The 72,089-nt window shown below is 33.4% G+C and overlaps 2 protein-coding genes across 9 annotated transcripts in view; both read right to left on the bottom strand.

Annotated features, from left to right (window-relative positions):
* LOC131842502 (uncharacterized) overlaps positions 1 to 19,150 on the bottom strand; it is a 23,491-nt gene extending 4,341 nt beyond the window's left edge. Inside the window, exons 1-3 of one of the 8 annotated variants that reach the window (XM_059191046.1) lie at positions 19,096 to 19,150; positions 14,045 to 14,319; positions 1,944 to 2,000 (exon numbers count right to left, since the gene is read on the bottom strand). In XM_059191046.1, coding sequence (XP_059047029.1) covers positions 1,944 to 2,000; positions 14,045 to 14,260 — 273 coding nt within the window. In that variant the 5' untranslated portion in view covers positions 14,261 to 14,319; positions 19,096 to 19,150. Of the gene's footprint in view, positions 1 to 1,943; positions 2,001 to 10,515; positions 10,909 to 14,035; positions 14,320 to 18,878 lie in introns of those variants that run through there. The other 7 variants (XM_059191044.1, XM_059191047.1, XM_059191048.1 and 4 more) reach the window with 7 other exon arrangements.
* Positions 19,151 to 33,476: 14,326 nt separating this feature from the next.
* Positions 33,477 to 70,336, bottom strand: LOC131842540 (guanine nucleotide-binding protein G(I)/G(S)/G(T) subunit beta-1). Its single transcript, XM_059191111.1, has 9 exons — positions 70,106 to 70,336; positions 44,625 to 44,761; positions 43,945 to 44,090; positions 39,416 to 39,586; positions 38,623 to 38,745; positions 37,404 to 37,605; positions 35,915 to 36,131; positions 34,386 to 35,144; positions 33,477 to 33,702 (listed from the first exon to the last, which is right to left on the bottom strand). The coding sequence occupies exons 2-8, from the start codon at positions 44,679 to 44,681 to the stop codon at positions 35,038 to 35,040; spliced, it is 1,023 nt and encodes a 340-aa protein (XP_059047094.1). The 5' UTR covers positions 44,682 to 44,761; positions 70,106 to 70,336; the 3' UTR covers positions 33,477 to 33,702; positions 34,386 to 35,037.
* Positions 70,337 to 72,089: the final 1,753 nt, after the last annotated feature.

Below are 72,089 nucleotides of genomic sequence, written 5' to 3'. Positions count from 1 at the left end.
ATATACTGCCATTCGATTAAAGATTTAACTTTGGTGGAATTTATCGGAATGACTTCATTAAAAGGTACGGAAGTATGTACAACGAAGCTGAAGAATTTTGCCATATTTTATTCGACCATTGAACGCACGCGATGTTATAGTTGGTCGTCAGATACAGAATTTACAACCATTATATATACTGCCATTCGATTAAAGATTTAACTTTGGTGGAATTTGTCGGAATGACTTCATTAAAAGGTACGGAAGTCTGTACAACGAAGCTGAAGAATTTTGCCATATTTGAATATGGTCATATGGTCAATACCATTGAGCGCACGCGGTAGTATCAGATTCATTCCATTTTTAGAGAGGTTGGTACTCAAACATCATGCGCGTAATTGGAAAGGTTCGTTGTTGTTTATTATTTGATCTTTAACTATTATTCGGTTAATATAGGTTTAATAAAGTTATTATGAAAATTGAAGTTTTATAGAAAAACAGCTGTTCTATAAAGAAATATATATTAAGGAAAAGTTAATAGTGAACTAATTAGGTGGATAGAAATAGAAGCGAAGTAACGTAATAATAAAGTGAGTACAGATTAAGACAGAATGGAAGCTTGCAGTTATATTAAAAAAATAATAAACATTAACAAAACTCTACTCCATTCTTAAAACTACCTATAATGCATAAATATGTTAATTTACATATAATTATTTATATACTAAGTTTTATTATTATTTTATATTATAAACAACACTATATTGATCCTTACGTGGCTTTGAGCTATTCTTCTATCAAATTCTATCCATATTGGTTTAAGAGTTTAGTGAATAATAACACACCAAATGTAATGATGTTTAATATAAATATTGATATATCATACATACATCCTAGTGTAGGGCAAAAGGGAGAAACGTTTTCTCTCACGAGGGTAGGACATTACCACAGAAGTACCAACTACATATATAGAGACTAAGCTTGAGCACTAGTTGAATCTAGAAAGTATTATACATATATAGTCTAACATGAATAATGTGCTGAATTTTATAGTTACCACTTCATAAACTAAAACAGTAAATTCCACCATTCTCATGTTTAAAAATTACATTTTGAAATGAGCACTAGTAAAAAAGTTTTCACTCTGTAGATTACTTAATCCTCTAGTAGTGGATATGGGACTATCTTACAGCGCTATCATGTTTTAAATTATATTTGAGAATGAGCACTAGCTAAAAAGATTTCACTCTGTAGATTACTTAACTACTTACGAACATACATTACTGAAGATTATTTAATCCTCTAGTATATGGAATATGGAAGTATGTTCTTACTCTATGATCTTACGAAGAAAATATTATTACGGATCCTGGAAAATGTAGTGATAAATTCGCCACGACCTACGTGCCAACTGATCTGACTTCATTCTTATTATGTCATCCTCATCTGGTGCCCTGAGCTTATACCTATAGCCCATCGGATGTACCATTCCAGAAATCTTAATCTTAATAATATTATAAACTAAGATTAAGATTTATGGAATGGTACATCAGATGGGCTATAGCTATAGGTATCCGCGAAAGTTTGTGAATATGGATGTTTGTTACTCTTTCACGCAAAAACTACTGAACAGATTTTGATGAAACTTTTCAGTAATATAGCTTATGCATCAGATTAATACATGGGCTATATTTTATATTGAAAGTTAACGCGTGAGATACCGCGGGGACAGCTAGTCATTCATAAAAAAACAAATATACTCTAATTTGTTAGAAAAATATCAAAGCAAAATACTGTGTTATGAACATATAATATTAGTAAATAAACAAATAATAAAAGAATCATCAAACAAGCATGAAATCACCACAAACATGTCTCTCTAATGACAGCAATCCTGTGATATTTACAAGTAGATATATGAAACTAATGTGTCCGTGTTTTGTGAAATTGTGGGACATTCTTACAGGCGGGAATTCCAGTGGTCGTCCTGGTGAGACTTCCCGGGACACTTCCGCGTCGTTCTGCATAATATAGTATCAAATGTTAGTACACAGTTTTTATTAAGCATTTGTATTTCTGCTTGATTGTTATCATTTTAGTATTATTAGTAAACAATGTTTTTAACTCTATTTGATCTTCGATTTATTTATGACTTCCAGTTTGGGTAGGAAAAAATAAGGTATTAAGTAAAAAAAAATATTTTTCAAATTTTATGTTTTTATTGTTTTAAAAACATATTTTCGTTGGCTTTTAGCACAGGCTAACATTTTTCTGTTATCTTTAAATGTTGCAAAGATTTGTATTTAATTAAATTTATTGATACTCTATTTCTTTCTTCCCGCCACTTTAGATTCTTCACTGAAAAAACTCTTTCAGTGAAAACTGAAATGGCGGGAATGGAGAGTAGGTAAGAATTTTTTTTTTATTTTGGTAAGCTATCAGATGCATTTTTAATTAAATATTGCCATTTTTCTAATGTACTTTTCACAGAAAATTCTTTATCATCGTTAGTTTTACGCATCACAGTAAAGATTGAAAATAAAGTATTCGACGACCTCGGTGGTCTAGTGGTTTAGCACACCGCTTTACGTCCGATGGTTGAGGGTTCAATTCCTCGCACGGCACAAATATTTGTATTAATGAGTATGATTGTCTGTATCGGTCTGGGTGTTTACTATGTATAATATGTATGTATTTACGAAAAAAAAATTCTCTATGTACTTGTATCAGTTATCTAGTACCCGTAACACAAGCTTTAGATAGCTTAACTTGGGTCTAGATGGCGCTGTGTGAATTGTCCTGAGATTATTATTATTATTATTACATATTTTAATTGTATGTATTAAAGTATAATTACCAAATTTAAAGTAGGATACATTATTATAAAGCATGGTTGGCAACCCTACTGCCAGTTCTTGTCTTGGAAGAAAGAAAATAATATTTATTTATTTATCCCTTTGAAGCAACATATATTGTGTAGAATAACGTACAAAGTCTAAAATATAATAACTTTAACAATCGATTTTGTTGACAACAAACACAGTGCAATAGGTCAATTGAGGTCTTTATATTTATTTATTAATTCATTCGAAACAATATAAATTATGTAGGATATAGATATACGAGGTCTAAAATATAATAGTAACTTTTACAGTCGATTTTGTTATATCAGCAATTGTACTGCATCGGTCAATTGAAGTCTTTATAAATAATAGAGCTAGGAAGATGCGTAAAACAACGAAACCTTCCCCCAATTACGCTTTGTGAGCTCAACATTGCTCTCACAAAGGAATGGGAGAATATTTCCCAAAATCGTATAAGGAACTTGGTGTACAACATGCCAAACCAGGTAAACGCAGTAATGGAAGCACGAGGAGGTAATAAAAAATATTAAAATTCGAGAAAGTCATATTGTTGTACATAAATGTCATGTTTCCTATTTTTGTTTTACAGCGTGATCAACGGTTTTTTTTTCTTTATGTAGTAGTGACTTATAATTTTTATTACTTTCATTTAAGAGGTATTATATTGTCTATTGAACACAATTTATTTCATTAAGCTAGCATTCGTAGTTTTCGAGATATATAGGTTTTTTTAAGTGACCCGGATTCATTGCTCTCGAGTGTATTTTACACTATTATAATTATTTATTTATTTATTAAAACTTTAATGCACAAATACATAAATAAAGGTACACATGACGGACTTAACACCTTGAGGCATTTTCTCCCAGTCAACCATTGGGCAAACAGAGATTCATGTTGGCGGTGCATTAAGAAATTGAAATTGAAATCTAAAAAAAATAAAATAATAAGAAGATCACTTTAATATGATATAATTATATATACGTTATTATAATGATGACCTTCATTATAGTAGTCATTTATTGTATAATAACACTTATTCAATGAAAATGTCCTCAATCAATAATTTATTTCTTTGGAACTAGCCACTCGCCCCGGCTTCGCACGAGTGTACATGTCAGGGATGTTGGGGAGCTCGGTAACCGTAACCTATCGGACTATCGGATATCCGATATAAAAAAATACCCGTAACCGTAACCGAATCCGAAATAAGAGTTTCGGATAATATCGGATAGGGGTGGAGCCTAATTGAGACACGTTATGTAACCATTTTATTAGCTATTTGTAGTTTACTTTTCAAAATTCCTTAAAAAATTAATATCCGTAACCGAAATTATCCGAAACTAACGGATGATCCGAAATAATTTCATATCCGCATCCGTATCCGGTATAATAATCATTCCTATATCCGTATCCTATAAACCTATCTGTATCCTAAATTTCATATCCATAACATCTCTGGTACATGTATTATATATATAAACCTTCCTCTTGAATCACTCTATCTATTATAAAAATCGCTTCAAAATCCGTTGCGTAGTTTTAAAGATTTAAGCATACATATGGACGGACAGACAGCGACAGCGACTTTGTTTTATACTATGCTGATATAATGATAACAGCAGCTTACTTTTAATTGCTACTATTTAACAGTTTAGACATTAACACCTAGCCAATTGTAGCGATTCACGATATACTGAAAAATACGTGGCACTGAACGTAAAAAAATAACATTGTTATATTACATAATTACAATTGTAATAACAAAAAACTTGTCTTGCATAAGTGAGTTTTGTGCTACATGAATAAACGATTTGTGAATTTGAATTTAAAATGTTTAATGGGATATAGAGACATAAAGAATACGCAATAGAACTGAAGAAATATTACAACCTTACAAATAATTAACGAAAAAATGATTGCATAGTTAATATATAGGTATAGGTAGTAGAAGTAAGAGAGCTATGTATACCAGCAAAATCTCTCTTTGACCACCTGTCTTCTGATGAATTGTTTGACATGATGCCTACGGCTACCTTTTACCATCGCACCGCTCGCCATCGACAGGGAATTGATCCCCACACGCTGGAACCTAAGTGGTCTCGGACAGTGCGGTTTCAGAGGAGCTTCCTCCCGCGTACACTTAGATTGTGGAATGAACTACCTGTCGAGGTTTTTTCGAGAGACTACAGCATGGGGTTTTTCAAGAAGGGTATATTAAGGTTTCTTAAGGGTCGGCAACGCGTATGTGACACCCCTGGTGTTTCAGGCGTCCATAGGCTGCGGTAATCGTTTACCATCAGATGGACCGTATGCTTGGTTGCCACCTACATTTTATATAAAATAATATTTTTTTTTATTAATACCTGTCTTTGGAGTACAGCTCCTATTACATGTTACGAGGTATTTCTGATTAAAATAATCTGTTATGTTATTTTATGAATGAACAACTTAAAGTAAAATATCTTTATTCATGTATATAGTTCTATCTTATATATAAAATTCTCGTGTCACAGTTTTCGTTCCCATACTCCTCCGAAACGGCTTGACCGATTCTCATGAAATTTTGTGACCGTATTGAGTAGGTCTGAGAATCGGCCAACATCTATTTTAAATCTATTCTAAATGTTAGTGGTAGTCTACCCCTAATTTTTTTATTTTTATTTTAAGGCAAAACAACGTTTGCCAGGACAGCTAGTTTATTCATATAAAAACTGCTTCCTATTTCTCAGTGAGAACAGTTGTCATTCCTTGCGTACCGTAAACAATCTCCGTCTTAGAATTCCCATTCATTCCACTCCCTTTTATACAAAATCATTTTCTGTTCATGTAATATATATACCCGCTTCCTGCTTCTATTCGGTGCCCTCAATCTCTTGCTAGCTTTAAAGCATCAGTAAAATCTCATTTCCTTTCCCTTTAGTTCTATTTTTCCTTTTTTTGTTAACCCTTTCTTTCCTTTAAACTTTTCATGGATATGTGTATAATGAAATTTATATATGTAGGTATATACATATATATGTATATTTGCATGTATTATTTATATATTAGTTGTGTTGTTATTTGCACCACCTACTCTTTTTCATATACCTTCACCGTCTACCTAAAGGTTGCCTGTAAGAGATTGCTTAGCGATAAGGCCGCCTTTGTACCTATGATTGTATATATATATTTATATTAATTAATATGTTTCTGTTCTGGTGCAATAAAGTGTATAAATAAATAAAATAAAAATAAATAGTTCTATTACAAACAACAATGTTAATGACATTCATAAGCGGCTAAAATGTCCTACCTGAAGAATTGTTTTTTGATTTGATTGGTAAGTTATTTATAAGTAATCATACCAGTAGATTTTTTTAGCCAATTAATATAGCGCCATCTAGTCCCACGGTAAGCAGATATTGTGTTATGGGTACTAGACAACTGATATAAATATGTATTTTTTGTAAATATGTATATAATATATATAGTAAAGATCCAGAGCGATACAAACAATCATACCCATGAAACGGTGCAAACATTTGTAGTTTGCATCGAGCGAAGAATCGAACCCGCGGCCATTGTAAATAAACCGGTGTTTGCCAGACCGCTAGTTTTGATTTGATTTTATTGTCATTTCATTAAAAAATTAACCAAAAGAAATACTATGGAATTGAACCCGCTCCTTTAGAAGTCGGTTGACAAATCATCAACCAAAAAGTCATTACACTACACGAGAGATGACAATACAATGTCATAAGCTTACAAACTCATAATATACGGGACCTACCTACGTATATTGGCTCACACACAGCAAACATTTTGAACCGTATTCCCCTGTGTTAACGTACATAATAAATCATGAATCATTGGACGTTTCGTCTCTAATTGTGCAGTAAGTGCTTTTGGCTGGTGTCCAGCGGTCCAGCGTTCGATGCCAACTTGCGGCCCAGAAATTAACTACCAACAACAATTTTTTTACAACTCAAATCCAGGCCAATACGTCTATGAAGTTTATATTTTACCATTATTTTTGATATGAGGAAGTATTGTTTATTTTTTATCAAAACCGCACTAAAAATATATTCATACTGTATCTACTAATATTAGTAATGCAAAACTGTCTGTTTATTTTTTGTATTTTTTATTCAAACCGCACTAAAAATATATTCATACTATATCTACTAATATTAGTAATGCAAAACTGACTGTTTATTTTTTGTATTTATTTACTAAAATTTTAATGCACAAATACACAAATATAGGTGCATATGGCAGACTTAACACCTTGAGGTAGGGGGAAGGAGATTGTCAGCAATGTGGACTGTTGACCCCATTGCTAGCAATGTTCCATGTGAGGTTGACCTCCACGCGGTTCCCCTGGAAACCATCGTGATACATTCCTGGTGAATTTGTCACGATGGGCCAACTGACCTGACCTCATGCTCATCTTATCATCCTCCACTGGTGCCCCGCCAGCGTAAACCGTTAGCGCAGGCGGGTGCGCCATTCCATTATCATACCTAATAAAAAAACACCTTGAGGTATTGTCTGCCAGTCGATCATAGGACAAACAGAGATTTATGTGGGCAGTACATTTAAAAAAATAAAATATATATATATATAATTTAAAATAACAATGTAAAAAAAAACTAAATTCAGATTCAAACGAGTTCATAGCCATATATAAAACATAATAACTTAAAACAATATAATCGCGAAAGTTTGTGAGTATGGATGTTTGTTACTCTTTCCGCTAAAACTACTGAACAGATTGTTATGAAACTTTATAAAAATATAGCTTATGCATCAGAATAACATTTAGCCTGTATGTATTTTTAATTAAATTTATATATTGAAATTTAAAGCGAGTAAAACAGCAGGCACAGCTAATTAAATAAATAATTACGCATATACTCAATATTTATAAATATAGCTACATAATTGTATGTGTATGTATGTATATGTACGACACATACATACATACATACACATACAATTAAATATATACCAATAAAAATCAACAGTGAATATATAAATGCGTAAGTAAGTAAGTAAAAATGCTATTTAACTATAATTATTTTAGTTTTGGGAAAGATATTGACGTAATTTTGATTTAAATATGAATTTGCTTATCTGTCTGTTTGTTTTTTTATGGTAACCTGATGGTAAACTGCATCAGTCGCCTATTCTCATGAAAAGAATCAAATTGAGATCAACTACACGCATAAAACACATGTTACTGTTTGTAGAAACTTTTTCTACACTACAGGTCATCAATCTGAATCAAAAGTACCACTTCAGAGATAGTAGGTTCGATGCCCTGTTCAATCTATTTCTAGAATTCTGATCTATAAACTATAGTAATAAGTACAAGAATATTGTGGCGGTATATATTCAAGCTACGAAATACTTAAATCTATGAGAAGTATAATGTTATTTCCGCTTGCAGGTTCGATTCCGCGCACGGTGCAAACATTTGCATTCATGAGTATGATTGTTTATATCGGTCTAAGTGTTTTCTTTGTATATTATGTTTCATTCATTTCATTTACAAAAAAAACGTAATTTTATTTCAATTATTTAGCACTCATCTTTAGCTTGGGACTAGATGGCGCTGTGTAATGTCCTGGATTATTGTTATGTTTGTCATAACTTTATTTCGATACATGTATGGAACACGTTATCCACTACGTGGACAAACCAGACTGGTGCTTCCATTTACATAAAAAAAAAACTAAAGTCAATCATAAAAAAAATGTTATATAATTATCTTTATGTCTATATTAAACTACGGCTAAGTTTATTTTGATCCATCCATAGAACACGTTTTCCATCAAGTGTGAAACCATAAAAAAATGGTATATAATTATCTTTATATTTATAATAAACTACGGCTAAGTTTATTTTGTAGAACATGTTGTCCATCAAATATGAAAACAGACTAGTGCTTCCATTTACTTAAAAAAAAAAAACGTCTATCAGAAAAAAAATATTATATAATTATCTTAATATTTATATTAAACTACGGTTACGTTTATTTTGTAGAACATGTTCTCCATCAAGTGTGATACCAGACTGGTGCTTCCATTTACGTAAAAAAAAATAATGATAATAAAAAAAAAGTAAATCGTATAGTGTTCAAATTCTAAACTCTATTTTGTTAGCTGGTCTTAATAATAACCTGAATATACGTAATTCAACCTAATTCTGGCACAGGCCAGCTATCACTACGTCTACCACATTTATTTGTACAGTTACACGTAAGACAGCATTATTTCAGCTGTACATAACAAAATGTACAGTGAAATATTGTAACCATGTACAACATTTATTTGAAAAAAACACGAGCTGAGTTTCTTGTCAATTTTTCTCATCTCGAAATTATTCCGAACTGACGGTAGATTTGACATATCATAAGAGTCTGTAATAGACTTACATGAATAAAGATATTTTGAATTTGAATTTGAATTTGTATGTATCTACATAAGAAAATATATTTTTGTATTATATTATCTTCTTGTGATTTGTCTGATTTCCGAACGAGTAGTAGAATAAAAAATATGATTATTCAAAAGATATTATATTAAGTTTATTCAAATAAAGATTATTTCTATTTCTAATTGGAAATTACAGTGCATTATGTAATATTTACAATTTAAAAAATATATGTAAAAGCGTTTTTACATACAGGTATAAAAAGTATGTTTGCAACATTGTAATATTTTAAGATTACTAGAGCTTATGCTTGCTGCTTCTGTTAACTTAAATGATTTTAATTTTCAATACTTCGACACGCAAGTTATTGCTCGTTCTTGTGATCAACTTCCTGAATGAGTGCAAGATTAAAAAAAGAGTGTTACCAGTTTAAAGAGTGTAACTTAAGGTTTATTTGATTATTAGAGCTTATACTTGCTGTTTATATTATGTTACCTTTAATTAAGATTCAATACTTCGACATGCAAGTTTTTGCTCGTTCTTGTGATCAGCTTCCCGAATGAGTGAAAGATTAAAAAAAGAGTGTTACCATTTTAAAGAGTGTAAATTAAGGTTTATTTGTAGAAAGAATTTTCCTTTCTATTCTAAGACTTATATATTATATTCAGAATATTATACCAGACTTTGTGATCACTGTGTCTTTGCTTAATGAAACTTTACATAGTATAAAATGTTGTCACTTCCGCCGTCTGTTCACTTAGATCTTTAAAACTACGCAACGGATTTTATTACAGGTTTTAGCACATATAGAGTAATTCAAGAGGATCATAATAGGTACACCTGTGTGAAGCCATGCCGGGTAGCTAGTGCCTTAAAAATCTTAAACATGCGACTACAAATGACAGGGAAGTCTAAAATCTCAACTTTTGTGCGTTCATGTTGATTCATAGACAAATATAATTTGTTTTAATGTCTTCTAAATCACTTTTAGCAGTTGTTTTACATTCAAGCAAAATTTATGGCAGCGTTAATTTTTATAAGTTATAGTTTTAATTCACATTGCCATCTATATCAATTTTATTATATACTAGCTACTCACAATCACTCTATCTATTTAAAAAAACCGCTTCAAAATCCGTTGCGTAGTTTTAAAGATTTAAGCATGCATTTTTTTTACACTTTGACATTACATTTTACATTTGGGACATTTGTTTTACACTATTTTATTTGTAATGATAATCAATTCTCGTACCTCATTCTCATTATTCTCCGTTATTACTTGGTGGTATTCTTCATTTGTTGCCGTGTATTCTTCTCTCTTATCAAAATATTCCTCTGTTTCCATCGCAACTGACGATTCTAATAGGCACTCCATTATAAAATCCTATTCTGTCACTCGGTACCACTGTTTTCTGTTCATATATTTATATCACTGTTTAGATCTACGTTAATTAACAAAGAATAGAATAGAACTTTATTGACTCGTTTCACAAAGCACAAAGCTTTCCAAAACACTGGAGTATCTATTTTACTAATCTGTTAACACTGGCCAATGATTGAAATAAGTATATTTGACGGTGTAACAAAAAGATTCAAATGGTGACGATCAAACGTCCAAATCTCAACTGAGCTGACAATCAAAAGGGATATTTTTTTAATGAAAGTCTCTCAGAAATAAAACCAGCAAATGAAACGCTGTTGCCAAATCCCCATACAATATAATTAGATGCATCGGAACACCGGGTAAACTGGGTTAATCTCTTAGTTCGCGTATAGGAGTTAGGGAACTGCCGATTTCTTGTAAACATCGAGTTCTGTTTTTGGAACTATTTTCGAAGTCAATACACTGCTTGATTATTAAAGACTAGCTGTAACCGCGACTTCGTCCGCGTGGCATTTAACTTTATTTTTCTAAAATTAAAGTAGCCTAAGTTACTTCATATTACATCAGCTACCTTCCAAAAAGAGTCCCATCAAAATCGGTCCAGCGGTTTCAGAGTTAGCCGGAACAAACAGACAGACAAAAATTATAAATGATGTTATTTTGGGTGTATACTGTATTTATATTTATATGCATGTAGTAAAAAACTGTTATTTCAATATTACAAACAGACACTCCAATTTTATTTAAATGTATAGATATATATTGTAAAATATTTTAGAATCACCGACCTCATTTGGTGGAAGCTATAAGAAAAAAGTATTTTGACCTAAAAGGCGAATTATTTTAAGAGACTTATGAAATTCACAATCATTAAGTATAGGTAGTGATAATATATTAATTAATTAATATATTTTATCACAAATAATCTGTGCTAAAGATTATATTATATATAATATTAGGTTTAAATATAAAAAAATATATGTACTAAACATCTATATTTAACTTCATGCTAAGTGAAAATTAGTATTTTGTTTAATCATTACATAGTATAAAACAAAGTTGCTGGCGCTGTCTATCCCTATGTATGCTTAAATCTTTAAAACTACGCAACGGATTTTGAAGCGGTTTTTTTTAACAGATAGAGTGATTCAAGAGGAAGGTTTATGTGTATAATATATGTACACCGGGGCAAGTAGCTAGTTAAGTTATAAAACACTTGAATATTTTGACTGAAACCTCTATCTCTGTAGATATTTTTTTAAATTTATTCCATTAGGGGAATTTATAATTAATACCCTTCTCACTTCTATCTCACTAGAGACATTTTTTCTATTATTGTAATAGGGACTTTTCTAATATATATTTTCCTAACTGATAGTAGATGTTACTTATCACACGTTAGATATGTGTGATAAGTAAAATCTACCATCAGTTACGAAAATATATATTAGAAAAGTGTGTGTTTGTATCTCTAATAAAACTGCATGAATTTAATTTGATTTGGCTAGTCCTTCAGCTGAAGAGTCATCATTCAAGTTAGACATATTTAGAATATAAAAAAATGTAAGACGAATTATAAAAGAATGTACATTGTAATATAATATAAGGAACCAAACAGTTCTGGAAACTATAGTCGCAAATTCCTAATGAATTCATGAATGGCAAACTGATTTAATTTCATGCACATCCTACCATCGTTCATCGTGCCGCATGTTCATCAAAATGTAACCAGAACTGGTCAACACTAGAATAGAACCTTGGACCTTATTTACATAAATCAATGTACACACTGGCGTACCAATTCAGTAGATTCAACAGTTCAAGGAGAAGTCTATGAACGTCGGTTCAGTTACTGGCCTCGGGCCAGAGAATTAAAAGCAATTGAAATAAGTACATGTTAATACGAGAGAGAAAACTGATAAATAACAAACATACATACATAACATACCACATAACATACATAACAGAATAGAATAGAATAGAATAGAAAGTCATTTATTCAAATAAACTTAATTTAAGCACATTTGAATAGTCATAACAATTTTTTTTATCTATATACCATCTTATCTGCCATCATAGTACTCCATCAGACTTTGAGTAGCATATAGTTTGATAGAATAGAATAAAAAAAACCGTTATGTAAATAAACTTAATTTAAGCACTTTTGAATAGTCATAACAATTTTTTTATCTATATACCATCTTATCTGCCATCATAGTACTCCATCAGACTTTGAGTAGCATATAGTATGATAGAATAGAATAAAAAAAACCGTTATGTAAATAAACTTAATTTAAGCGCTTTTGACTAGGTTAAAACATAAATTCACAATAAGATTAAATCAGTCGTAGTGATAAGAGACGGCCAGTCCCTACAAGCAGCACTCGTTCACGAGTATGACGTATGATTTATATATTTTTATGTGAAAAGTGAACCTAACTAAAAATCAGCTTTGGAAACTATGTTGAGTTGTGGTCCACATTGACTCTGTTTTGTAATGTGTGTAAATTGTTGTATGTATTTTTTTGGTCATTATTGTTGTGTCACTGGAAACCAGCGCTGAAGCAATAGCTGGGCTTGTAGCTACATCTTTTCAGCTTGTAGTGCAACATTAGTTTTTTTTTTATTTATTCGCTTTTTTATATAATACTATGTGTATGGGCGAGCAGTCTTTAGCCGCCCCGACAGTACCGGTCTGTTTATTCAGACCTCGTATACCCCTACCATGAGTAGAATTACTCTCTACATTTATTTGTAGATTTTGTTGATGTTATTCACTATTATATCTATTATTAATCATTAATAAACACTATCTAGTGTTTATTAATGATTAATAAATACATATGTTACTACTCATATTAATTTAGCTCATTAAACATTTTAGATATTTACTCCTATCTGATTAAGTTCCACTATACCTATGATTAACGTATCAATGATTAATTCTTTTAATATGTTTACTATATTTTATGTATAAACATATATTTGTAAATAAAGATTATTATTATTTATTAATTTATAAATAAATAATAATGGCCTTTTGTTTATCACGATGGTGGCAGTCGAGCATACGGCCCATATCTGTAACACCAGGGGTATCCCGCGCGTTGACGATCCTTAAGAAATCCTTTTAAGAGACCTTCGTTATAATATCATATAGCATAAAGACTTTTATTTTATATTTTCAATTCGTACCTATATATTTTATAAGTTAGTATGGTTAATTATTAACTACAGATATAAGTACATGTAATAAATACTTATAATAATGTATACATACAAGAGCCCATAGTATCGAGCGGGCCAAGTGTAGTTCCCTGAGGCACACCCCGCGTGATTGTTATTGTCGAAAGCCTCCAGTAATTCTAATTAGGATAGATACACTTACCCAACTTACAGGGAACAATTTATAACTGAGGTTAGTGAGGAACGCTTTCTTTTGTGGATCAAACATGTCAGATGGTTTGAATCCACGTTTTGTGACCAGGGCACTGTTGATGCTGGATGAACTCTTCACATCATCGTAGCTGTCCCTGTGGACAACTCTGTCGTTGATCTTGTGGATGCTGGACATCTTGTTCGAGGAGTACTGTCTCTCGCTGATGGTCATCATTGTTCTGTTTTTTTTTAATTATCACTCAATTCACTTTTGGTATTTTGTTTACTCAACGTCTGAAATAACAATGGCCTTGAATTTAGTATGTGTGATGTGTTTAATATTGTGTAATGATTGGGTAAATATGATTACTAACTGTGCTCTGCTTTTAGTAACCGCGATATCAAAATTTTACGTTGTAACCATAAATGTTATATTGTTATAGTATCTACTTCATACAGATTTACTTTTGGATTTACAACTTTACACGCATTTGGAATAACAATAGGTTCTAACGTTTTTGTTTGTGAATCAATTGATTGGAAATATATGAAATGTGGCAGGGAAATCTGGAAAATGTTGGATTTTTTCTGAAATACAAAGTACATGAACGTAGATAAAAATTCTTAAAACAATTTCATTGACCTTGGCAATATAATTGTGATGAGGACGTATGTTGCTTTGTTGAATTATTCTAAATGCACAAATCCGGCGAGTTTTTTAAGTTTTTGTATACGTTTAGGTATATGTCTGATAAAAGAACCTATTATATAATTTGCTTCAGGATATTCTGAGTGAATAGCAATTATAGTAGTGTCCTACACTAACTTCGACGGCCTCAATAGTCTATCGGTTTAGCACATAGCGTTACTTCCGATGTTCGCGGGTTCAATTCCTCACACGGCACAAACATTTATATTCATATGTATGATCGTTTGTATAGATCTTGGTGTTTTCTGTGTATAATATATATGTATTTATAAAAATATCTATGTATTTGTATCAGTTGTCTAGTATACATAACAGAAGCTTTAGCAAGCTTAAGTTGGATCTAGATGGCGCTGTGTGAATTGTTCTGAGATTATTATTACTAACTAGATCTACACACATTAAACAATGAATCTATTTTTATTAAAGACTTATACAGAAAAACACATGAAGAAGTCATAAAGAAAAACGTTGATTTACACTGCGAACATACGTAAATTGTATGTGGAGGAAAATGAAGGTCATGACAAGGTACGAGATGCGAAGTAATAGCATCAAGGTCTGTTTATGCGGAGCTGTGATTAATGTCCAATAGTAGGTTGGTAGAATAGTTTCTACTACTCTTCAAATACAAAGTATACCTTCATGAGTGACTAAAATGAATGAACAAATTTGCGTTTTAATGTAGGCAATATTGAGCTATATCGCAGTCATTTGGACTAGTTTCCATTATTATCGGTGTTTCAATCACACTTGAGTTAGTCTATATAAATTGAGTAAAGTTTTGGTGTCGATCACATTTAAATTCTGGACCTAAAGTGCTAAAGGGCGCGATGTTTTCTACTGTTCTATGCTAATATTATATAAAATAGAGAGAGAGAGAGAGAGAGAGAGAGAGAGAGAGAGAGGAAAAATATTCGAAACAGCGGATTGACCATCTCAAGGACTCTCCGTCCAATTCAAACAGGGATTGAAATTACGATGGCTTAGCCGAATTTCAGACTCCTAGAAGTACCCTAGGTGCCTTAGAGCTCAGACTAAAGTCGTATCCGTCAGGTGGGAGTCCAGTTCGGTGACGCTGTAAAGGCCAGCTACGGCTAAGAGCAGCATTCGAATATTTTGAAAAAAAGACCGTTGTATTAATTTGCGGAAATCTATCGGGTTTGAAATCCTGAGTGACATGTTTGTTTGGTTTACCACCATTAATAGTCCTAAGTTGTGATTGTAGTCGACCAATGGTCAAAATTTGAGCATATTAATTATGGTCAAATCGCCCATTTCAATTATAAGTTTGAACATTATTAATCAAAGAATTATGCGTATGTATGTCAAATTTATGATAGCGTGTGTAATGTTTTTTTTATTGATTTAATGTTTTTTTATATATTTTTAAAAAATATATAAGTTCTCTGCCGTCCTCTATATAAACTATAAGTGAACGAAATTTTATACCCTTCGTCCACGTGATTTTCTTGAAAATGTGTAGATAGTTTCGCTATAGTGATAAAAGTTGCAAAGATGTTGTCAGGTAAGTCAAACTGCATTAGGGCGAAATCGGGACGGACCTCTAATCCATTTATGAAGTCACTGTAAGTGTATTCGCTAAAAACAATTCCTGAAAACATGCGTAGGTATGAATGAAATATTTCACAATATATTACAGGTGCCAAGCATCCTTAGCATCATTGTATGTATATATAAAAATCTCTGCTCACGTTGTTTGTACGTGATAAACTCTGAAATGGCTTAACCAATTAGGCATAAAATAATTTCTTACTATCGTTAATATTATTTCTTTCTTCATTATATTATTCTAATATATTTCTTTATTTGCATATCACAATTATATCCGTTATCCTAAAGTTGACTTGAAAAAAATGTTTTCAGCAATAAGGTCACCTTATTGTGTTTATAATTAATTATAATAGTATTAATTATAGTCTAATAAACTAGAAAGATTCAACAAATGTTTGATATAAGCTATGGAAGAGTGGAGCCTCCTGGCATAGTCATCTTTATGCTTAAAATGAGTCTTCAACAACTGTAGAATGTAATTGTAACATTGTGTTACCTAAATAAAGAATTTTGAAATTTGAATTTTTTTAATTTATTTTTTGAATATATAGTTTGAATTTTAAGAATATATTAAGCAATACATCTAGTATTGCTTAATTTTTTATTTTTATAAATTTAATATTTTTTATGGAATTTGGCTGATGGCGTGTAATTTGGTTCAACTTAAGAGATATAATAGTTTTTGTCTCGATAACTTAATATTTTTTAAATTCAAATTAGAAGCTAAAAACTACGTTTGTCGTGTCACTGCCAGATTTTTTTTATTTATTATTTGCATATAAAATTAAAATATACTTCACTGATTTTACCTTTTATAATCCTATTATCATTTAATAATGGTTTAAAATTTATTCACAAAAATAGAGAGACAATAATTGCGCCCATGCAAAACAGAGCGGATTGCTAGTTTTCTAGAAAACTGAGGAATTCCATCTGAAATACTCGTTAGCGCGATGCGAAAAGGTTCAAATTCACTTAGCATTCAGTTGTTACAGAAATAATATGCTGAATTTGTGTTGCCTAGCGAACGGTCTGCTTCATTTTCATGTAATGTTTACACGATGAGAACGTTGGATGTTTGGCGCACCATTATTTTCAGTTAACGTGAAAAATTTCATTCTACATCTTTTTCCTTCACACATTTTTTAAAAATGTTTCTTTGAGTGTATAATTTCAGGGATTTATCAGATTTCTAAAATAATTGGTGTATAATATGAAGGAGGTAGTGTTAAAATGGGTGTACCACAGGGATCCATTTTAGGTCCTTTTTAATTTTTAGTTTACATATTTGACATGGTTGAAAAAATAGCAGATACAGTTCAGTTTGCCGATGTTACTTAATTAGTATATAAAGTCAATAGATATATTAAGGACATGGACGAAGCAAACAAAGCTCTCTCTTCTGTGTTAAAATGGTTTACTGCTAATAATATGCTATTAAATACAAATAAAACTAATGTGTAATAAATTTATTATTGAATGATTGAAACTCTTTATTATTTGAAATAATAAAAACACAAAAATAAACAAGACATGCAATCCAATGGAAGATAGATAGATATAAATTCATATTAGGCAATAAACCTATTGATTTTGTTGATACTGATTCTAAGGATCACATTAGACTACAATAGGGCATATATTTCTAATTTGGCGAGTCAACATAGATCTGCCTCTTATGCGGAAAGAAGAATTAGACAATTAACAAACCTAACAATGGCTGAATTTGTTTATTTTAGCTACTTCCATAGCATTAAGTCCTATAATATTTTATCTTGGAATAAAGCAACATGTTCGTGGTATGGGTTTCGGAGAGTCTCAGAGCTTTAAGGAATCAATTTCCTCACAGTTGCTTCTCATACGATTACGAAAATATCATGTAAGACAGGAAAAATATTGTTAGTTTAAAAATAATCGATTATGTAATAACAAATCGGTTTTATCTAAATACAATCAAACCACGAAATTGTTTGCTAATGCATTCCTGTATATATATAAAAAAATAGTAATAAAAACTATGTACAGACAAATAGATGAATCACGGACAGGTATGAATCATATTTGTAGAATCCTACATCTGTAAATCTTAAATATTACATTGATGTCATTTCTATACCTAGAATTATAAAGAGCATTATTCTGACTAATTGACTAATCTATGAACGTACAGACTAAACTAATAGAGTGGGGAAGGGGATTGTTAGTAATGGAGAATAGTGGCCCCATAATTGGAAGTAATTGGACATATGCGGGCGAAACCACAGTATTAACACTAGCTAGTTAAAGTGTTATTGCGATTCTTGTAAAGGGACTTTTTTAGAACTTCAGAACTGACACTTGTTATTGCGAAATATACATATAAAACTACCTAGTTAAAGCAAATCTTATTACAATTCTTGTAAAGTGACATTTTGAACGTTAGAACTGACAATTGTTATTGTGAAATCTATATATATTAACAATGTAAACATGTATTTATTACAGGACGCACCAAATGCATACTTTAGTTTATCTAGTACAAGTATTTGAACGTACGAGCGAAGCCGCAGGTGTTTGTTAGTGTAATTACTACCATGTATTTCAGCTCATTGAGTAATTTTTTTATGTTATTTTCAATATTAATATTCTATATCACACAATTTAGGCCCATACAAACAAATGACTCCCGTATGTTGTTCTTTTGCCTAATTTATTTAAAAAAATAAACACTTTTTTAATTTCGACCACTGTATTTGGAGCACTCGATAAATTACGCGATAATAAACTTTATTATAATGTAGCGTAAGGACCGTATTCGAATGTGTTTCCCGTGTGAGATGAATACTCGTCGCGAGTTGATTTGGTACTAACGAAAATAAGTTTTGAACTGTCTTGCATAATACGCAGAAAAGCTCGTAGTGTAGGGTGACTGTGATTTGTGAAGTTTCCCGTTTTTCTAACTTTCTTTTTATCACGACGAAAAACGTTTTTTTTATACTACTATGGTGGCAAACAAGCCTACGGCCCATCTGATGGTAAATGGTTATCATAGCCTATGGACGCCTGAAACACCAGGTGTATCACGTGCGTGTTGCCAATACTTAAGAAACATTATATATTAAGGTTTCTTAAGGGTCGGTAGGAATCGGCTTCTTGCAAGCAAGCATTTCATTCCACGTAAAAACACTTCTTTTTTTATATATATATAGCGCATTGGACAAGCGAGCTTGCGGCTCACCCGATGGTAAGTGATTACCGCCGCCGATGAGCACACGCAACAGCAATTGCAAGTGCGTTGCCGGCCTTTTATAAATGGATAGGGGAAGGAATTATGAAAGCGATTGGAGGGAGGAGAATGGACCTCGCCTCACCTTGCGAAACGTGAAAACATTTAAATTTTTTTTTGTACACTTTTTATTCATATAACGTTTTTTTCTTTTTCAGGACAATTCACACAGCGCCATATAGACCCAAGTTAAGCTAGCTAAAGCTTGTGTTATGGGTACTAGTTAACTGATACAAATACATAGATATTTTTTTATGTAAGTATATACATATTATACATAGAAAACACCTAGACCGATACAAACAATCATACTCATGAATACAAATGTTTGTGCCGTGCGAGGTATCGAGCCCGCGACCATCGGAAATAAGATGGTGCGCTAAACCGCTAGATCACCGAGGCCGTCGATATATATATCGGTTTTGAACGTTAAATGTTTGTATTATAATTTTTCCCTACCGTCCAGTTCAGTATACTGATTCAATTGAGAAGAACTGGTTCGAAATTCAATTAATTTACTTTTTTTTAAAGCCAGTTTATTTACAATGTATATTTATATAGGTGTCTATGTTTAACATTAAATGAAAATCCCGTGCATGAACAACTATTGCCATGCACGCTCGTCATTCAAATATTCGTTTAGTCAGTAATATACTTTGCTTAGTAAATTTGATTTAACAGATGTTTTGAATTTATTTAATGGTAATTAATTTTTTTTTATATCTAATCATTTGTATCTAATATCTTGTCATGGTTATCCCGTAATTTCATAAAGTAGGGTGACAGCAGTTGGCGCGACCAACGCGCAACTATTTCTGTCCCGCGCGCGCCCGCTCCGTTCTTTCATCAGTAAGTCTGCAACCAACAAATGGCTATTTATTTACAATACAACCAGACTACGTTGTCTATCTATCTATTTATCTATCTTCACGGCAAGGCATATATTACCGAGTGGACAGAAAGAACCAATTATGTACTTACCATTACTCGGTAGCTATACAATTATGAAATGCAAAGATTAATAATGGAGAATAGAAAAAAAAGCAACAATTGTCTCCAAAATCACTACCTCTAAATCAGACCTTTTGTGTCGTAGACCCCTTGCCATATTTTACGTTTTTGGGTAGATCCCCCATTCCTACCTGATATTGATTTTTTGTAAATTTCTAACTGTAATAAAATGTAGTGTTAAAAACAAAGTAAAAACAACAAGATGACAGCTGTCCTAAACCCCTTGCAGTTTGTCAAATTAAAATTCAAATTTAAAAATCATTTATTCATGTAGGACATTTTAGCCGCTTATGAACGTCAAGTTTTATATTATAATTTTTTTCCCCTACCGTCCTCATAGACCTTGTCATAGACCTCTGGGGGTCAATATAGACCACTTTGGGAATCACACTCAATCTAAATTGCTATTATATTATGTAAGATGGACCTCCACATGTGTAGTGTCCGGACCGTCCGGACACCTTGTGAATAAAATACAATTTCAAAATCAAATAGCCTTTTTATATTTCTAAAAAAACACACCATTTTAATTGTTTTACAAAACCCCTAATTTACTTGTTCTTCCATAGATTTTTATTTTTTTTATTTTTCTCTTTTTTTTCTTACCATAGACAAATTACTTGTCTAATAAATGTAGTAAAAATACTGTTTTAAAAAAAAACAATTGTGTTCTTGCCAGTTCTTCTCAATTGAATCTATAGACTGAACAGAACGGTAGGGCAAAAACTATTATACAAAATATTTGACGTTCATAAGCGAGTAAAATGTCCTACAGGCATAAATGATTCTTGAGTTTAAATTTAAATAACTTCTGATAAATCGGCACTTTCAAATGAATGCATTATAGAATTATCATGTGTAGAACTAGAGAAACACATAATTATATGTGTGTATAGGCCCAACTCAGACTATGAAAAATTTGAGTCTACCATGGAAGATGTACTGAAGTTAGCATTCAAAAGAACAAATTTATTTTGGTATGGGTATAACGATAATATAGATCTTCTTGTTGATAGTACTATAAGTAATAAAATTAGAAACCTTTTTAAAAGTTTTGATCTGGATCATATTTTCTTTGAACCTACTAGGATTACATCCACTACGGCAAATGTATTGATAATATATATTGTATTATTTTAAATATATTATAAATAGATTGCCGTCAGACCATTGTGGACAAATAGTAACATTCGCATGTAATGAAAAAAACGAGATTATGTATAAGTTCTACAGACCAACAACAGCATTTAAATTACAGAATTTTAAAAACAGATTAAATGGAAGTTTACATAATTGATAATATTGATCCAAATATATCATATATTCGTTTTTTCAATATAATAAAAAATCATTTTGATAAAAATTTTACAGTAAAGAAACTTAAAGTCAATAAAAACTAATGGTCAACATTAGGTATCAATATAAATATCAATTATATGATATTAATCATATTTGCGTGATCCTATATAAATAATCAAAAATTATTCATTATAAAAAAGTATGTAAAGTTGGAAGTTTATGAATAAAATTAAGTTTTCTAATAAAATAAAAACTACCTGGAATATAATAAATACAAACAGGTTTTTCAGAATATGAGTTAAAAGCAGAAAATGGCGTTATTATGAAATAATGAATACGCTCAAACTTTTGATAATTTCTTTTCAACAATACAAAGCTACGGAAAATAACATTTTTTGACATTATTAAAAAATTTGTTCATGTCTTTTCATCATATCAGTTGCTCGTTTGATAAAGACGTTCAACGCTCTCAATCTAAAAGGAACTGAGGATATCTGTTGTCAGACAGAGTTGAAAACTGTAATAAGTGAAGTTGCTTCACATTTAACTGAAATATTTAATATGAGCATCAAGGTATTTTTCCAGATCTAATGAAAGTGAGTAAAATAATACCGCTATTTAAATCTGTGACAAAGACAATATATCAAATTTTAGACCTATCTCAATTTTACCAGTATTTAGTAAGATTTTTGAAAAGATAAAATACACATGATATATATTTGGATATGATACATGCAGGCATTAACTTAATACAAAGTATTTTCGTGCCTGGGAAGATTCATCTCTCTAAAGCGTTTGATTGCGTTGACCATAGGATATTATTACGCAAACTAGATTATGGAATTAGAGAAAAATCCTCAGAACTCATTGGATCATATTTGCGCGATAGAATTCAAGTGGTAGACATTAAAGGAAGCAAGTCCAAGGGGTCATTTATAAAAATGGGTGTACCTGCTACCATTTCTTTTTCTTGTTTATATAAATGACTTAGTTTCAAAACATACTTGACATAGTATTGTTTGCTGATGACATCACTTATTTTCAAAGTGAAAAGAAATACAAAGGATTTTAATAATATAAATATTGCTCTTGAGGATGTTCTAAACTGGTTTACATCAAATAATCTAGCGCTTAATTCAATGAAAACAAAATGTGTTAAATTCTCTTTACCAAATGTAAAACAAGTAACGACAACTGTTAGTATGAATCATCATGTTTTGGACTTTGTTGATGAGACTTCGTTTCTTGGTATTGTTATAGATAATAAATTGCAGTCATTAATATTCACACTAGCCAAAAGACTAAGCTCGGCTGCTTTTGCTATCAGAAAAATTAGACAGTTGACTGATACTGCAACAGCGAAACTAGTGTATTTTAGTTACTTCCATAGTATAATGTCGTCGATATTGTGGGGAAGAGCGGCTGATGTAGAATCAATTTTTATATTACAAAAAAGAGCAATTCGTTCAATATATAATTTACCGTGTCGCGAATCTCTTAGAGAACGCTTTAAAGAAACAGGTATTCTTACTGTTCCCTCTCAATATATATATGAAAATATTATGTATGTACGCAAAAACTTAAATTTATTTCCAAAAAATAGTCACTTACACGCTTTCTAAAAATAAAATAAAAATGCCTAGTTATCGTCTCAAAAAAGTAAGTACATCTTTCATGGGACATTGTATACGTTTGTATAATAAATTGCCAGATAGTGTTTCAAATTTAAGTGACGGCAAATTTATACATGTAAAAAAAACACTTTGCTCTAAAGCTTATTATAAAATAAACGACTACTTAAATGACTACAATGTGTGGACTTAATTACAATTTTAACTTTTGTTATGAGGCATATAATTTTTCCCACTGACCTGGACAATGTAATAACAATAAAGCAACTTATAAATTTTGTAATGACATATTGTAAATTAAATAATGTAGACAAAACTGTGATCGGTACAGCCTATGCTGTAAATAATATAATTGACGTTGTGGAATAACCTGAAACAAACATGCTCGCTGTAAAGTTCAAACTTGTGGCGGCATGTTGGGCCGGGTCGATATGGTTGAGTACAATGATGATGTCATACTCGTGAACGGGTGCTGCTTGTGGGGACTGGTCTGTTCAGGTTGTGAACACTGATTAAATTTTTTGTTCTTTGCGATAGCATATGCTGGTGGTCACTCTATTCTCCCAAATTTGAATTTTAATAACTGTATTTATCATAAACATGTTCCACTATTATTTGAAAAAAATTACGAGCTGAGTTTCTTGTCAGTTCTTCTCATCTCGATATCATTCCGAACTGACGGTAGATTTGACATATCATAAGAGTCTGTAATAGACCTACATGAATAAAGATATTTTGAATTTGAATTTGAATTTGAATAATCAGACTGAACTTCACACTCATCCCATCATCTCCCACTGGTGATAAGAAAGGTAGGGTATAACGAGATGATAGTGAAGAGGGATGAAATGAAATCACCAGAAATACACCAAATGAATGGTATTAAATATATTTAATATTTGGGTAAAAAGTTTCACAGAAAACTACAGATTCCAATGAAGTTTGGTTCACAGTTAGATCTTAGATTAGCATATGAGGATAATTTTTACGTGGTATAAAAACTAATGCTCTATAAATATCTTATTACTAATACGTCATATAAATAATCTATACATATAAATAAAGTTGGAGTGTCTGTTTGTAATATTGAAATAACCATTTTTTACTACATGCATATGAATATAAATACGGTACATAGACCGAAATTATATTTTTTACAATTTTTGTCTGTTTATCTGTCTGTTCGTTTGTTCCGGCTCATCTCTGAAATGGTTGGACTATATGGACTACTTGGCTATTTTAGAAAACAAAATGCGGATGAAGTCGCGAGGGGGGATCCAGGACAATTAACACAGCGCCATCTAGTCTTACAGTAAGCAGAGTTTGTGTTCTGGGTATTAGAGACATAAATACATAGATATATATTTGTAAATACATGCATAATGTACATAGAAAACACTCAGATCGATACAAGCGATTATCCAAGTGAATAGAAATGTGCGTCGGGCATCGTGCGAGGAATCGAACCTGCTACTAGAGCCAATTCCTATGAAAGACAAGGAAACGAAGCACAAAAGTGAAACGTCATTAAAAATTTACGTCATAGTGAATCATGTAAGTATGATGGTCGATAAATCGTACAGATGTTTATTTTTATGTTGTTTTTACTCAGCTCTGTTGTATCTCAAGATGATTCACTATCGCACCTCTCTTTTTACAAGTCATCGCTCTATTAACCAGTTCTAAAAAGTTATGACACATTAACCATCAGGCCATTAGTTTCATTTCATTCAGAGAGTGACCGAGAGACAAACTTCTTAGCATTCAATGGATGCACCGTGCGGCTGTCGAGCGGATCCAGCTTTGGCGCCAGGAGGGGGTCACATAATCGTGGTCAAGTCAAGAACTTATAATTTAATTTTGATAACAATAGATACAAGTAAAAAGTAGGTATTTTAGTAATGTACGTTAGTACTATTTATAAAATCTGTATGGTGACAAAATATATAAATAAAATCATTATGATCAATTAGTGGTCCAAAGTCCTAGGCCCATACCTCCCTGGATCCGCCGTTGGTGCGGGGTCCATCGGAACCGATCGGAACTAAAGCGGTCTGAAACCTAAACCACTAGACCAGTGATTCCCAAAGTGATCTGTATCGACCCCCAGGGGTCTACGGCAGCATCAAAAGCCGAAAAATATGGCAAGGGGTCTACGACACAAAAGTTTGGGCGGCTATTTTTTTATTGTAAATACAAAATCAAATAATGAACAATTCATCGACATCTAATCAAGCTAAGTGAAGCTTGTGGTATGGGAGTGTGCCTACACTTGTAATACTTCTGTCAACACTCGAGACCTCCCCAGATAAAATAGATTTCAGTTCAATGTAAAGTGAGTCTACGTTACGACTCCACGTCGAATGTACTCGTTACTAATAGTTCATGTAGCACAGTATCAAATAAACTTACTAATGTACAATAAATAGTACAATTATTTCACCAGTAGACTCACTACCTAGTGTATACTCTAATAAAAATAAAAATTACGTAGCGACACCTCATCACATCATATATAACGGCAGTGGTGAGGTGATAACCACCGCGCTACAGGTCCAATGAAAAAATTCTATCAACTTCTTGCGGCGTGTGGGGCCGGTTCAATGTGCCTAATATAGTCGAGTGCAAGGATGGCTAACTCATCCGTCATACTCGAGAACGGGTGCTGTTTGTGCTGGTATGTTCGGGTTACAAACACTGATTAGACTATTTTGACGACCTCGGTGGTCTAGTGGTCTAGCACACCGCTTTACGACCGATGGTCGTGGGTTCAATTCCTCGCACGGCACAGACATTTGTATTCATGATTATGATTGTTTGTATGGGTCTGGGTGTTTTCTATGTATAATATGTACCTATGTATTTACAAAAAAAAATTCTGTGTATTTGTATCAGTTATCTAGTACCCATAACACAAGCATTAGAGCTAGCTTAACATGGGTCTAGATGGCGCTGTGTGAATTGTCCTGAGATTATTATTATTATTATTATTTGATTTGGAAATAATTTATCCTGGTGGTCACTCTATTCTCCCAAATTTGAATTTAAAAATGAATCTATTATTGTAAACACGTACCAACATTTATTTGAAAACAATATAAGCTGAGTTTCTTGTCAGTTCTCATCTTGAAGTCACTCCGAACTGACGGTAGATTTGATATATCATAAGAGTCTGTAATAGAGCTATATGAATAAAGCTATTTTGAATATTGAATATACAAGTTTTAGCTAATTTGTAGGTGGTAGTAATTCTCAACAAAATGTCCTAGATTTCTCAGCGACGGAAAATTGAGTATTAAAACGTACTTAATGACGATTGCATATACGTCAATGTGTATGAATTTCATGAAACGATGCCAAGGATTTGCAACATGTTTTAAATCATTGTATTTTTGTTTTGTTCCCACTGTTTGTTGAAAACATTAATGTGGTATCTACGAGCCGTTGAAATAATTTATTGAGTAAGACATTGTTCGATATATTAAACAATTTTACTTGGGGAGATTGTTACTGCAGACCGGCCGCTCAGTTTGCGTTTCGGACAGGTCGGGATCGAATGGGTGATGTAACTTTGAACTGACGTACAATTTACGGCAAAATTTTAAATATCTTTTATTTGTTTTGTCTTATTAACGAGTGATAACATAAAAACTTTAATAATTATTCCAACAATAATTCCATACAATAAACGTATTAGTTTTGGGCTTAAATTATTAACAATTACCTACTTAACAAATATAAAAACAATTGTTTTTAAAAGTAACTCTGAAGGTCCGGACTTTAAAATAAGCCCATTGCCCAAATATTAAAATCGACTAATAAGCGGCGGATTTACCAAAGGGCTTTTTGGGCCGCAGCCCAGGGCCCTTTGTGTCCTCGGGGACACAAACGGCCCCCAGTCCTAACTGAAAAGATATTTAGAATATAAAAAAAATATGTAGAATGATAAAAAACCTATCATAAAGTGAGCAACCCTGAGATCATTCAACCATGCACGTGCGCGTCTATCGAAAGGAACGGGGAATTTCTGGTCGCTTGGTTTTGGTCGGTGTATTTTTTTAGTTGAGTAATATAATTAGGTAGGCCCCTAAGTAGATTTAGCCCAGAGCCCCACAAATTCACGATCCGCCCCTGAGATTATTGCTGTTGAGTAAAACCAATATAAGTATGCATTATAAGTAGGGCCCTCACTGGACACTGCAAATTGAATAAACATATGGCAATCCTTGGCCTGTGCATAACAAAAATCTGCAGATTTTGCCAAGCTAAAGAGGAAACACCACTACACATCCTATGTGGTTGTAGCCAACGCAAAACAAAATATGTTCTTTAGAAAGTTTACTCTATCCTGAGGAGATAAAAAACAACGCTTCTAAGAATGTCCTTAAATTCTTGTCCCTGACTGGTATTGATAGCGAACTCTGAAAAACGAGCTCAATAGATCTATCTAGGTCGCAGTACAACCTGACCAAAGCCCAAACCCAACCAATAGGGGGGAAAGGGGATTGGTAGTAATGTAGACTTATGATCTTATTGCTAGCAATGCACCATGTCAGGTTGACCTCCACGCGGTTCCCCCTGGAAACCATCGTGATAAATTCTTGGTGAATTTGTCACGATGGGCTAACTGACCTGACCTCATGCTCATCTTATCATCCTCCACTGGTGCCCCGCCAGCGTAAACCGTTAGCGCAGGCGGGTGCACCATTCCATTATCATCCATAAAAAAAAAAACCCAACCAATAAAAAACCCCATTGTTAGCAACGTACCACGCCAGATTGGCCCCAATACGTTTCCCCCTGGAAACCACCGATTAATTTCTGGTGAATTTCTTACGATACGCTAACTAACCTGACCTCATACTCACCTTTATCATCCTCCACTGGTGCTCCATCAGCGTATACCGTTAGCGCAGACAAGAACACCAATACCATTAAAATGGGGGAAAGGGGATTGTTAGCAATGTGGACTGATGATCTTATTGCTAGCAATGTACTATATCAAGTTGACCTCCACGCGGTTCTACCTGGAAACCACCGTGATAAATTCTTGGTAAACGATGGGCTAACTGACCTGACCTCATGCTCATCTTATCATCCTCCACTGGTGCCCCGCCAGCGTAAGTCGTTGGCGCAGGCGAGAACAGCATTCCATTATCGTCCGTTAAAAAAAAAATATGTAAGTACCAAATATACTTTTAATATGCATTGAGTGAGACGCTTTTAATTTGAAATTACAGACACTTCAATTTGATTTATTTATATAGATTAAATTATTCATGTTAAGACTGATTAAGTATGTGAATACACAACATATATACCAAAACAAAACCACAGCCAAATATAATCTGTTAAATCAGGTCTTATCGTGTTAATCATTTATTGCAAACCATTCAACTTGACCGATTATAATCTATACATATAAATAAAATTGGAGTGTCTGTTTGTAATATTGAAATAACCGTTTTTTACTACATGCATATGAATATAAATACGGTACATACACCAAAATAACATTTTTTACAATTTTTGTCTGGCTATCTGTTTGTTCCGGCTAATGTCTGAAATGGCTGGACCGATTTTGACGGGACTTTTTTTGGCAGGTAGCTGATGTAATATCGAGTAACTTAGGCTACTTTTATTTTAGAAAAATAAAGTTAAATTCCACGTGGACGAAGTCGCGCATATAGCTAGTAAAATATAAAATTATGAAAAAGTGGATTGAAGAAATTCCATCACCTGTTTTGACAGAAACAGGTCTTCCGCACCTTCCTGGGAAGTTCAAGTTGGTGCCTTGATGCGAGCTCTTTTGACCCGACATCTATGAGAACAACCCTCAGGGAAGGGTATTTAAGCCTTTGTAAGCGGGTACCTACCCATAAAACTATATTTTGCGTGAGAAAAGATGAGTCTTTGTATTGCCCTAATTTATCATTATTATTTATTACAACACAAGGTAAAATAAAACAAATATTTTAAAATAAACAAATTTTAATTTATTGATATAATAATAACTAAAAAAAAAAAATATTTTACACAATACATTATAATTAGTATTACACCACTAAGAATAATTATTTTTTTTAACATATCAAAGACATGGACTAGCAAATAAAAATAAACTTATAAAAAACATTTTAAATACGGTGTCAAAGGAAACTGACATACATCCAGGGTTATATTGGTATTAAACTAACGTACGTTTAATTCAACGCCATCAAAATACCAAAATCTACCATCCAACTTACAATATCAAGGTTCATTCCATTGCCTATATATTTATACATGGTAATTTTAACATTACGCGCTCTTAGCGTTTCATTTATAATGTTAAACGGTACTTATTAGACCTCTGAACCTTGCAATCAAACTGCGGATGTAATATTCGTACCCCTCACATTAAGTAAGATATATTATTAAAGTTATAGTTATAGGTTAAAATATGGCAGTCCATTCCAATAATACGATGTAAAAGTGAGAAAAATTGGTCTGAATAGAAAAACCAAATAGGAGCCATCGAACTATCCAATACACTTTAAATATCATACATATATTATCATATACCATATCATATTAAATGTCGTACATCGATCGGAAAAGAAGCTGTTACAGTAGAAAACAATGTTTTACTTTTAAAAAATTGTCTTAATCTATGCGTAAAACTAGCGTACCAGAGCCAACTTCCATTACTTACACTTTTATCTGTCCAGTGCACATGGCTGTACATGTTAATTTCCTTCGCTTCCGAAAGCGCGCCAAAAACTGGCCGCCATTTTGTTTGCATTGGACAAATAAAATGACATCCCTAACACGAAATCCTTATATAGACAAGTAGATGCATGCGTGTGTATACAATGTACCAATTAGCTACAAGTTATTTAGATTACCATAAACACACAGAAAATGTTAAACTGCGTTTCGTAAACTGTATTTTTTAATAATATGTAAAAAATGGCGGAGCAATTTTGATATGCCATTTCAAAAAATTTACTTAACAGTCCTCTTTTCCATAAATTGAAGCATATGTCGTGTCGAATATAAAAATGTAAATAGGATTAAATTAGTAGATACACGAATAAAAATCATACTTCAAACAGTTGTCACATACTACATAGATACATACATTATGCGTATTTTGAGCACAATACATACTAAAATAGTGTTTGTGAATCAAAATGGTGACAAATCCGAAAGCATATTGATATTTTATCCATATTAGCTCCAGTGTTGCTATATCGAACCGCGTCTGCCTTAATATAAACTTCTAAATATATTATAACCTATCTAAGCCGAAGGCTTCATAAAAGTTAAACACAATATAGCGCGACAACCACCCATCGACTAAATAATTAAATTAAAAGCCGACTCGATGCAACTGTGCAGTAATTGGCAATTGATCATAAGAATACCAAATCGTACAGACAATATCACTTAGTACTGTATTTCTGATAGCCTAAGGTTTATTTTAGAAAATTGCGCTATCCATAGTTCTGTCACGCTTAGTACCAAATACCACACGGTTTGACCGCAAAATAAAATTATTTTGTGCATCAAATACAAACAAATACTGCAACTTATACTTACCGAGGTTACAATAAAATTCGGCCACTGCAACTGGTAACACTGAATGTTGGGAGTTACTAGCCTGTCGTTTACATCCTTAAATAACTACGGCCTAGCTTATTCTAGAAAAAATGAACTAAAAAAGGGACGCAAGTGATGTCCGCGCGTCCCATACTGCCAGATTTACATTGCTCAAGTTTCAGCAAAACGAATACAGATACATGTCCGATATTTCATAATCACTATCCTTACCTACGTACGAAACTATGTCCCAAACTTTACTCAATGTAAATCAGGCATAGCAATGAGATGCTAAATATAATTACGATCTCTCAAGCTCTCTATGCACTAAACATCAATTGACGCACTTTCCATTTCGCATGTTCAACGGCAATTTTTGGTTATTTTTCTTGCTTGTTGTGGCAACACTGTGTGCCATATTAGGTATTGCCATTGTAACATTAAACGACATGTACCGAACATCAATCGTTGAATAGACATGCCGTTTCCATACGTCCATCCCCAAGAACAATACATACAAGTTGTTACAAAGAATACGATACGAAATTGATACCCTAAGTACTCTTGAACACGACCACAATGCATCATCAACGAATAATAACTCGTCAATGCATATTACATTCAAAACAAAACTGTTAAAAGTATATTTGTGCATTTTAATCAGTGCCAGAAGCGCGTGGTAATTTCTGATTGATACATTAAAATGCAATATTAAATTCTTGTGAAAGTTACTGTAAAATAAACAATTTTAACATCTGCATTAAACGCCATTCACATTTATTATTTGCGTGTGGTAATTTTTAGACATTGAGATTAATTAGAGAATCAAATGTGTATCTTGACACTAACAAAAAATTACACATTTCCCACCTACACACAAACAGTATGAAAATCCAAAAACATATTAAAATGTAATCAGATTTCATTACACAATTAGCTGAAATACTGTCAAAGCAATTCATGTTACAATTTCATTAAAAAACCTGAAGAGTGTAATAGGTACAATGTATAACGCCTTTATTATTCACGGATTTGTTTGTTTTTAATTGTGACGCTATTTGAGTGGAGGTGCAATATGTGTTTATTATCACACGCTTAAAGTGCATTAAAAAATCTAATTTTGGAAAATGGACTCTATATTTTAAAGCCTAAATTCAATTTTCCAAAATTTTTAATTTTTTAATTAGCACTTTTTAATAAGCGTGCGATATTTAAATAATAACGATATAATTTCTTACGCTTGCATAACTGTAATTAAACCAAATTATACATCAACAAATATTTAAAAGTTATTTAACGTTCGTAAACAAAATTTAGTAAACTTTATAATATTTTAGGAATGAAAAATAAAATGCATTTGATTTGAGAGTCAAGGATGGTTCGACATAAATGCCCGAATATTATGTGTAACGATCATTCTCGTTGCACAAGCACAGTAAATAATCTTAGCACACACAACGATATAATCATTACGCACGCAACGAATGCACACACAATTGGCCACACATGCAACGAAAAATTAATCATTGTCTATGCAAAACTGCCATTAGTAATAACACATTACAATGATTCGTTGCACATGTAACAGTCATTGGTTACACATCGAATGAACAATCATTGCACACACAACAGTCGATCGTTACAATGAACAATGGTGACCTTAGGGATGGTACAATCATTATATATACATCAAATCATTGCACAGGTAATGATTAATCGTTACCCAATGATCAATCATTACAATGAACATCGTTGCACATAATTGGGAGTCTTAAATGATCAATCTCATTCATACATTATTTGTTTTATTTTATTATATGTGGACCATAATTATTTGTTAAAAATATAATAAACAATACGTTATTTGTAGATATTGTTGAGAAGTATCCACTGATTTTAATATTATTTAATATGAATGTCAAAGTATAAATGATTACATTAAAAATCAACACCTTCCCATCTCGGAAACTTGGACTAAGGGAGATTGCAATGTGGATATAAAATTAACGCAAAAAATTTGTACACCTGCTTTCCTCTAATATGTCATTATATCAGTTCAAGACTATCTTCTATCTCACTCACACTTACCGATGGTTACCGGCATCACATACTAATCTTTCAGGGAATTTATTGTTATCAATTTAGAGTTCATATTGCAATCTCCTCGTGTTTTGAAAGTTACGTTTCCTTCATGAAGAAAACATTAACTTTAAAACATGTTTTTAAATGGAATTCTTAATCTTAGATGACAAAACACAGTGTTGGCATCTATACACGAAGATTGTAATGGTTTTTTTGATGGGTTTCTTTTAGGAAAGAACATAAGGGTGGTTGTGTGGAATAGTCCTACTTCGTGTTCAGAAGCCATAGGGGATGATGATCTGCATTATAACCCCCGAGTTTAAACATTATTCGGGCGATTACTAATTACAATACAATTATAAAATTAATCATAGATTAGCTCCAACCGTTAGAATTACAATTTTTATATAAATGACACAAATTAAATTTCCATTCAATAAATTACACTGATACATTAATAATAGTATTTGGTTCTTTTAGTTCTTTTTTTAAACTTATATAATTCACTATTGTGCGACGAATATCTGGAATGAGAAAATTGTGATTCATGAGTACTTATCATTGGTGTATCTACGTGGCAAATATCATTAAAATCTGTTCAGGCCTGACTGAGTATAATATATATCAAAGCATATTTGAAAAAATAATATTTACAATATACAAATATATTGTAAATATTATTTTATAGTCAGAGGCAATATTATTTAATAGTCAGAGGCAAAGTATAGACAAGTTTATTTCTTAAATTAACTTAACCGGAATTAAAAAGGTCGTAAAACTTAAAAAAAGGTGCAAACGCTTTTTTATGTGCCCAGTTCAATTTCTGCTCTCCTGAGGTTATCAAGATATTTATAATTATAGTAATCACATTTAAAGTGTGGATGGTCACCACATATAAATGAAGTGTTGCCGCTCGCTTGCCATTACAGTCAGCGGGTCAGACACGGGTCAGCTAGTTTATAATATATTTACTAATAAATAAATGCAGCTTCGTCTGCGTCACACATACTTGACACTTATCATTATATTTCTCCCAATTTACATAATCTTTTTTATTATAGTCTATGTTATTCTGATGCATATGCTATACTACTGTAAAGTTTCATCAAAATCCATTCAGTAGTTGCGTTAAAGAGTAACAAAAATCCATTCATACTCACAAACTTTCACGTTTATAATATTAATATTATATTGAAATACAACTCACCAAGTCACAGAAACACAAAACAGCAGGGACCGCCCTCCAGGGATAGGCTTAGGTGCTACGCTATTTACTTAACATTTAACGCATACGTAATATGTAAATATAACGTGAATATGGATCGTGATACACACATACGTTTGCCACGCACACACTCAAACTATATTCCCCTCTAACTCGTAAATGCTTCCACTTTAAAAATTATCCACTACGTTACAAATAAATAAAGCGATTACTGTGTCGACCGAACCCCCTATAAACGTTTTGACACGCAACATAAGTAATACAGGGTTCGTAGAGTAAAATCATTTGCGTAGTCGAAAACTGCAAATCAGATCAGTTAAGCTTAAATACTGCAAAATTACGGGCTTCATCGCGATTCAACCGCGTTGAAATTTGCACTTTACATTTGACGTGTCAAAGTTCATATTCCAATAAGTTAAAACCGAACGTTTGCTGCCTATAAAATTGAAATATTTATAAGACAAGCGCGACCCATTCACACGTTTTAAAATTCGAAACTCGCGCGCTAAACATTTTAAATTTAGATATAAAAGGCGCCATTTTGGCGTGGCCCGTTGGCGGCCATTTTGTTGAGACGCGCATACAAGGTTGGAGTGTTGAAAGGGAGGGGGGAGGGGGATGTGTAGGGGGATATTTAGTTCCAGATGCGGAGGAAGGAGTCCCACGATCCGGTGGCGACGGCCATGCCGTTCTCGGTGACGCCGAGGCACGAGACGCGGTTGTCGTGACCGGCGAGTATACCTGGAAGAACACATCCTTAATTAGCTCATTTTTAAATTGAATGGCTTCCACTAAATGAGGTCGGTTACTTTGACAACATCGTGGTGAGCTTTACGGTTTTCTTGATTATCTTCGTAAAAGTTACAGTTACATTCGGATGATAATAAAAAACAAGGACGTCACAACATATGTTAGCTTATAATGAATTAGATATTGTACAATTATTTTATGTAACTACAATAACAAACAAACAAACAGCACACGTGATGGAAAGTGGCAAAGTCCATGTTACAATTTATTACTTTTATTTTGTTCATTATACTTCATTCCTCATTGCTATACTGGAGAAATAAAGTTCATATTTCGTTTAGTAGTTGCAATTGCTTGATTTTCATGTTCATTTTATATAGAAAAAGAGGTTGTCATTGTCATAATTGGACATTTCATATGGTATGAAATTATTTATACAAATTAACCTATATAGTACAATGAATAGAATATTTAAATGAAAATATTCTGTACTGTACTGTAACTCACTTCTTTTTAACTTCTATTTTCCTTGTGTCTATTATTTGGTTTGTATTGGTAAACATCCGTAATATATTCTTCGTAATAATTATAACACTGGTATAATTCACACAGCGCTATCTAGTTCCAACCTCTGCAGAGCTAAACAACTGTTAACTAGAAATACTTCAAAACATTTTTTCCTACATTCCATATAGAAGTCGCAAGAACCAAAGGCACGACCCGAGGCAGGTAAAAAGATCTCAAAATCCTCAGTCACTCACCGGCGCGCTCGCTCTTCATCGAATCCCACACGTTGCAGTTGAAGTCGTCGTAGCCGGCGAGCAGCAGCCGGCCCGACTTGGAGAACGCGACGGAGGTGATGCCGCAGATGATGTTGTCGTGCGAGTACATCGCCAGCTCCTGGTCGGCGCGGATGTCGAACATGCGGCACGTGGCGTCGTCAGAGCCGGTCGCGAACGCGAAGCCCGACGGGAAGAACTGCACACGCAATGTGATACGCTCTTTAGTAATTAAGACAAACTAACTACCTTTACAGATACAGGAAAGTTCATCAATTGGTTGCTTTAAGAAAAGGTTAAAGTCACACTATTTATCGATCTTAAGATGATTAGTTTCAACATGTATTTTATTATTAGTATTATATATCTTTGTGTAGTATATATAGATATTTATAATAATTGTATCTGTGTTTATGTAATATATATATGTAAATTCTTCTGTATATATGTTATATTATTATTGTTTAATATATATTAAATGTTTTTTTTTTTCAATTTTGGACATTTCAACATCATATTGTTAGTTACACTAGTATTACCAACTCACTACTAGCTATGTCACACTGTTGGCTTGACTGGTAGAGATCTCTTTTAGAGATAAGTCCACCTTTGCCCACTTTGTACATAATTAAGTTTTCTACTCTGTTTAAAAGAATATATCTCAATCCGCAAACGAGAGGGTAATTGTTGTATTGATATTGTACGTACTATAATAATCATATATAAATTATCACTTACGCTGCATATATAATTTCATTATGGAATACTATACGAGACAATAAATGAGTGTATCTTTTATTTATCATCCCCGTAGATTATCAATTATCATTATCAAAAAGTGTAGGAACAACCGCTACAGATATTTTATTTATTATCGAGTCGATCGCGAACGCGAAGCCCGATGGGAAGCATTGCACACGCTTTATGATACTTTAGTAAATCCGCAAACAAGGAAGTACAATTATTATATTCATATAAAATATGACCACAACGCAGTTCCTTCATATTTTAGTTGACCACAACGCAGTTCCTTATGTAAACCCATAGTGATAAATTCTTGGTGAATTTGTCACGATGGCTTCTGACCTAATCTCATGTTCATCCTATCATTTTCCATTGGTGTTCCGCCGCAGATATTGGGTGCGGCGGGTGGTGGTTGGGCAGACACGAACTCCCCTTCTATGTTTGTCATAGAAGGGGAGTTCCTGTACGCAACGTGACGAACAAAGGAGGGGAGACTGAGTATGCACCGTGATCGCATTGTGTACAAACAAAGGGGAGATTGAGTATGCACCGTGATCGCATTGTGTACAAAGTAGGAGGGATCTAGTACACACCATGACCCAATTGCATACAAACATACATTCGAGTACGCACCGTGATGCTATTGCGTACGAACAATGGATGGGGGATCGAGTACGCACCGTGATCCCTTTGCATTCAAACAAAGAGCGGGGTGTCGAGTACTTACCGTGACCGCGTTGATGTCGCTCTCGTGCCCCGGGAAGGTCTGCTTGCACTGGCAGTCGCGGATGTCCCAGAGCTTGGCGGAGGCGTCGCAGGCGCCCGACACGAACGTCCGCTGGTCGGGCGCCAGCGACAGCGACATCACGTCGCCCGTGTGCCCGGTGAACTGCCCGCACTGCTGCCCGGTCTCGATGTCCCACAGCGCGCTGCACAACAACACACATCCTCCATAACTTCACTACCACACATTTGTACCCAGGTACCACCCCTACGATCAGGGGGGGTATATCCGCATTACTAGCTATGTACCATGTTAGTTCAACCTCCAAGCTGTTCCAAACCAAGGCTGGAAAACATTGTGGTTAATTCCTGGTTATCTAATCACGATGGGCTAACTAACCTGACCTCAGGCTCATCTTATCATCCTCCACTGTTGCAGGAATCGAAATTACGGCGGCCTGAGCCGAGGTTCGAAATCGGTTCATCCATCATAAACAAACATACAAATACATTATTTAAATTATTAACCGGGTCTTAACACGAATAATTTTATGGCAAATAAAGGTCTCGACGTTTCGACTAGGTTTTAGGTTTGTTAGGACCCGGTTAATAATTTAAATAATGTATATTAAACACGAAGGTTTAAAAATAACTAAACATACAAATAATACTCGTAACATCCTTCTTATATTACTGATATATTACTCACTTATTTATAGATTGATTGATTTGATTTTATCATCACTAACATCAGAACACAGCTAGCTTATCAATTAATCTATAAGTCTGAATATCATCACAAATCATACGTATATGATAGAATCGTGTTTTAAGTTAAAATCAACAATATATACTGTTATTTCCCAGAGTGAAGTATACAGTATACGCATATATAAGTATACGCGTGTTCCTCTTAAGCTTAAGGGGAAAATTTACAAGACCATGATCCGGCCTGCTGTCTTGTATGGATCAGTCTGAATATCATCACAAATCATATGTATATGATAGAATCGTGTTTTAAGTTAAAATCAACAATATATACTATTATTTTCTATGGATGGACTGTGTGAAAGATGATATGGTAAGAAAGGAAGTAAATAACGCGATGACTGCGAACAGGGATGAATGGAAACGAAAAACATATTACGCCGACCCCAAATAAATGGGATAAGGATGAAGCAGATGATGATTCCAGAGTGAAGTATGTCAGTTGGCTAACTAACCATGTCATATCGCCCGAGCTGGTGAGTATCTGGTTGTCGTCGAGGAACCGGCAGCAGGAGAGGTAGCCCGCGTGGCCGGGCAGCTCTCGTGACACGCGCACGTTGCCTTCACGCGTCTTCAAACTGCAACACATGCATTGTGCATTGAAATTTATACATTTATTATTATGAAATCAAATAATTTATTTGCAGTGTTTGGACATCGTCGGCTCGAAGGACTTCCCGGGAGTATCAAATGTAAAAAGGTAAAGCGGTGTACTAAACTGATAGACTACCGACACCGAGCTGCTTTATAGATTTATAAATTAAATTATTTCATTTCCTATTCATATGGTATTAAACACTTTCAATATTGTAGATACATATTCTCCCAAAGAATTTCTAATAATTACTAAAATAATTGAAATGCTTTCAAATCTGGGATCTGGGATTTTTGTACTGTACGGTCATTGAAGCATAAACAAGCCCAAACCTGTCTGCTTTTTTCTTTTCACTATCATAAAATACTGTTGGGGCCATATATACAATCCACTCACCAAATCTATTGGACAATGTGTCCTAATTATTATTTTCCAGATTTGCTTTTTCCGTGAAACTAAACTAGAATAAATATTTTGTGCTATAAATATTATTTGAGTTATTAGAATAAAAAATCGTATTGAAAGGGTTAATAAAATAATTTAAGTATTTCATACCCATAACACAAGATCTGCTTAGCGGGACCGTGATATAGCACCGTGTACTTTGTCCAGGGCCGTTAAAAAGTAAAATTAAAACAAAATCATAGACTCACCTATAAATCGAGCATATGTTATCGAGCCCACCGCAAGCGACGTACGACCCGGACGGCGCGTACGCGCATGTCATCACCCACGAGGAGCGCAGCGGTATCGCGTGCACCTTGTTCGTCGTGTGACTGTCCCACACGATCAGCTTGCCGTCCTGACTGGCCGACACCAGATTCCTGATAAAGGAAAAAAACACCATTAGTTTACATCCGGCTTCAATACACGATTTCAGTGAAAAAATAACTCTGTCATTCTGTCTGTCGCATAAACTACTGAACCGATTTAAATGAAATTTGGTACACAGATGGTAAGACCCTAAGGAAGGACATAGGCTTCTAAATTGCGAAAAAGGGATCTAAAGGGTTGAAAGGGGAGATAGTCTAGATCCTGAGGAAGGAAGCTGCAAAAATTTACCCTAAGAGGAAATAGTTGTGGATGAAAATTTGTCATTTTTGTCTTTTTAGTTGGCATTTTTGGGTTAGATTATTAAATATATTTCTTTATTTGGTCAAAGTCACTATTCCACGCGGAGTCGCGGGCACAGCCCATCATAAATAAAAACAAAATTTTTTCACATTTATAATATTTCTATGGACAGTCCTATAATACAAATTTCCGCATAATATACGTTGATAACACTTCCCCACCCGATAGATACGTCATAGACAAATCCCGAGAAGGAGTTACACGAGGAAACAAATGATCAAACCAGGTGTTTTAACATTACACTTGCGTAGAGGAAAATCGAGTCGAGTTACGTATGAGTAATCGATTTCATTCACAGTCTTCGTCATTTCACAACCGGTGAATATTATTATATTTCACTGTAATGACGAGTGGAATATTTTTACAGCTTTCATGTCAAGCTGAAGAGGAAACTGCACTGCACATCCTACGTGGTCGTTAGCCCACCACATCATTAACGAAATATCTCCTTTGGAAAGTTTACACTCTGTTCTGAGGAGAGGAAAACCATAGCTCCTAAGAACAGCTTACAAGTCTTCGTCATTTCACAACCGGTGAATATTATTTTATTTCACTGTAATGACGAGTGGAATACACTTATAGCTTTCGTGCCAAGCTGAAGAGGAAACGCCACTATACATACTATTTGGTCGTAGCCCACTCATGCATTAACGAAATATCTCCTTAAAGTTTACACTCTATTCTGAGGGTATAAAAACCACCGGTCAAAAGAATATCTTTCAATTCTTGTCCCTGATGGGTCTGGGTCGCGAACGCCACCACACATTCCATGTGGTTATAGCCCACTCATGCATAAAAGATATATCTCCTATGGAAAGTATAAAACTCAGTATTTGAGACCCACTGCATTTTTTGAAGAGATATTTAAAAACATTATACATATTATGAAGAAGACATTTTTTTTAAAATACTGAAATATATTAGGTTCTTAAATATGAAATTAGCGTTTTGTCCTTAAATAACCCCTTTGGTTAGAAATTTCAAGAATATCACTTCATTTGTTTTTCGATTACATTGTTGGTTTTTTCATTGGGTCACTCAGACAAAATGGAAAACTTAAAATATCGTACAAGTACGAGTTCCGCCATGGCACTAATGCTGAGAAACGGCTCTGATAAATGGGCGAAAACACAATGCATTGTTGGTTGCAACGTTTTCGTTCTGGAAATTTCACCTGCAAAACAATCCCCGTGGGCTTTCGTGCAGATCCATCACAAGAGTAAAGTTAGTTTCAGGTGCCACTACACATCCTATTTGGTCGTAGCCCACTCATGCATAAACGAAATATGTCCTTTAGAAAGTATACACTCTATCCTGATATAAAAACCACCGCTCAAAAGAATATCCTTCAATTCCACACACTGCACAACTGTCCCTTATGGAGATCTAGGTCGCGAACTTTTTTTCGAAAAAAAAAATTCAAATCCGATGGTACAAAGATTTTATTGATATGTCCAAATTTTCCCGTTCAAATGTTTTTTTCAGTAAAGGGATCAATGAAGTAGAGATGGCAAAAGTGCATAAATAGCAGAGCATACAAATAAACATGTTATATTTTGAAAAAAAATACCAGGTTCATATAATGTTATGCATTTTTATAATGACGAAAAAAAAAATCTACCTTAAACTTGTAAACATAGTTTCTAAAACAAAAAAAAAATACATCAGTTATCTAGTATTATTGTGCCGCCACCCGACAATTTAATTTCTATATAGGTACTTGAAGTTCTCGACTTTTCTCGAGCTAGCTTATCTTGGGTCTAGATGGCGCTGTGTGAATTGTCCTGAGATTATTATTTTTATCTGTATAGGAGTCCATAGGCTACGGTAACCATTTACCATCGACAGGGGTGTCACGTGCGCTTTGACAACTCGACGTTTTTTGACCTCACGGTACCTAGTTGTTTAACCTCTGTCGACCCTACTTGTGATATCAGTCGTGAGGTTATGCATATAAATATTGCAATATCATCTCAATATAGCGATTTGTACGCCTGCTATAAAGACAGAGCGTCTATTCCAAAAATAAAATGTAGTCATAATATGATATGTTTATATTACAGTGAGTCGTGTCTGGTTTCTACATGTCAGACCGAAGTGTCTCGGATTTGATTCCTGTGCAGAATTTGAATGAATGAATGAATGAATAAAACTTTTTATTGTTTCTCTCACAGACAACACAATTATGTATAAAAAAAAACAATCTTATCTTACTAATATTATAAATGCGAAAGTTTGCGAGTACGAATGTATTTTTGTTATTCTTTCACGCAAAATCTACTGAACGGATTTTGATGAAATTTTACAATAATATAGCTTATGCATCAGAATAACACATAGGCTATATTTTTTATTGAAATTTAACGCGGATAAAACCGCGGGCACTGTTAATAAATAAATAAACAAATAAAAGTGCTACATATAACTATCACAATCAGATTCTGAAATACCTGATCCATTGCTTCAGAATCAGCCCTCCTCAATATTAACAGATGATTATAAAATAAACCCTTTGAGCCATTTTAAATAAATATTTCCTTATTTCTTAATAAAACCGATCGCTACAATAGAAATCGCTAAGATGTAACTCTACGACCTCACGCGTCACGTGTTTCCACGAAATTGTTTCCTGAGATGCGAACGTTTATTTACACGTTTGCTGGAATTGTGCGTACTGTTTTGTTAATGCAAAGATATATATATATATATATATAATATGATATGATAAGATACGATATGAAGATGCCAGAGTTCAGTTTTTCTCGGCCGAATGTAGAGTATAGTAAACATGTACAAGCGCATTTGAAAAGAATAAGAGCTGAGTTTCTTGTCAGTTCTTAACTTGAAAGCACTCAAAACTGCCGGTAGATTTGTCATATCAGTGACAGAAGAGTTTCATTCTTACTTAAAATCTTCATCAGCTATATTAAAGCAAATTTGTTCCACTGATATATAGTACATAAATAAATTAAACAAAATGTTTTGTTATATTAATCGGATATCTAAATATATATAACTCAAAGGTGACTGACATAATGATCTATCAACGCACAGCCCTAACCACTGGACGGATTGGGCTGAAATTTGGCATGCAGATAGATGTTATGACGTAGGCATCCGCCAAGAAAGGATTTCGATTAATTTTACCCCCGAAGGGATAAAATAGGGGTTGAAAGTTTTTATGAAACTTTGTCAATTTCAAACCGATCGAGCTGCATACATAAAGCTACTATGACGCATCCTCTAAGAAAGGATTTTGATAAATTCCACCCCTAAGGGGATAAATTAATGCGAGCGAAGCCGCGGGCAAAAGCTAGTATATAATAATTCGTAATTAAAAGTTAGTCTAACTTTGTCTGAATAAACAACTTTAAAAAAGGTTTCTTTAAATGACTATCTGTTACTTGATCTAAATACCTATCGAAGGGCAAACGCACAAAGATACCGAGCCATCCGTGTTGTTACTAACGGCAGGTACAGAATACGACAGTTGGCTGTCACGGCATATGCTGAGTGTCGGCCATGTTGCCAACTAGAATTCACGTATTGTAATGTAATTTTGAGTAATTGATGTTGTTGTATGTATCATTATTGTGTATATACATGTATCTGTACATAGAATCAAAACATTTAGAAATTGCTTATGTACAACAATGTAATGGTTGGCAATAAATATTTTCTTTCTGTCTATCAAAAATCCCTGAATGAATAAAGAATAAAAAATATATGTATGTTGCTCCCTTCGATCGATTCCCCGTCTAATTCAAACGGGAATCGAAATTACGATGGCTTTAGCCGAGGTTCGAACCCTTAGTGGTGCCCTCATATTAAAGTCAAATCCGTCAAGCGGGAGTTGACCTTCAGCCGCTTCATAAGTCCTTCCTCGGGTTTGGAGCGCCATCTGCACTCGCCCCCTATCATCCGGTGAAGCTGTAAAGGCCAGCTCATCTGCACTCGTCCCCTATCGTTTGGTGAAACTTTACAGCTTTATTGCTCCAGCTAGCTGCGGCTAACAGCTTTAGAGTTGTCCAAACGTATGTTGGCTAACCTGGAATCGCTGCCCCAGTGCATGGCGTAGATCTTGGCGAGGTGTCCGCGCAGGGTGCGCCGCGTACGCATCTGTATACGCCCGATGGGCTCCAAGTTGGCCGTCGCTTGTGCGAGAGACGTGTCGCACGCCGCCTTCCGAGCATCCTGTATACGACAATTCAACAATAAAAGGGGATTGTTAGTAACTGACTGATGATTTTATTGTTAGCAATGTACCATGTCAGGGGACCTCCGGTTCCCCCTGGAAACCGTCATAATAAATTCTTGGTGAATTTGTCACGATGGGCTATAACCGAACATGTTCATCTTATCATCTCCCATTTTTTACACTTCTTATGATTCAGCATTAAAAGATTTGTATCTTTTTTTAGCCAATTTTTTTTGTAGTTTGTAAATAATTTAATAATTATATTATATAATTCGGAATTAAAGGATACAACCCTAAAATTACCACCCGATATGTTCTGAAGACAGGTCTGTAATGTATTATTGTAAACATGTACAATATTAAATTGAAAAAAAATACGAGCTGAGTTTCTTATCAGTTCTTATCTCTAAATCAATCCGAACTGACGGTAGATTTGACATGTCATAAGAGTCTGTAATAGACCTACGTGAATAAAGAAATTTTGAATTTTATTTGAAGTTTCTTATTATGGCATCCCCATTATTACATACCCGAATAGCATTTTTGAGGGTCTCCGCCTCCTGGCGCAGGCTGTCCAATTCGTTCATGTTGCTGGCTCACCAACACCAGCCCTGTAGTACCGTGTCGCCTCCACGCGCCGCGTCCGTTCACTACGCAACGCACGGACCTGTAAATAATACACAAGAATATGAAATCTATTCTAATATTATAAAGCTGAAGAGGTTTTTTGTTTGTTGAACGCGCTAATCTCAGGAACTACTAGTTCGAATTGAAAAATTCTTTTTGTGTTAGATAGTCCATTTGTCGAGGAAGGCTTGTATGCTTCAAACGGGTGAAAATTATAGTCTATGTGTTATTATGATGTATATTATTGCAATGTTTCATTAAAATCCATTCAGTAGTGTTTGCGTGAAAACAAAAACAAACATCTATCCATCGACACTCACAAACTTCCGTCCATAAGTTTGTGAGTGGATGTGATGGATGGATGAATGATCACTCTCTTTTCTTCTCTTCCACGGAAAAACTACTGAAATTTTACTTTATCGTTACAGTTACAGCTTATGCATACATCACATAGGCTATAAATGTCATGCTGGTGATACTGGGCACAGCTAGTTAAATATATTAAATACACCAGTTAGTAGCTTTCGCAAACAAAACAATTAATTATTATAACATATCCATTTATGTTAATTGATACGAAGAAAAGACGCTGTCACTTATGCGTATTTAATGGACGGAAATCTTGAAAAACTGTTTGGTCACTAGTTTTTTAGCACACCGGTTTACTTCCGCGGGTTCGATACCTCGTGGTGCAAACATTCATGAGTACATAGTCACGTTTGTTTGTATCAGTATGGGGGTTATGTACATGTATAACATGTATTCTTCCAGGTTGTCTATAAGAAATTGCTTATAGCGGACAGACCAGTGGGTGTGGGGGGCCACAAGCAGCACCCGTTCATGAATATGACGTATTCAATATATAAATTGATAAGTAGTTGTAGGAGATGACATCATGCAATTTTATACACAAGATTTAAAACTTCAGGCCTATAAAATTTACAGCATCACCACTATACATTTTAAGAGTTTCTTGGCATCCACTCCAGCACAGTGGAGTGTCCGTACATCGGTATAGGTTATTCATACCATCTTATTAATATTATAAACGCGAAAGTTTGTGAGTATGGATGGATGTTTGTTACTCTTTCAAGCAAAAACTACTCAACGGATTTTGATGAAACTACTGTAATATAGCTTATACATCAGAATAACACATATATATTATATAGGCTATAAATTTCACGCGCATGAAATCGTAGACACAGCTAGTGACAACATATTTCAGTATTGATTTACTACCATTTATTATAAAACCTATATTTTTAAATTCCGACGTATCTCCTTATCGAATGGCCCGATTACGATGTGTTTTTTTTTTTTGAAAGCTAACGCGACGTAGTTGATTCTTAACTAGAATAGTCCAGCAGTTAATCGCACCGGTTTACTTCTACAATTATGTACGACTTAAAAACAAATGTATATAAGTAATTATTCAGTACTACCCCTACCGCCCAGTTCGGTTAGCTACTTCAGTCGAGAAGAATTAGCAAAAAAAACCAATTAGTTGTTTTTTTCGGACTACTCTAATACTTTACAGCTTCACCGGATGATAGGTGGCAAATGCAGATTGCACTCTAAACCAAAAGGACTTATGGAGCGGCTGAAGGCCAATTCCTGCCTGACAGATATGACTTTAATCTGAGGGTACCGGTAGGGGTTCAAACTTCGGCTCAGATCGTTGTAATATCGATCCCCGTTTGAATTGGATGGTAGATCGATCGGAGGGGCGGTACTCAAATAGTATATTAGTTGTATATGCTTTATGACTGAACCAGAGAATAAATTTAAGATTCTATTTAAAAAAAATGACAGTGACTAAAAATGTCCAATACGCATTATTGCTGACTGAACCAGAGGAGAAAACTGAAAATTCTATTTAAAAAAATAGTCAATATGACTCAAAATCCATTACGAATAATTGAGTTTGACTTTAACATTTGTCACAGGACATGAAGGTAATGTCAAGTATACCATCAGAAGGCAACAAATACGAGGTGCGGAACAGGAAGTTCGACTGATGAACTGATATTATGTAAACAATGATATCCGTGCTGTGACAGGATGTTGATAAATTGTAGCGCAGTTGACTCGCGTGGGTTCGATTTTATGTAACTGCAGTGACATGCAAACTCACGTCCCACCTGATGGTAAATGGTAGAATAGAATAGAATAGAAATAGAAAATCATTTATTCAAATAAACTTAATTTAAGCACTTTCAAATAGTTATCATTTTCTAATCTACCGCTCATACAAAAAGCTGCCTCATCACAAGAAGAACGAGCAAGAACGGGCAAGAACGCAAGTTTCTTGCTCGTTCTTTTCGTTAGTACGGTCTTTCGTTGCTCTTTTTTTTAATGGACGATAATGGAATGGTGCACTCGCCTGTGCTTGCCTATAATTGTCCATATCTGGATGTTTTCTATTTATATCATACAAGCCTTTCGCGATTATTATAATGATTATTATATTATTATTAATAATAAATTCAATTAGGATATTTTCCATGTTTTTCAAACTCCAAAATACATAATTATACAAAATAAATGTGACATACTCCAACGAACTAAACGAACAATATTAAAAAATCGATCCAAAACCCATGCTATCTTAGGGTTGGTTTATCCTTTATGACTAACCTTGCATCTATATATACATATTCATTTCATACATACATATATATATGTATTAGGTAATATAAAATGAAGTCTTTTCCGCTGTTAAACTACACAACGGATTTTAATGCAGATTTCGGCAACAGACAGAGTGATTCAAGAGGAAGGTTTATATGTATAATACATATACACTCGTGCAAAGACGGGGTGGGTAGCTAGTATCTAATAACATCACTGTACGGTTGACGTACATTGCACTCGTGCACTGTCAGCATTATTTCATAACGCCTCAATAAGTTATTACCAAAATCAGTTTACGTTTGGTCACCAAACATTACGCGTGTGCTCATCTACGCTGCAGTCGCTATCGAGTTTTACAAAATACCAACTTGGTTGACTGGAAGAAATTCCTCTTTTGGGATAAATCCGCCAAACATTTTTTTTAAGTCAATTGTGTACTTTTTTTATAATATTATTGTACAATAAAGTATTACAAACACACAAACAAACAAACCAATGTACAATTTCAACGAGAATTACGGTTTCAAATTCGTAAGTGATGCTTACAGAATAACTCAACTGATTACAAAGTGCAGTGTGTTTTCTACGCCGGACAAAAAGTACGTGGAGGACAGTCCGTCGTCTGCGGAGGCCTACTACGTCATAGGCATACACTTGTGTAACCAAACAAGGAAAAATTCACTCATAAAGCGGTCTTCGTTTACGCAGTTGCACTCATTTCTATATGGCGTAATGTGCTTCTGACGTTTTGTCCCTTTGCCAAGATAGTGCGGTCTTTTTACATTGAATGAATGAATGAATATTACTCTACAAATTTAAACATGGTATATATGGTAGCAGCGTATTTCTTTCATACAACGGATGGATGCAGAAGCCGAATGATTCCACACGGTGGACGGCATTGTAAAAGTTCTATATTCAACAGTGGATGTTGCTAGCAACACAATCATTTTATGTTTATGTATAGACATAAACATAATTACCATAGGGTAATACCATGGAATAAGTGCTAGAGGGTGGCTCCATTGACTTCCCTTTTTAACTCACTTGCTTCCACAATATTGTCTAACAGACGCTATACGTTGCTCAGTGTAATTAAGTTATTGTATAATTTAAATATAATTAGTCAATTAAATATAAGTAGTCCAGCAAAGGTATTTTTATCATCAGCAACCTACAGTCCACGCTCTCAACAGTGGATAGATACAGCCCGAAATGATGATAATGATAATGATCATGATACCTATTATATGGTAGTTTCAATTTAATCCCTCAATAATATTTTTAATTTTTTTATTTATTCATGAACAATGTACATTGTATTTGAATGTTGATATGATGGTTGATCCACTCAGTATGAGTGGATTCATGAACGAAGAATGTCTATATTTATTTATTTATTTATTTATTTATTTATTTATTTATTTATTTATTTATTTATTCAACTTCAATGCACACAATATACAAAATATAGTAAAGTACATTTGACGGACTTAGCACCATGCGGCATTTTCTACCAGTCAACCATAGGTGGTGCAGAGAATAAATGTTGAATATATATGAAGAAAGAAGAAAGAATATATATTATAATATTTTATACAATAATATAGCATCAGAATAACACATAGTTTATAAGGTTATAGGCTTAATATAGACTGTAACATAAGAACGGACATAGCTTATCTCAATCTCGCAAACAAATTCCCGAATAACACCTACTTCTACAATATGTACAAACTTTAGCAGTCTGCATTTCTTCATAGATAGATAGATAATTATCTTTGGCGGCCTCGGTGGTCTAGCGATTTAACAGAACGCCTTACTTCCAATGGTCGCGAGTTCGATTCCTCGCATGGCATAAACATTTGTATTCAAGAGTATGATTGTTTGTATACGTTTGGGTGATTTCTATGTATAATATGCATTTAAGAAAAAATATATCTATATATTTGTATCAGTTATCTAGTACCCACAAGCTTTAGCTATCTGAACTTGGGTCTATATAGCGCTGTGTTGTCAACATCAATAAATAAAACAAGCATACACAAGAACAAGAAGATATCTTACAAGGCAACAGGAGCTGCCTCAGCTGTTGCTGATAAAAGCACAACAATAAAATGATCTATCATAAAAACGGCGTAATCAAGTGTACATTTGGGTAAGTGGATATTTTAAGAACTATTACTATAACATTCCGAGTAATTGTTATTTCGGGAACAGCGTATTCTATGGACGAGACGACGTGAAATGTGGCGTGAGGAGAATTATTTCTAACATCTTAACCCCAGAGACTTCGACTGCTTTTTTATTTAAAATAAAATAGAATAGGCCATTCTTTATGCAAACAAAAATAAAGGGCATCGTAGCATGAAATATGGACTTCAGAAAAAAATTGAGCAGGAAGTTTAGATAAACATTAATACTTAACAATTATACTTAATTTGTTTTTTTTTAATTCAAAATATCTTTATTTTTCTGATCTACGGACTCTTATGATATGTCAAATCTTCCATCAGATCGGAATGATTTCGAGATGAGAACTGACAGGAACTCAGCTCGCATTCTTTTTAAATAAATGTTATACATGTTTACAATAATACAGATTCATTTTTAAATTCAAATTTGGGAGAATAGAGTTACCATCAGCATATGCTATTGCTAAAGCAAATTTTTTCTTTCTTTTTCTAGGAAAACTTTTGTTACTTGGGGCAGATTTTGCCCAATGACCTTTAAGCGCTTTTAAATAGTCATATTTTTTTATTAATGAAATGCTGACTCATCACAAGATCTTAGAAGAAACTTGCTTGTTGTTTTATTAAATAAATGTTTTAATTTTACTTTTTTAAGTTGAATTGTGTGAATACAAACTATCAACTGGCACTAATTTTATAAGAGTCAAAATCTTTATATATATATAAGTTACATGTCACATTGTTTGTTAGCGACGGACTCCTAAATTACTAAACCGATTGAAAATTTGATTTGCACATTGTGTGCAATTTGAGTCAACTTGAAAGATAGGATAGCTTGCACCTCAATTTATAGTAGCAATATTATTTAACCTCAGCCACAGCAACGCGTGGCCGTGCTAGTATTAAATAAAAAAAAACAACTATAAATAAACTTTATTTCTTTATATCTTTAGGTTTCTTAATAGTCAGATGATTTGATGTTTAAATCGTATAGTAACCATTTACCATAGAACTGGCCGTATGTTTTTTTATGCCGTAAATGTAAATGTGTGAAAACGTAATAATGTGAATAATAATAAACAGCCGCAGTATAAAAAATAATTTCAATTCTGACAATGTACAACACATTTATGCCAATCTTAATGTTTCCAACACATTGCCAATTTAAAAACTAACGGACAGTCGAACTTTCGCGTTTATCATACAAGTAAAACGGCCGACAAAAACCATAAAACCTTCCTGTTGTGTGCGCGTATACAGCGGCAGTTACCAATCACTTCCTAGACACGTAGCGGCTCGGTCGATCCGTGTACTATTAAGGAAAACAATAGCCCCTTGTACAGACCGACAGACAAACGTAGTGGCGATGTAGAAAGAAATAATAACTATGTAATAATCGTTAGAGCCCCATTATGATGTAACAGTATGTGCTGTCTAGGGGAACGGTGTAAAACAATTAACATACAGTCCACAGACTGGAATAGGAAGAAGCACAAAAACTTGCATTAAACTGTAAAGTTTCATCAAAATTCGTTCAGTAGTCGTTGTGTGAAAGATTAAAATACATCCATCCATACTCACAAATTTTCGAATTTATAATATTAGAAAGAATAAAATTGTATAACCCTTTCAGACCTGAATAATTTTTTTCATCCGATGGATTTGTTAAATAACATGTCTCTAAAGTATAATAAGGAGACTATAAAAAAAAAGACTAGACGCTTTAAACTTTTCAAAACAAATTAGTAGTACTAAATTGAGTAGTTTATAAGTGAACAAATGAATACAATAGTTTTCAATCGAAAATTATAAAATCGTTTTAAATTATATCTTATGTCTACAATTGTGCACGCCAGTTTTGAAAGATATAAGTCGTTTCTTTTCACATTTTTTTATATTACTTGAAATATGTGCATATTTTCACTAAAACCATCGAGAACCTCTCTCATCACGTGTTTTTTAGATATTAGATAGCTTCACTCATGTCTTTTATTTTTATACCACATAGGTGGCAAATAAGCATACGGCCTATCTGATGGTAAACGGTTACCGTAGCCTATGGACGCATAAAACACTAGGCGTATCACGTGCGCGTTGCCGACCCTTAATCTCAAAAACTACTGGTTCAAATTGAAAATATATTATTGTGTTGTATAGCCCATTTATTTATCAAGATTATAGTATTGTAATGGGTGAAAACTGTGATTGGTACAGTTTATGCTGTAAATAATATAAATGACGTAGTGGAGTAACTTGAAACAGTCACGCTCGCTATAAAGTTCAAACTTGTGGCGTGGTAATATGGTTGAGTGCAATGATGGCTGGCTCATCCGTCATACTCGTGAACGGGTGCTACTTCTGGGGACTGGTCTGTTCAGGTTGCGAACACTGATTAGATTTATTGATTTTTTTTTATATAACATATGCTGGTGATCACACTATTCTCCCAAATTTGAATTTAAATGAAATAGTATTATTGTAAATATGTACAACATTAATAAAATACGAGCTGAGTTTCTTGTCAGTTCTTCTCATCTCGAAATCATTCCGAACTGACGGTAGATTTAACATATCATAAGAGTCTGTAATAGACCTAGATGAATAAAGATATTTTGAATTTGAATTTGGAATATAGGCTACATCACACTACAAACAATAGCAGCAGGTATCAATGAAAAATATAACCACAAATACTACTCTACCTCTATTATATGACGCAGTCGAGGTTGCGCGAGTCAGCTAGTGCCTAATAATACTGTATTGATTGGTTATTAAATATGTATAAATGTTATTTAAGACTCGAAACATTTCCACGCCATGTCCGAGTTGAAGAGAACGTGACAGTGCTACTTACAAATACAGCGCTATTTAGATGTAATACTTTTACTTTATATACCGTCTCCTACCGGAGGATGGCGATCATCCTGGCCATCTTAATTTTGTCCACCGCTGTTCTGAACAAGGATCTGGTGCTGGCGACCATCCTGACGATCTTAATTTCGTCGACCCCTGTTCTGAATAGGGATCTAATAATGGTGCTAATCCCAAACCACTGTCTTAAATTCTTTAGCCATGAAGTGCGACGCCTGCCTCGATACTCAATATTTATTGCATTCCATATTACAATGAAAGATGCCTGATCTTCGGCTAAATATAATAATAGTATTATTTACTTTGGACAATTCCAACAGCGCCATCTAGTGCTAAACTAAGTGAGGGCATGTACATATACATATACTAAACAACTATACGCATGTATTATAACAGTTATTGTTGTTGTTGTATGTATATATACTATGTTACATCAATTGGTGCCTTTGTTTCAATGTTGAATTACCGAACTGTAATTAATATCTATATATTGTATATCTGTTTTGTATTGTATTATGTTGACTAACTAATGTAATTGTGTATCTACTTTTAATTTGTGTTATTAATATTACTGTGTCTTGTGTGTGTGTGCCTTTATCTATACATATAAATAAAATTTGAGTGTCTGTATGTTATATTGAAATAACCGTTTTTTACTACATGCATATGAATATATATACGGTACATATATCAAAATAACATTTTTTATAATTTTTATCTGTCTGTCTGTCGGTCTGTTTGTTCCGACAAATCTCTGAAATGGCTGGACCTATTTTGACGGGACTTTTTTTTGGCAGGTAGCTGATGTAATAAGGAGTAACTTAGGCTACTTTTATTTTAGAAAAATAAAGTTAAAACCAAGCGGACGAAGTCGCGGGTACAGCTAGGCGTAAATAAATTTTTTATCTATCTATCTATTAAATTAATACGTGGAGCATAAACTTTATACCCCTTTTAAGGGGGGGAAGGGGATTGATAGTAATGTGGACTGTTGACCCCATTGCCAGCAATGTACCATGTCAGGTTGACCTCCACGCGGTTCCTCCTGGAAACGTCCCTGCCAGCGTAAACCGTTAGCGCAGGCGGGTGTACCATTCCATTATCATCCATAAAAAAACCCCCTTTTAGGAAAATTGTGCGGACAGAGGAGTTTGATATTTCGCACACTTATAGTTGATATAGAGAAGTGCAGAATGTAGCATTAAATCAATAAATAAACATTACACACACTACCATGTGTGTGTATGACACACGCATATCTACTCTTTTGTTTATTGTTAAAGTTTCAAATTGAGAATAGATAAACAATTAATTGATAAAGCTATATTGATATTAAAACTGTATTAAGCTTCATAAATTGATAATTGTATCTATCTACAATTCTATAATTGATAATGTAATACCCCCCCTGTGAGCGAAGGACTGTATATATATTGGGCTGGTAAACGTAATTATGCAAGCATGGGTTTTAAGAAGATATAATATATTTTTTTTATACAAAAGTAAAAATAGTTACTAGAACCAGAATGCCAATGACATATATATTTATCTATATATAATAACAACTAATATAGACAAAACACACAAATAATATACAAAGAGGTGCCTCGTGCCCCCCCCCCCCTCCCCTCTCCTCCCATAGACTACAGATTTGATTTTCATACCACAGTATCTAAGGAGCAGGACATTGTAGATTATATCCGTACCAAAAGTAATCTGAAATTGAGGGTGACGCAACTGGAGTCTAGCTACAACGCGAGTTTCAAGACGTTTGTGGTTGGTGAGGCCAACAAGCCCACCTTCATGAAGGAGGACTACTGGCCGAAGAGTGTATATTGGCGCTATCGTAGTACACTGTCAGTGCCGTGACCACACAGACAATTTCAATATCTTAATTTTATATTATTTCATATGTATGTTACTCTATAAGAGTATTTATAATATGGGCCCAGTAGCCTTAAATCATTATGTAATATAAAACTAAGTCGTTGTCGCTGTCTGTCCATCCCTTTGTATGCTTAATTCTTTAAAACTACACAACGGATTTTGAGGCGGTTTTTAATAGATAGTGATTCAAGAGGAAGGTTTATATGTATAACACATGTACACCCGGACGAAACCGGGGCGAGTAACTAGTAAATAAATAAAACAAGTCTCATAACACAGTACATAGAACTTACGCGGCCACGTAAGTCGTTTCCAAACAATTTCTAGTTTACATTATCCGTTATCACTTATCGTTATCATACAAGCATGAAGTTCACACATGTGTATGAAGATATGGTTTCATGTATCTAAGATTATTATTAAAGACCATCTGACCCGCACATCTTTGTCGGCATCACATTTACTTGATATTTATCATTATATTTCGGCCAATTTCAATAATATTACTTTATATTATAGCCTATGTATTCTGATATATAAGCTATATAACTGTAAAGTTTCATCAAAATCCGTTTAGTAGTTTTTGAGTGAAAAAGTAACAAACATCCATCCATCCATACTTACAAAGTTTCGAGTTTATAATATTAGTAAAATACTATCCAATTCTAATGCCCAATTTACACTCAACCCGAGTGGGGAGGGAAGTAAGCACGGAAGTGAGGAGTGTAAACACCACTCGTAACACTTCCCATGCCATTGGCGCTGCCACTCACGCTGCCCGGCGCACCCACGATTGTCGGTTTTTCATGCGCGAGTCAAAGGACTGGCAGCGCGAGTGGCAGCGTGTTTTTACATTCACCCCTCTCGCTCAGTTGTCTTTCGGCAATATTTCCGACAGCGCGAGTGGCAAGGGAAGCGGCTGAATGTAAACGTAGCATAATAGCGTAGAATGTGGAAAGAAGCTAGGCTAATGTAGGAGATTATCACATAAATATTTGCTACGAAATTCATTTCTCAGATCGCCGTGAAGACGAACTTTTGTACACATACACACACAACGCCGTCGCAAACTAATTAAATCAATCAGCTGATTATCCAAGATGGCTGATAAATGTTAAAAGGACATAAACTTCGTTTCGTTTTATGCAAAAACACAAAATTTATTAATCTGTAAAAAGTTTTTGTTAATCCTGAAAATCTTGGGATTTATTACATAAAATCCCGAAATTATCGAGACCGAAATTTCGATTGGGATCCCGAGATCAAATCCTCTATTCACACATAATTTCTATTTACTAACTCGCTTTGCATTTATTATTTTTATGTTGTATGCTTAAAATACAAATAAATTGTTCATCTTGCATCTATCATTGCTGACAATACACATGTCGATAGAACTCCACCCTAGAAACCATCATTTTCATTTCTTGATAAATTCGTCACGATACGCATGATTTCTAAGTCACTTTGCTTTTTTATTTTCTTTTTTGTTGTATACTGAAGATAAAAATTAATAGTTAACCTGTCTATCTTCGCATTTTGCTTTATTATTTTCTTTTCTTATTGTGTGCTGAAGAACAAAATAAATAATTCATCTATATCATCATCATCTACCATTCCTGACAGTGTACATTACAGATCAAGCTCCAACCTAGAAACCCATCATGCTTAATTTCTGGAGAATCCGGCGCAATGTGGTACCGACCTGACCTCATGCTCATTATCTCACGTCAACCTCCAGTAAAAAAAAAAAATATACCAGTGAAATTTCATGCCAGTTCTCAACTAACGTAGCTAGCCAAACTGGACGGTAGGATAGTACCGTCTAACTATTACTTGCATAATTGGCAGAAACAGATATTCGATTAAATGATTCCGACTTTGACTAAATCCCCGCCAGTTAATACCATTAGAGAAGATAATGTATTTTTTTTACTAGATTTACACATATACTGCTTGACACTTTATTGGCGAATAAACACTACAATGTCGCCATTACATTATCTTCCATTAAGACAAAAAAAAATTGCCTAGAATGGAGTGTTTAGTACTATGTTCCACCGAACAGTGTCTTGCGCTCTCTAATACGCAAACAAATCGGGGCATTAACTCGAGCCGCGGTCATGGGAAATTTTCTTGTCGATATACAAATTGACTGACAGATTTTCCGAACTGTTCTAATATTGCTATAGGATAGATAGATAGATAGACTGTTAGATTTTCCGAACTATTCTAATATTGCTATAGGATAAATAGATAGATAGACTTATAGATTTTCCGAACTATTCTAATATTGCTATAGGATAGATAGATAGATAGACTGATAGATTTTCCGAACTATTCTAATATTGCTAATAGGAGTTAATCTTTAAATCGAAAATGGGTGTTACATTTAAACTGAAGAAATTATTAGGAAATCATATTTCCATGTGTAACTATCCGTACTTATTGAATCCAAAACTAAACAGAACTTTGTGAGGTCGTAAGTTCAATCTGTGATATTGCTAAGAAACAAAATATTAATTTTCAGTTATTATACTCGATATTTGTAAATAGAAATTGACACTTAACACAGAACACTATATATGTTCTGTGTTAAGCATTTCTATAACAATGGATAAATAAATAGAAATAGCAGTATATAAATGTAATGTAATTTGGAATAAATAAAAACGATTGGTGTCGCATGCATTTATTATTTACTAGCTACCAACCCCGGCTTCGCATGGGTGTACATCATGTGAAGCGTCAGTAGTAACTTTAATAGTACTTGATTATTACCGAAAATATAGCGACTGGTGACATTCTGCTGACAGCACACAATTGTATTTGACTTAAAATTATACGGCGTTGCTCGTACAAGACTATATAGCTAAAAAAGGACATAAAAAAAATCTTGTATACCTATAGGTACAGACGGGCTGACCCCAAGTTATAAAGAACCAACAAACGTTGGAAGACTGGAAAATTTGCAGCATTCGCGACAAAAACAACTAGGAACACCTATAAAGGGAACATGGAGTAAGGCGCACCCATACGATGTTCTTTAGTTTACCCATGTTTACCACCTGCCTATAAACCGTCCGTGCTGAACTTGCACTAATACTATTGTTTGCCAAAGTTTGCCATTGCCACTTTAATGTTTAGTACACATTATTAACTATACATATAAAAAAAACGTTAGTTATGGCAGTCTGTACCTGATATGTAACAAATAAAATTGAAGTGTCTGTAACTTACTAAATGCATATGAAAGTGTAAACGGTCTTTACATGAGAATATAAAAAAAAAATTGTTAGTATTTCTATCGAAACGGCTGGACCGATTTTGACGAGACTGAATCGCAGATATAGCTAATATTATAAAAACAAAATGCAGCAAAAGACCTGAAGAGCAATGAATAGATGAAAATACAGATTTAGAAATTTTAGTTTATCGTTAGCGCAGAAGTTTTTATTCCGTTATCATCCGTAAAAAAATGTACTAATTAGTAAATAAATGTACTAAGTAAATTAATAAAATAATAGATTATTTATTGTTATCAATTGATTAACATATTATAAGAGATTGCGTCTTTTAGTAAATAGATAAAATTAAACACTCGAAATAACTGGGTAGTAAGTACTACCAACATAAACGGAAGTGACAACATGCCAAAGGCAATAAACTGTAGAGGCGTATGTTTTGAAAACAAATATTCGTGGGGCCGGATTGTGTCCGGACCACGTAGGAGCCCCAAACAATTCAATTCTCGGATCCCATTTACCCTAGTCTATATCCCTAAATAACATTTTCTACTACAATGCAAATATTCAGGACTATATGTGTCATATACAGACGCGTATGTAGTCAGAATTGTTGAGACACTCTTTTGTTGTTTAATATATTTAATGTTTATTATTTGTATTCTTTAATCAAAACCATAAAACAAAGAATAGAATAGAAAGAATTGAAAATTATTTATTCAAATAAACTTACATTAAGCACTTTTGAATAGTCATCACATTTTTTTAATCTACCGCTCATTCGGAAAGCTGTCTCATCACAAGAAGAACGAGCAAGAAACCTGCGTGTTGCTCTTTTAAACATTTACACTTACTTACACACATTATTCTTACTTTACATTTTCAAGTTTAAGTGTGTGAATACAAACCTTCAATTAGCACTAATTCAATTAAATACTCAAATAGAAAAAATATTAAGTATACAACCAACTGGTTAAATAATTAATAAGAGGAAATCAGTCATAGTGATTAGAGAAAAAATGAAATGTAATTTATTGCTTAAATGTGGTTTTACATTGATGGTTTAATATAATTAACATATAATATATGTAAATAATTCTACACATTAGTCATTTCTGACATGCAATAGACAACATGTGTCATTTGTCAATTGTAGTTTTATATATTATATATATAACAGTATTCATATTTCCAATTTTTAATAATCATCAAAATATATATATATATATACTTCACTGTCTACAGTAAAACATTTATCGCTTTATAAATAGTTTTATTATATATTTCTACAACAGGTATAAATATTATTTATCAGAAAAAATTGTATTGTAATTAAAATATATATATATATATCTCATGCCTGAATACTTATTTACTAATCAATTACGTAAAAAAAAATCTAGAGCCATAGAAATAGGCGTTTTACTGTATTTCAATATAATTCTTAAATTGTTTAAATAACTACATCTTTTTAGCAATTATTACATATAATTATTGAGGTTAGATATTATTAATAATAACTTAATCTACACGTGTGATAAATAATCTATCTGCATGAACAGACGGACAATGTCCTACATATATATTAGTTCATTAATTCTCCTTAAGGGGGTCTTCCTATGTGATGGGTTGAAAAAATCGATTTTTTTTTTTCATAAATTGCTCCCTTAACATGTCTAGAATACGGTAGTAAAGCGATTTTAGAAAATTCGAAGTCGTTTTAAAGATACAGCAGGTAAAAGAAAGAGCGGTTCGGAGCGGTGAGTTGGCAGTTAGAGACCGGGCCTATTGTGTACCGTCGGCTTTATACCTGGCCTCCCCTTTATTAATATATTTGTTTATACAAGTTTAGACACGTTTCTACAGACTTAAACAGAAATTTCTATTGTTATAATATTTTACCGAAGTTATTTTAGTCTTGGTTGAACTTTGAAGAGAGAATTAGCAATTCGACGCCATCCAGATTCGCTTGAAGATATGAGAAAGGAAGTTTGGGCAACGTACTATCACAAATGTTCTTCTGATGAAAACCCTCAGCATCAATTTTGTCCAGAAGGCGAAGACAGTTGGTGTAAATGGCGTAAGGCTGAAGCTAATAATGAACTGGACCAATTTCATCACGATAAACCACCTCTAATTCCGCAAGTCCAAGAAGCTATCAAACCGGTTTTCGAAGATTTATCGAAAGACGAATTATTAATTCGTTGTTTAGGAGCAGAGACACAAAACAATAACGAATCTTTGAATTCTTTGATTTGGACTTTCGCTCCTAAACATCTTCATTCTGGTCCCAAAGTTGTTGAAATTGCTAGCTACTTAGCAGTTATTATTTTTAATGAAGGTTTTCAAGGTATTTTAAAAGTTATGTCGATTATGGGATGCCCTGTTGGTCGTGAAGCCCAAGCGTATGTTGAGAAACGAGATGAAAAGCGAATCTTACGCTCTGAGCGGCGCGTAAGTGATGTCGTTAAACAAGCCAGGATTGACTCAAGAGCTGAACAATCTGCTTTAAAAGAGTTTCACGAGGAAGAGGAAGGAATACTCTATGGACCAGGCATCGCCGATTGAGAGTAAGTTGATATTTTAATAGTTTTTAACGGACTTGAAACTTTAAACGCGTTTTTCTCAAAACTGTGTTTTTCAAACTTTCCTCCATTGTATCTCAGAAACGGCTGGACCGAATTAATTGAAATTTACAGGGCACACTCAATATATGTAAACGCATGGAATGAACTATTATCAATCGAAAATTTTCAAAACTTCGATTTTTTTATAGCAAAAAACAAAAAAAAAAAAAAAAAAAACGCCTAATTTGCAACTTTTATTTCAAATGTCTATCAAAAATCCAATTTTTTTTATATTCATTTGATTATAGGTCATTCCGTGCTTTTAAGCCTACAAATTAAAACGCCGTTTTTTCGAGGCGGGGGTGTTCAGAGCGCTGTAACTCTAGTTTGACTGAATATTTTTAGCTGAAATTTTATATTTATACTGTCCAAATATGTGTTAATAAATGATAAAAAACTTGAAGCTCTAAATATTTACTGGTCGTAGAAAAAAAATCCTAAAATATCCCTAAAAAACAGGCCGTCACATAGGAAGACCCCCTTAAACATACAGCAAAAGTAAAACAACTTTCATATAACTTATAATTTGTTTTCCTTACAATACCATCATTTCTCAAATAAATACAACATGTACAAGGGGATGTGACCACCACCTTTTAAATTCATAAAAGGGTACTTAATCCCCATACTGCATTATGTGGCCAGACCTTACAGGCTTACACTATATTACTAATTAGGAATTAATTAAAACTTAAACAGAATGGCATACATTAATGTTTAGTAGAATACGCCGACCTAATGGACCTGATTTCGAATCTGGCCGACACAAAATACTTTGTATGTGAATCTATATTTCATGTGATGATAACACCTATATGAATCCAAATTAATCTGAGACATCAGAAAGTTGTATTCAAATAATATTGACGTGTATGTCAACCAATGTTTGTTGTCATCATTATGTTACTATTATTATTTGAGCATTTATTACTAACTGCAATGGTGTATCTCTGCACTATCCAATGGTAGACAATGTTGCTTTAAGTCAATTTTTGCACCATGTCTTAAGTCAGCAAATATTAAATTACTAGCGAAATATGGTCAAATTTTAAAACACAATAAATTATTTTGGCCAAAGAAACTTTATCAGCAAATAACAAGGGAAAATATTAGGATACCTGACACGGCACGATGAATTTATAAGAAATATCATTGATGGAAAATAGAAGAAAAGAGGGGGTGGGGAAGACCAAGGAACAGATACATCAAGCGAATAAAAGCCAGTGTAGTGACGTATCAACATTTAAGGAGCGTGATGAAAGATCGTGGATAGTTACAAAGGCAGAGGAAAACGGAAAAAGAGATGGATAGACTGTGTGAAAGATTATATGGTAAGATAGAGATTAAGTGCTTCGTAATATAAAAATAACGAGATGACTGCGAACAGAGATGACTGTAAGAAAAACATTACGCCGACCACAAACAAATGGGAAGAAGCAGATGATGATGATGGAAGAGCTCTACCGGCAAGATCGTGTCTCGTAAATTTTGAATGAATGAACAGGGGTTATATATTTTTTTTATTTAGTGATGTCTACAATCTAATTAAACCTGTTCGGAGTCGGGACAGGTCGGTAATATTGTATAATTATTGTGAGCTACACGTTACGTCGTCATTACAAGCACAAATTGGCAATTCAAGCCAATTGCACACAAAAACATGTTAAACACAACCTGATGAGGTGTGCAAAAAAACACGGACGCAAAAATAACACTGTTTCAATTGTTTGATCTAATTACTAAGCTACAATAGCCGGATGACGTCACAATATATACACTTTACATAACCACCTATATTCAATGTTGGTTAGTCCTGTTTTTACACGAATGCGGCATAACAAGAGGGCGGAAGATGTTTTACTCTTTTCGTTAGAATTTTTGCGCAATTGCTTTTAGGGTTCAAGCAAAACGGGATGCGATTTTGTCCGTCCGTTTATCACAGCATTATATTTAAAAAAAAAAAGCTACTCATTATATATTTAGGTACACTAAAACTGAAACATTTTTATCTATCTATCTCAATCCAATAGAAATGAAAAACATTTTTGCATTATTTGTAAGGTAAATTTATTCAAACCCTCGCTGTGAGACGTACCCCCTGAGAAAATTGTCGCATTCACCACAACAATAAAGGCAATTCCTCTGGCCACCCCATTCCAGAAAACAGTGGTGAAGATATAAAATTAAACCATAAGCGCCACAATACAGTACCTACTCGACATATACAAGAAAATTTTAAAAAATCGTGAGTAATTGTAATTAACTATAAGTCAATGAATATATATTTTATAAGTAAGAACGCTATTTCCAATAGATTGGCCCGATATATCGGGTCGACATCACACGTACCCTCCCCACGTGCAAAATCTGGACTCGACATCAGCAGCATCATCATCAGCTCGATCGATCGGGAGGCAAACTTCGTTCGAACGTCTCGAATACGGCAATATTTATGTACTCATGTGCCTCCGTGGATGTACTCGGCTTCTGTCCCACGGGGTGGGGGTGCAATTATTTTTTTGACCTGAACGCATGTGATATTTTTTTTTATACTACGATGTTGGCAAACAAGTGTTATTATACTACACTAGCTGCACTCGCGACTTCGTCCGCGTGGAATTTATTTTATTTTTCTAAAATAAAAATGTGCATAAGTTACTCTTTATTACATCAGCTACCTGTCAAAAAAATTCGCGTCAAAATCCGCCCCATAATAAGGGGCGTCCACCCCTATCATTTATTTTTTTGACATTTTTTTTACAATGTGGCATTAAAATACAGTAGAAATATAAAAAAATACATACAACCCTAAATTTTCACCCTGTTATCACCAACGCCTATTTTTAATAGCGATTTTAATTTATGGCAAAACAACGTCAGCTGGTACTATATATACTATATACTGATATACTAGCTGACCCGCGCAACCTGTCTGCATTTAACTTCCCCACCTTTTGCAATATTTTTCATTGCAGCTCCGCTGATATTGGTCGTAGCGTAATGTTATACAGCTTAAAGCCTTCCTCGACAAATGGACTATCTAACACAAAAATAATTTTTCATTTTGAACCAGTAGTTCCTGAGATTAGTGCGTTCAAACAAACAAACTCTTCAGCTTTTTGGGGGGAAGGGGATTGTTAGTAATGGGAACTAATGATCCCATTGCTAGCAATGTACCATGTCAGATCGACCTCCACGCGGTTCCCCCTGGAAACCATCGTGATACTTTCCCGGTGAATTTGTCACGTTGGGCTAACTGGTCTGACTTCATGTTCATCATATCATCCTCCACTGGTGCCCCGCCAGCGTAAACCATTAGCGCAGGAGGGTGAACCATACCATGATCATCCTTTAAAAAAAAAACTCTTCAGCTTTATAATATAAGTAAGTATCATTACATAGTATAAAACAAAGTCGCTGTCGCTGTCTGTCCGTTCCTATGTATACTTAAATCTTTAAAACTACGCAACGGATTTTGAAGCGGTTTTTTTAATAGATAGAGTCATTCAAGCGGAAGGTTTATATGTATAATACATGTACAATCGTGCAAAGCCGTGGTGGGTAACTAGTATATGTATAAATGATTTACATTACAATATACGTCGAGCGACCGTATCGCGTCCACTGCGACGTACCACATTGTTTGGTAAAACAACGCTGTTTGGACCATTGTATTAATTCGTTACATTTACTCATTCTGGACTTGGGTTTACTCTGTAAATTTTTAACGCATATCATACAGGTGTTACATGTTCGGTCCACGAAGCAAGGGTTGCCAATTATACGAGTGCGGGTACGAGGTTATTTGTCTTCGGTATGAGGCTTGTACAATTTTATTTGACATTTTTTTATGGAAACGTTTGAGAAAACTTTTCTAAAACTATTTTGTCGCGCAGCATGAGTTAAAGATTAGTACTTAAGTAATTTAGTGAAACAAGCTCGTGATTATAATATAAGAAAATATATTTATCATGTATATAACTCTTAAACTCGATAATCCTCAATCAATTTTAGAAATCAAAACCGATAGAAATGTGCTAACTATCACGAGGTATATATATAAGCTCTATTATTGTCAAGTTTCATCAAAATCCGTTCAGTACTTTTTGCGTGAAAGAGTAACCGACATCCATACTCACAAACTTTCGCGTTGATATTAAAGATTCTAAGCACCTTTGTATGCGGCAAAAGTTGTTATGTTGGCAACCCTGTTCATTACGCAAACGAGGCCGGCACGCTGTACTCGTGTGGACACTCCATAACTAGACTAGTTTTTAAAAGTAACATATTTGTACATATACAATGTACTAGTTAATAGTTTTATATGAATTCAACACATCGCAAATGATATAATACATCTTCCAATTCGACTTAGGTAGGAAACATATACTACACTAGCAGATCCGACCACGCGTTGCTGTGGCTAAGGTTTATGAATAAAATAATACTGCAACTATAAATTAAGATGTAAGCTATCCTTTCAAGTTAAATCAAAATGCACACAATGTACAAATCAAATTTGCAATCAGTTCAGTAGTTTAGGGTCCATCGCGGTCAAACAGCGTGACACGCAATTTTTATATATAACTAGCTACTCGCCCTGGCTACGCACGGGTGTACATATATTATATATATAAACCTTCCTCTTAAATCACTCTATGTATTTAAAAAATCCGCTACAAAATCAGTTGCGTACTTTTAAAGATTTAAGCATACAAGCGACTTTGTTTTATACTATGTAATGAAGATTTCGAAGCACCTTTACATGAGGTAAAAGTTATTAGGCTGGCAACACTGTTCATTACGTAAACGAGGCCGGCACGCTGTACTGTGTGGACACTATAACTAGACTAGTTTTTAAAGGCATGTATATACAGGCAGGCATGTATGTACATATACAACTTAGTAGTTAATACAGTTTTACATGAATTCAACGTATCTCAAATAATAGACACTCCACACGCAATTGTTTGTATGACCTCGCAAGTTCTAGAGTCACTCGTAAGAACATTGTGACTATGGCAATTCGTTATATTAAAAGTATGGTATTATTTTCCATTGAATAGCAACTAGCACTAAGATGCAAAAAATAGAGTGCAAAATATATAGAAAATTCGAACCAGTTGCTCGTCTTCTGTGGACAAAAATGAACCAAGATACTGAAAAGTGGAATCTTATAGAGTTAGGCCTTACTTAAACTTACTCTAAAAGTAAACAGTAAGATAAGAGTGTGGACATAATTATTTTACAAATAATAAATAATTGGATTCATAAAAAAAAAAGTGTCAGAAAGGTTACCAGTAAATTAACATGTACTTGTATATTGATAAATAATTAGGAGTCAAAAATATATTTTAGTAAATTCTAATTGATAAGAAAGTGAGATTATGCAGGAATTAGAGATCTATATTTACGCATCATGATTACATAACATCATACATTTTGTGGTCAGCATTAAATCAGTAAAGCAGAAAATCTGCCAACTGCCAATCTAATGAGCCAGGATGATGACAATATGACTAGACAAGACTACTACTGCTACTATGATTACTAGAGAAGACTAGACAAGGGTGTTAGATATGGAAATAGATGACAGATCATAGATACGTCAACATAGACAACATATATAGACAATTACAAAAGATACCAAATTTATTATTAGAGATTATAGAACTACAAAATCAAGAATTAAGAAAGTGAATAAAGCAAAAGTAATGATAATTGATAATTGGTTCTATACTGAAAAAGCACAGTACCTGTAAAATGATCAAATATATACACTTCCTTTGTATATACATTTATAAGCATATTATAAAATTGAAGAGTTTGTTAACAATAATGTTTTTGTAGAAAAACTTAAAATTCAAAATACTGAGAATATTATCTAGTAATCAGATGCCTCTTACTTGTTTTGTGTTATTTCTATAAAAAAAAATATCTATTCAAAAAATCAATACACAAGTTTCTTGCTCATTCTTCTTGTGATGAATCTGCATTCGGAATGAGTGGTAAAATAAAAATATGACAATTCAAAAGTGCTTGTATTGAGTTTAATTGAATAAAGATCATTTCTATTTCTACTAAAGTCAATGTCATGATTAATATTATCTTGAAATCCGATCCGATCCAAATGCATGTCCACCCATGCATGTGTCAAGGAGTAACTTTAATGTTGTAAACTGTACTTATGCCAAACTCATACTTATTATAAAGAAGTCTTAGGTGAATATAATAAACAATACTTAATAATAAATTAGTCACCAACTACATAATTAGTCACAATGAAAACAATAAAATAAAGATTAAGAATGAAAGATGAATGTAAAGGGCAAATTTTGTTTTTATAATCTTAAATTTATTTAGGACTAGATGTGCCCGCGACTTCATCCGCATTGAATTTAACTTTAAAATAAATTAATTCTTCTAAAATAAAAGTAGCCTAACTTACTCCTTATTATATCAGCTACCTGCCAATAGAAGTCCCGCTAAAATAGCTCCTGCCATTTCAGAGATTAGCCGGAACAAACAGACAGACAAAAATTGTAAAAAAATATATTTTGGTGTATGTATATTATATTCATATGCATCTAGTAAAAAACGGTTATTTCAATATTACAAACAGGCACTCCAATTTTATATATATGTAAAGATTGTATATAGATATAGACTAGATATGGACTATTTTGATCATATAATAATAATGCAAGTCCCATCATACCTATTATCATCTACTGTGTAAAGAGAAGAAAGTGTTATTTCCATATATAAAAATTTGTGTATTACTATTTGTGTATTATACTATTTCTCTCTGTAGTTTGTTTTCTTTGAAGTGTTTTATTGAACACAACAAAACATAAGACTAGTTTTGATAGAAATGTATATAAATTTAGTACATAGATATTCTGCTTTCTTAGTAACAGAACTAAAATAGAAATAGGTATAAAGCAGTGATTCCTAAAGTAGTCTATATTGACCCCCAGGGGTCTATGACAAACTGCAAGGGGTCTATGACAGCGGTCATCTTGTTGTTTTTACTTTATGTTTTTAACACTACAGTTAGATATTTATAAAAAATCAATACCAGGTATGAATGGGGGGTCTACCCAAATCTGAAAAATATGGCAAGTTTGGAAACCTCTAGTATAAAGAATAATACTTCATAATGAACATAAACACACCATCTAATGGTAAATAGTAACTGTAGTCTACATACATGAACAGTACTATGGACGTCATGTGACAATACCATACCACTCATGTAATACATGTAATACACTACAGTGTCATGCCTCATAACCTGTAATTACAGTAATTACAAGGGGAAAAGGGAATGTTAGTAATGTGAACTAATGACCCCATTACTAGCAATGTACCATTACCAGGTTGATCTCCATGCGGTCCCTCCTGGTGAATTTGTCATAATGGGCTAACTGACTCAGGTCAGTGGACGATGATAAGATGAGCATGAGGTCAGCCTCATGCTCATCTTATCATCACTGGTGCCACACCAGCATAAACTGTTAGTGTAGGCGGGCGCACCATTCCATTATCATCCATAAAAAAAACCGATAATTATGCTGCTTTATTGAGATAACATTTTTGTCTATTGAGAGGGTTGAGACCCTTCAACAAAACCTCAGTAGCTGACATAAGCAGGGCAGAGATGTCGGCACATACATATATTAAAAAATTTATCTATAATAATCTTTTATTCACAAATATACAGTACAATTTGGTACATTCAGGGCTGGCTTTTAAAATAGGTAAACATGAGCCATGTAATCCAGTTCCCTCTAACATATTATAAACATTTTAATTACATTTGTAGAGAGTTGTGTATTACAGGAATAAAAAAAATACATATATATTGTTGAATAGAATCATCATAGCCTTGCCTTTATCCCATTATTTGGGGTCGGCGCAGTATGTCATTCTCTTCCACTCGTCTTTTATTCATATCATCTTTCACACAATCCATCCATCTTTTCTTAGGGTGTCCCCTCCCTTTACATTGTTGAATAGAATATAAAAAAATTATAATAAACATGCTATTACATAATGAAAACTATAAAGTTAAAACTTTCCAAATATTCATTATACATATACAGAGTACTTATTAATTATTAAAACTTTCCAAATATTCATTATAAAATTCATAAAGAATGAATAAAGTATAAATAATTAGACAAACAATTGTCAATTAATATTAAAACACAATAATGTCATCCTATTTTGATGGGATTTTATAATTATACAAATCACATAGGTTGTAGATTTCATTATTAGTGTTATTCTGATGTCTAAGCTATATTACTGTAAAGTTTCATCTGAAAATCCATTCAGTAGTTTGTGTGAAAGAGTAACATACATCCATCATCCATTTATCCATCAAAGCTTTACAAACTTTCATATTAAGCACAATAGTAAGATTAAAAAAAGAGAATAAATTTATTCATGGTCATTTTTTAAACATAATAGATATTGTCAGATGTTGTTCTGGCCAGTGTTTTATGCTTCAAGAAATACAATAACTATAATATACCGAACCTGAACGAAACTGTCAAAGTTAACTAAAATAAGCTACAGCTACAAATTACACTGTCTTAAACCATGACATTGGCAAAATCACCAATCAACATTGGTGGCGGCCATTTAAAATAAAGAAGAAGAAGAAATACATGTTTTAGTGAGTATATAATAGACATGTATATGTGTATATAGATATGGACAGATATATCCGTTCTCACAAAGCAATATATCTTCACATCAAATTTAATTAAGATGAGTTCAGCCATTATTTATGAAAAAGTAGTAGACAGACAGACTTTGCATTTATAATATTAGTATTGATATGGATGCTACATGTAGTTCCATTTTATAAACCACGTTAGAAACTAACTAGAAAAATATCTAGTAATATTATAATACTCCGATTGCCATGTTTGTTTGTATGTCAAATCATATTTTGTCCTTTCTGCATTATTTATCAATATAAATAATTATAAGATAAACATTCAATAAACTATAAAAACATCTGTGTACACAACCATTTCTTTTTTGTTTAAGTAGCTAATATTTATATTTTACTGTATGTATTAACAATTTAAAAAATTATTCATACATTTAGTAATTCAACTTTTAGTCACAAGAAAAGAGAAATATAAAGTAACCATGAATAACTAATGTTCATAGTTAAATATTAACGTCACTTTTAGTGAATTACAAACATACAAGCAAATATGCAAGTACCCAAATCTTAAAAAATTTCAATCATCAAATTGTCTATGCAATAACATTAAAAACCCACCTGCAATCAATATAATCTCATGACATCACAACTACATACATAGATATGACGAGGAATGTAAATTGATTAATAAGAATTACCATGTAATTAATTAACTTATCAAACATAACACTTAAGTGAAATTATTATTGAATCACGAAAAATACGTTAACAGAACCGATAAAATACATCCAAAACAATTGTAGCCACACGAGTTCGCGCTAATTAAACATTAATAAGTGATAGTAGGAACAAATCGATGTTCCTCCATCTAGCAACAGGGCAGGCCGTGCCTACTATAAAGCTATAATACATACATAGATATATATGGAATTATTCCACTCCTATTTCCTATACAAATCGTCGTTACCTTTGCTTGATGACACCAAATCAATCTATTTTAACGCCTAGACGTACGGACGACTCCATTACCTCAATAACAAGGACTTTTTGACTATGTTACAAGCAACGCCTATGCACCGGCGACTCGAGAATACACCCATGTCGCCATACGATTTAGACATCGATATCATGTTGGATAAGCTCACCAAACTTTCTTCATATTATCGTAGAACGGAAATAAATAATACGAACAGAGAAATAACAATATGATAAATTGTAAAGATATTAGAACTTTACCCTTCTGCTAGCTAGTCTCGTAGTCCGTCCTAGCGGTTATCGGGCGCTTCCTGTAGCACTATTAAGACTGGATTCTCACTTTTTGGCACATTTTGTATCTTATCGACAACACCTCACAGAAATATGTATTATTCACTAGTTTTTATCACAAATTCATCCACCATTAACTACTCATACACCCTCGAAGATCCTTTTCACGGCCATTTGCAAATTGCGTCAAAGTTCCAGGAACGTGATTGGTATATTCTGCGCTAATGTAGTATGATTTGGTTATGACATCTGGTGTTGGAAATGGGAACTAAAATATTTGTTATTGAAAATAGAACTCTGGTCCCTAACATTAAGGGTAAAGGGTACGAACACGATTTAGACATAAGATGTTTTGAAACGAATTAAGTAGGGTGCGGTAAGACATATTTGAGAACCCCGTATCATGACGTCAAACTGGGCGTGAGAAGCGAAAAGGCGGCCTATTTAAAATATCTATTGTCATCACAAAAATATGGATCAATGTGAAAATACAATAATAAAATATATGTAAACAATAATAGAAAGACCTGCATACTTATAGCTAAAAATATCAGTACAATAACCATACAATAAGCGTATGATTATTTTAAACTGCGATATCAAAATAAACATCTAAAACGAGGTATTAAAAATGTATTACATTAATACGAATACATAAAATATATTTTAGAGTAATGTTTAAATTGTAATGTAAGAAATGTGTTTGAGTTTCAATAATACATGTTATCCTGGTATGTACATAAAATATATTTAGTAAATTACAGAACAACTTATTAGATATTTATTATCATCGTTACCTCTACATAATTATAAAAAACTTTAAATTAAAATATATCTACGGACTAACCGTTAATTAATATCTGTGCATTCTATTCAAATAATTAATTAATTCTTATTTTACCTTAATATTACTTAGTTTTCTACCATAATAATTTTTATTTATAAACTGGCAAACTGTGGGAAAGTGACAAAATCTCTTATTGTGACGTCTCGAAAGAAAATTCATTTTCCTAATTTTGGGCTTAATAATAATAACTAAACTTTATGCTTAATCTGAAGATTGAAAACTAACAAAACATTGTATATACAATAAACAATGTATTATTTCATATTCAAAAGTATAAATATGATTATATTATATATTTTTAGACTAGTTGTAAAACTTTTGTGAAATTCCTGTAAGTATAGGTTATATATGAATAAAAACACAAATGCAACCGATTTAATATTTGCAATTCTAAAGCGAACTGCACGTTATAACGCACTATCAAGTATTGTAATCTGTATTATCGGGTTAATATGAAAATAATAAAATAATTAATGCATCGCTCAGTATCTATGGTCAATAGCCACAGATAATTTAAAGTATTGTATTTTGTGTATTCTATGATTGACAGCTATAATTTCTGACGTAACGGACTGACTTAACTGACAGTAATTATTAATAACTTTATGTGTCTATCTGTACATTTGTTCGGCTTTGTTTGTTTTTATGACTCAAAAACAAACTCAAATTAATGAAAACAATAATTGTTTCCTATTGACTAGTTCATTAAAATTGCCTGAATAATTATTGTGACAGTAGTTGTGAATAACGAAAAGGCTTACATTAACTTTCCGGGTGACATTTGGTAAGTTAAATTAAATATTGAAATATTACAAACTAACTTAAGTTCTATCATCACTTTTGTTTTGTTAGTAATATTTTTTAATGTTGTAAGAATTGTTTAATTGTTACTTTTATTAATGGCCTGTTATCTGATTTTACTCTTATTTTAAAAGGCTTGTTTTGGATAAATAAAAAAATAACAAAATTTGGTGAAAGATGAAAAGTAAAAAGGCAGGGAAGGGGACCTAGTAATGGGCACCAGTGGTCATGTTGCGAGCAATATACCATGTCAGGTTTGTCTCAACCAGGTCTTTCCTGGAAACCAATGTGGGTTATATCTGGACA

Source organism: Achroia grisella, unplaced genomic scaffold (genome assembly GCF_030625045.1).
Source record: "Achroia grisella isolate CSIRO2021 unplaced genomic scaffold, CSIRO_AGI_Agris_v1 utg241, whole genome shotgun sequence".
NCBI lineage: Eukaryota > Metazoa > Arthropoda > Insecta > Lepidoptera > Pyralidae > Achroia > Achroia grisella.
This window is presented reverse-complemented; position numbering and strand designations above follow the sequence as displayed.

Coding starts and splice junctions, on each gene's coding strand:
- LOC131842540 (XM_059191111.1), bottom strand. CDS start 44,681: ATGAACGAATTGGACAGCCTGCGCCAGGAGGCGGAGACCCTCAAAAAT. Junction 37,606..38,622: donor AGCTCGGGCGATATGACATG/GTTAGTTAGCCA, acceptor GTTGTTGTGCAG/CGCGCTGTGGGACATCGAGA. Junction 36,132..37,403: donor GCGACATCAACGCGGTCACG/GTAAGTACTCGA, acceptor TTGCGTGTGCAG/TTCTTCCCGTCGGGCTTCGC.